General features: G+C 45.8%; 1 protein-coding gene and 1 long non-coding RNA gene across 2 annotated transcripts; one reads left to right on the top strand and one right to left on the bottom strand.

Moving 5' to 3' along the window:
* The first annotated feature begins 12,308 nt into the window (after positions 1 to 12,308).
* ANP32E (acidic nuclear phosphoprotein 32 family member E) lies at positions 12,309 to 25,683 on the top strand. Its single transcript, XM_090052845.1, has 7 exons — positions 12,309 to 12,516; positions 15,582 to 15,731; positions 16,545 to 16,667; positions 18,151 to 18,316; positions 18,746 to 18,900; positions 20,311 to 20,365; positions 22,355 to 25,683. Exons 1-7 carry the CDS (start codon positions 12,463 to 12,465, stop codon positions 22,420 to 22,422), a joined length of 771 nt encoding a protein of 256 aa, XP_089908971.1. The 5' UTR covers positions 12,309 to 12,462; the 3' UTR covers positions 22,423 to 25,683.
* A 7,719-nt stretch (positions 25,684 to 33,402) lies between these two features.
* Positions 33,403 to 62,786, bottom strand: LOC149861201 (uncharacterized). The gene is made up of 3 exons (XR_016443020.1): positions 60,276 to 62,786; positions 50,996 to 51,101; positions 33,403 to 33,767 (listed from the first exon to the last, which is right to left on the bottom strand). It is a non-coding gene; the product is annotated as an uncharacterized LOC149861201 (long non-coding RNA).
* Between the last annotated feature and the right edge of the window lie 9,303 nt (positions 62,787 to 72,089).

Genomic DNA, 72,089 nt, shown 5'->3' with positions numbered 1-72,089 from the left:
TCCTCCTACTCTCCAGATCTTTTACTGTGACTAAACATCGATTAAGTCCTCCAGTGCTTCCCGGCTCCAGTTGAGTCCACGGGCATTGGAGGTATCAGTCTCCTGGGCCATGGGCTCCATCATACCGCTGGCCTTGGCTTTCTGAGACATGGTGGGCGAAGCAGCTGGTGGTCAACAGCACAAGCACAAGCAATTTGTGAAAGGGGCTGGCAAATTTGGGGGAAGGGGGGGGCTTTATACTCAGGCTGGGCTTACAGGTGAGTCTGGGAAAATCCCAAGAATATTAAAGACATTACCTGTGAGTATCAAACACTCAAAGGTGATGAAGCACCCACAGTTAACAACAAAGACCTAGTGATGGGGTAAATAAGACCACTGTACTTTGGGATGGCTGCTCAATGGCCAGGAACGTTGCAAAAATCATCGATAACCACCTGCTTGTGCAAAATAATTTTATTACAGAAGCACAGGCTTAATGTTTTCCCAGAAACTGGCAAAAGGTTTGAATAGGCAACAGAGGAATAAGCAAAACTTTTTTTTTGTTCACAAGCTTGATTACATCATAATGCCAGTAGCGAGTGGCTGCAAAGCTTATGCAAAAAGTAGAATGCCCTGGGGCGCTGGAGCGAGGTGTTAAAAAAGCAGCTACACCAACCACACATGCATAGTCAATGCCACCCTGCTTGGTGCAGATGGGTGAGAGGCCGCTGCTGGGAGACAGGCAAAACAGAGAGAACGAGGATGAAATACGTGACTGGAGCAGGAGGAGGACGCATTCCTGGAAATGCTTTTTTACTGTAGAATGCTGCAGGAAGTCTTCAGCAGGAATACGACACTACACTTTTCAGTGGCAAGTTACGCGATTCCTGTTTTAACAGCACAAACTAGACGGCAGACAGAATACACAGGGGAGCAAAGTGGAATCTGACCAGGCTGTGTCGATAAACCTCAGGAGGACCAGCAAGCAGAACCCACATGGCGTGGGCCCGCAAGAGCAGCTCAGACCGGTGGGAGCAGATCGCCCTGACCACCTGGAACAAGCAGCAGAGACTGGAGATGTTCCAAATGAAAAGGGAGATGTTCTACCATATTGTCACAATGCTGGGCCCACACATCACGAGGCAGGACACAAACATGCGTTGGGCCATCCCACCAGACAAGAGGGTTGCAATGGCCATCGTGAATCTAGCCAGCCCATCCAGCCTCTGCTACATTGCCAACCTGTTTAGCATGGCTGCCTGCATGGTGGGGCAGGCAACTTGTGAGGTACGCCAGCTGCTTAGGGACATTGCTTCTAACAAAGTTATCTGCCTGGTGAATCCACAGCAAGTGATGGATGGCTGTAATGAGAAGGGGTTCTGTGTGGGGGCTTTAGACAGCACTCACATCCCAGTGCTGTGCCCTGCAAAGAGCAGGAGGCTTTACGCTAACAGGAAGGAGTATGCCTCAGTGATCCTGCAAGCCGTGGTGGACCACCACCTCAGCAGTGCAGGATGGTAGTGGAACATGCGTTTGGACAACTGAAAGGACAATGGAGGGTGCTTACATGCCAGCTCGACATGGACAAAGAAAATCTAACACACTTTGTCGTGGCAGCCTTTGTGCCACACAATATCTGCGAGAGTCAAGGAGAGGTTTTCAAGGACATGTGGGAAAAAGGAGTGTGACAGGCGGTGGAAAGACAAGAGATGTGGGGCAGTGGCACAGGGACCAAGGAGATACTCAAGGAGAGGCTGGTCGGGTGTCCCTTGTGAGAGATTGTCTTGTATGATACATTGCTGAGACCAAAAAAAAAGCTGCATTTAAATTCTGCAGCAGTTTACCTTAAATCCCGTGGTGTGTACACACAGCCTCCGTGTATTATTTGTTATTAATCTTTTCTCTTTCCTGTAAATAAAGAATGCAATTTGTTTCTCAGGCTGGAATGAATTTGTGGGAAGATGAGAGTGAGCTGCCTGAGGGAGACCCCAAAACTACTGACACCCTGAGGATCGAGGATCTCAAATCTGGTACAGTGCCTGGCTCTGGTGCTGGGGGAGGGTTACATTTGGGGGCTCATCCAGGATCTTCAGGGTGCACCCTGGTAGTGGGGTGCCACTCTGTCAGTAGTAGGGTGCCCCTCGCTCAAGCTTACCCAAGGAAAAAAAAGGGAGATACAACGTGGCTGCCTCCAGTTATGAATGGTGCTGGGTGTTGTAATTATTTTGCACTTGCTGAGTGCTATGGGTGGCCATGTTCGCATGTGTTCAGTGTTTGTGTGGCAGGTGCTGGGTGGATGGGAGACTCTGGGGCTGCAGCGTGGAAGCAGCATGCGGCTGGGATTTTCCGCACGGGGTTTCTCAAGGGGAAGTCCAGGGCTTGTCAATAATGTGACGGTCACCACCCCGGGCCAATGAGAAAGCGCCGCATGTAATTAGACCGCCCCGCATCACAGAGACTATAAAAATCATCGCGCTGTGAACTTTGGGGTCTTTGCGCGCCCGACGGAACGGAACGTATCCCATGACGACTGACACGGAGCGACCTTCGGCCTGATCAGCCGGAGGGAAGGACGCCAGACCCGCCTGATCCCGGCGACCCCTCCCCGGTTCCACATGAGTGAGAGTGGGTGCTCCCTGGTGCACCCAGTATAGTGATTTTGTTTGTTTAGTAATAAAATCAAGCCTGACCCTGTAAATCGAGTGTGATCTGCATAAGCCCGGCCATATTAAAAGATCCTGCTCACATGGCGTCACGAACAGGATGGTCGGCTGCAGATCATGACAGGGATGATCAGTCCCGCTGTCAGGCATGTCCTTGGGCGTCCGGCTGCAGGCAGCTAGTGGACGCTGATGAACTGTGGCGCCATCTCCAATTTCATCAGGCCCCAGCCACACCGATAATGACGGGACCCAAGCATTTTGTGTGTGGCTTGGGGAAAACCCCAGGAGACCTTGGGAGGCCCGTCTTACAGGCCGCGCTCTCGGCTGTATATTGAGAGATCCCGCAGTCGCGTTCTCTATCCCATCGGCCCAAGGGGAGCAGGTCGCCGCAGCCAGCGAGTTCCCCCCTCCCGAGTGGGACGTTACCCCCTCCCAGGACTGGGACGGTTGTGTAGAGGCGATCGCGGTGCTTGCAGGTGACAAGGGGTGCCTGCAGGGAATTGCTCCCCCTTCTCCAACTACGATCACCAGCGGCGTCAGCCACCGGCGGCTGCACGCCCTGGCCGAAGATCTCGGGATGTTAAAAGAAGGGAGAAAGAGGGGAAGGAAAGTCGCATGCCTGCGTGCTTGTTGTGAAACCCTCGTAGCCACCCTCAACCGCTTGAATGATCACGAAGTGGCGGTTGTAACTATGAGCCGCGCCAGCAAAGATGGCGCCTGTCAGCAGCGGCCGAGCGGCGGAGACACGCCAGAGCCCCCGCCTACTGCTCTGCCCACCGTACCACCCCCACCACCATATTTGGGAGACAAGGCACCACCTCCACCGGTGACGTCACTATACCCGCCACTCCTTGAAGGGCGGGGCAAGACTCGTCCTCCTCCAGCTCCTCCTCCGTCAGTGCCCAACTCTGTGCCAACTCCTCCGCTTCAGGTTTATCCTATTGAAATTGTGAAGACCCGTCAGGACAACGACGGCAACATTATCACCGAGCGAACTACTAGAGACCGTGATCGTGGTGAAATGAATGAACTCATAAGCAGGACAGCCCGCCAAAGCGATGAGACGCCAACCCAGTGGCTAGGACGCCTGGTTTTGGAATGCGGTCATGAAACGCTCAGCCATCGCGAGGCTGTAGTTCTGACCACACATGGAAGTTACAGCTTAGGACTTCTACCCGGATCTAATGTCCTAGAAATTGCACGTACTCCGTGGCCTATTTCGCTTCCCGCTCTGGTGGCAGGAGCCATTCACAAGAAACCACATCAAGCGCACGAGGGGGCCCAGCCGATGCACGCTCCGCATTCACAGCCGTTTGCTAACGCATTGGCTGGCGCAGTGTATCTCTCTATCCCGAAGAGACGTACCACGATTGATGCCAGCATATCTGTTCTCACCCGAGCAGGAAACAAGGGCGATAACGACGATAGCGACGATGACGGGGCGAACATCACTCCAGTGATGACATACCTACCTCTTCCAGGCCACCGGATTCCACATCCACCGGACCAGAGGCATCACCCAATCGACCAACGCAACAGCCTCGTCATGGTTATGACCCGTGGCCTCAGCGGCATTGCAAGGACCCTCTCCAACTTCAGATTTCCCCAGCAATTTTACAAGCCGTGATCGACATCTATGCAGATAATCCAGAGCTCGTAGAGCTTCAAGTTAGCTCTCTTCATCATCAGCCCATTGCAGCGTTGTACTGGTTCCAACACAGACGACGACAACGACAGCATGAGCACGGAGCACCAAAACACCCTGCACAAGCCCTGCTAGCCAAAATCACCAACTTCGTCCGTGAAGCTCCACGTCGGTATCCCGAACGTACCCTGGAGGAACGCGCCCGTTTTGGGTTCCTCCTAAATCACGCTGGCATAAGAAAGGAAATGCTTCGTCACCTAGATGAGGAGACTCAGAGACAGTTAGCGGTTAAGCTTGGCTTCCAGTTCACCCCCAAGCCAAAAAACTAGTATGGGCGGACGCTGATACTGCAGATTCAAGCGCCCGCCGGTGCAGTGATATTAGTGGTCCTCCGCAGACACACGACATCCCCAACTTGGAAAAGCCTCCTTACCAAGTGCTTAACAACGCTACCTTGGATTCTCGCCCCTACACAGTCGTACCGGTTTCCCACCCCATCACAAGACGACAACTGCCAATTCGTTTCTTGTTAGATACTGGTGCAGAGATTACCGTTATCGATCCTGCCACCACCCCCCATACTCCCACTTGACGTACCATTCATGTTGCTGGTGTTAATGCTACCTCTACAGTCCCACTAGTTAAGGTACGTCTCAGCAATCCAATAATAACCGTAGTCGCCGCATTGGGACATCTCAATCTGCTCGGCGTATCGGAATTACGAGCACTACACATGAAAGATCTCATGTACAGCGCCCTCCCAGTTACCGGGAATGTATCCCGCCTGCCACCTCCGTTCACACCGCGACTGAAAGACCCGACAGCCCCTCCGTGGCGGTTCACCCCTATCCGTACCAAACCTCATCTGATCCCATCTTTGCTTGCTCTCCTCGATAGCCTTACGGCGGAAGGAAAAATCGAACCGGTGCAGTACAGCCATTACGTATCCCCTGGCTGGGGAATCCCTAAACCAAAAAATCCCTCTGAAGCTCGCTTGGTTGTTGACTACCGTCAGGCCAATAAACGCTCAGACTTAGTTCAGCTTGTTCCAGTTGTAACGCTACCGGACCTCCAGGTGGAACTCTTACAGGCCATGACCCAAAGCTCTTGGACTGCTACCACCATTGACCTGTCAAATATGTTCTTCACTCTTCCTCTTTTTGATCTTGCGGGAGTCCTGTGTATGGGTATCCAAGGCCGCATATTCCGCTGAAAGGTTTGCCCTCAGGGATATTGTAATTCACCTGCGCTTGCTACGGCCGCCATGAATCAATCCCTTCAGCGTTTTCCCAACTCCCGTTGCAACGTGAAATTCTTCAACTATGTAGATGACATCTTGGTCGTGGGGACTCCACCGGAACTCGTTAAACGTGTCACCGCCGACCTCGTCAACCACCTACGGGAGGAAGGATGGGACATCAACATTGCCAAGTCTCAGTTGGAACCCTCCTCCAGCTGTGTATTTCTGGGTACTCAATACACTCCTCAGGGTCGCGTCGCATCACCAACTGCAGTGCCTACCCCAACATGGGATATAGCCTCTGATACAGGTCCTACGACAAAGCAAGCCCAACGATTTTTAGGCAGCATCAATTGGCTCCGCCATCACGTTGCGCCCGAACACCTCGATACACTTGCGATATTGCAGCGTCGATTGCGAAAGAGGACGACAAGTCATCAACCCTGGACACAGCGGGATAATCGCCGGGTCCACGACCTTATCCAAGCTGCCACTACCACACCCCTAGTGCCATATAGCCCAACGACACCACTTCGTGTCACCGTCGGTTGGACTCCTACACATCTTTGGGTCACAGCGCAGACCTCTAACGGCCCGGCAACATTTCTTAACCGGACCCTCCATAAGGAGCAACACTGTTATGGACACCTGGGCAAATTATTGCTCTGCCTATGTTTAGCGTCTGAACATCATCTTCACCACAGCGTTCACGACCTCTACGGCCCAGGTGCCACTCTACTTACACACCTCAATCCTACACGAATTCCAGGAGACTTCCATGGGGCTCCTTCCACCTGGCATACGCTGGTCACACACACCCAATACGATTGGGCTGCATGGACGTGTCACGACAGTGCCACCGTTACCCCGACTGTCTCTTCCCGTCCTATCTTGTACAGGACTTCGCTTTCAGGAAACGTGGCCAGTGATGGTACGTCACAATTCGGTGGTGGGTTTGCTTGGAAGTGTTCACTATGTGCTGCCAGCCACACAGAATGGGCGAACCCCAACTGGCACGACACACCAGACACACCCCTTACACATCAAGCACAGGAGCTCGAGCTGCGAGGAGCCATTGGTGCACTTAAACATATCGCTATCACACATGATCAGCCAGCCGTTCATGACAGCGGTCCTTGTCCTGGATTCTCGTTGGGTCTGTGATGTCCTTACGGGAGTAGCCGAACCAGAACGTTTTCGTTCCCAATGGGATGACATCTTTCACATACTTCACTGCATGAATCATCTCCCGATGATCCGACATACTAATTCTCACGTGCCGGACACCGACCCATTGCATCAGGCTGTTGATGACTGGTTAGCTCTAGGTCCAAAGCCAACATCACCCGATTGTATGGATGACGTTATTCATCCAGCCGCCGAAGTACATAGGTCGCTTAAACCGGTCTGCGATCCGTACCTTAAATGGCTTCATGACTTATGGGGCCATCCCGGCTCAGACACCACCATGCGGCATTATTGTAATGTAGGCGGCTGGCAATATACCACTCGTAATGGCCTACCCACACCACGCGATTGGCGACGTGTGCTTCAAGCCTGCCACCAATGTGCCCAAATTAAACCTTTTAGAAAGAAATTTTTCCAGGGAGCTTACAACACCGAACAACATCAATCTGGCGCATTTTGGCAGGTTGACCTAATGGGCCCACTTCCCAATGCGCGCCAGCATCCTAAGGCGCTTGTTGTTGTCGACCTCGGTTCCCGTATGGTCGGTGCGATTCCCATGACTAAATCCGACGGGCCTCGGTGCGCTCAAGCTCTGTTGCACCAATTTTCTCAATGGCAGACTCCACGAGAAATACAATCTGATGGTGGGCCACCTTCAACAGTCACCATATTCGCAATTTTCTCACGATGCATAATATTCGTCATCACATACACCTACCATATCATCCCCAGTCTAATGGCGTCGTGGAGCGCGCCATTGGAGAATTAAAGCGTAAACTCTTATTGGAACTGAGACAAACCGATTTCAAGGGATGGTCGAAAGTGCTTTCACAAACCCCACTCAACCTCAACAGCGGAAAATATCTCTGGGCAGTAGGACCCCTTCAGACTCGAGAGGGATGGGACCCAGACTTTAAACCTGGGGACCCTGTATGGGTTGCCTTCCCAACCTCGACCCCCACCAAGTATCCACCCACATTTCCTGGTGTGGTCGTTGAACCCACACCTTTGGCCCATACCTACAAGCTCCGTTTAATTGACCCAGTCGACGACCGTGAGCATTTAGTACATTTCAACTGGTTAAAGCCTCGCAGTGTTTTGTTAAGTTAACAACTGTTTGTTTTCTAAGTCAGGTAACTTCTCGCCCCAAACACATCATACAGTGTCATGGTGCGATTACTGCAGGTTCTGCAAGAAAGGAAGGAAGGGGTCTTCTCTGGGCCCCACAGGGGTTTCTGAGTTGAGGGCACCAAGAGCAGCTTAGGCAGGCACACCTTGAAGCCTCAAAATCTCCAAAGGGAACAGCGTCTGGGGGCCAGGCACCCTGAGAAGTCAGGCTGGATCTCCCCTATCTACTACATTTACTATTCTTGTCTAACATATAAACTACTTCTGTCTATCGCTACGGCCCTTCTGCAGGGCAGCCACGAACCACAGGGCCTCTGACAGCACCAAGCACTTGCTGCCTTACACAATGTCACAGACATGGTCCTGGGTGATGATGCAGCAGGTCTCAGGTTTGTAGGGCTGGCCAAAGGGCTGGGGTGCAGTTTCTGAGCCCCCCCATACATCACAGTCAATTGGACCACATGTATGCCCCGAATGAGGACTCAAGAGTGGCCACACTCCTGCACAGGTGGGAAGGTTGCACATGAAGCTTGTACCTGAGGAGAGGTGCAAGAGTGCTCTAGAGCCGTGTGCCCGAGAGCCAGTGAGAAACGATGCTGAGATAGCCGGTTTGCGCGAGTGGATCACCAGTCAGCAAAGGCATGTGGATAGCAGGAGGGAGAGCCCAGCTGCTCCCTAGCACCCGCTGTGGGAATTCTTCTCTGTATCCTATAGCAAAGTTAAGACAGTTGGTTGTATTATTGCTTCTTGCTTCATTTATTTTTATTTTTCCTGTTGTTCAGTATAGTTATTGTCGATTCCATGGGCAACTGATGGCTCCTGATACTGGGGGGGCACACCAGCAGCCAACTGCCAACCGGAACTGGGGGGAGTGGGGGGGAGAGGAGTTCGCAGCAGCCAATCACTGCTGCCAGCAGCAGTGCCAGCAGCAAACCCGGAAAGTGCCACCAACACTTCTCTCAGCGCCCCCACAATCTCGGTGGGGGGCACCAGCTGGCACCCCCCACTCCTCAGCCAGGGAGGGCCAGTCTCAGGGAGGGGGCCATGTGCCCCCATCTACACATTGCCTATGGTTGATTCCCCACTACTTTGTGTCATTTATTACTAATTATTTTAGCAGTGAGTCTATGCTCAGTGAGGGTAGGCCTCCACCCCTTTTCATTTACTGTTGGGCTAATTAATCCCCAAATTAGTGTGTTTTGGGTCAACACTAATACAACAGCCAAACTGAAGGTCTGTTTTTACACCAATTTGCCCAAAACCCCCAAGCCTAAAGGCAGACTGAGTGGAGAAAGCCAGCAGGGGAGCTATCAAGGCTTCTGTTCCCAGGCCTACCGCTGACTCACATGGACACAGAAAGGGCACCCAATATATTTGTGCCTTTGTTTGCCCATCTTTAAAAGCTAATAGCACATCCTTTTTTTTAATGTTTTGCAGTCATTGCATTGCAAGATGTCACAGCTTTCCAAGTTACCTCCCCATAGAAATTAAAAACATTCTTCTCTTTTCTAAACTAAATCATCCCTGTTCTTCCAGCCCTTCCTCTTATGTCAGTGCTTCCTAGACTTTTAACCATTTTGGTTTGGTCTCTTCTGGGTTCTGCCCACATCTTTCTGCAGGTGCCAGGCCCCAAACTGTGGTAGGTTAGGGCTGCCCAGAACAAGAACTCACTTCATGCTGCATTTCTACAAATGTAACCTAGGATGGCATTGCTTTTATACAAAATCATGCCATTTACCCACATCAGCTTGCAATTCACTTGAACCGTAGCTCCTTCTCCACATGGCTTTAGCCTAGACAGTCATTAGTCTGCATTTGGGTATCTGATTGTTCCTTCCTCACTTGCCCTCACTGAATTGCATCCTAATTCTTTAAGACTATTTCTCAGCTTTATCCAAATCATTTTGAATCTTACTCCCATCCTGCTTGAGGATATCTGCAAACGCACAAAGCTTGCACTTCACTCATTAACAACTGGTATTTGAACAGTACCGGACTAGGACACATCCTGGAGGACTCCACTCAATGCCTCCTCCTACTTTTTAAATCCCATTATCCAATCAGTTATGCTCCAACCTTGTATTAGTTGCACCTAAATATTGCCTTAGCTTGCTCGAGGCAATGGCACAGGAGCCTATCAAAAGCCATGCTAAAAACGAGATATGTCGCATCCACTGCCCTCTCCCACCCCATACAAGGCTCATTTACCTTGTCAGAGAAGACAATCACATTGGTTACACCTGACTTGCCGTGAATAAAATCATGTTAGCTATCACTTATCAGCTAGTTATCTTTTAAGCTATTACACACACACACACACACTGTCCAGTGTCTTCCCCAGCACTAAAATTAGACTGCTCTGCAATTTGCTTCATCTTCCTTTTCCCCTTCTCTAAACTACTGCATTTGTCCTCTTCCAGCTCTGAGACCTCACCTCACCTCTTAAACATAACAGGTCAATGAGCCTGCAATTAATTCAGCTAATACTTTGAGTGCTCCAAGACGAATCTCATCAGGTCCTGCTGCTTTGAAAATGCTAAGCTTACTGAAATAATCCCCAAATTGTTCTTTTCCTCCTCTGGGCTCACAGCAGTTCTCCCCTTTCTTGATACTAATTGTGCTTGTCATGGGATAGGAGACCTTTTCTGGGAAAATTTGAAGAGAAAAAGGTATTTCAACTTTTTCTTCATCTAAGGATAGACTCCAGCAACTCACCTGCTCCTTGCCATAGCTTCCCCAAAGAAACAGCATAGCTAAATTAGCAACAGTGCATTTCTTTGAAGAACAAACCATTTGCTTTAAGCCTGAGCTCTAGTGACATTGATGATTCCCAACGTAACACTTGGGAACAGACCCATTATATTTCCAATCAAAATTATCGCTTGCAGCTCGTCTATGTCTAAGAAATCCTTCTCTGCCATGAAACCAAAAGACCTCAAGACAAAACAAGAAGCTTAACACCTTGCCAGATGCATTTGCAAGCACAATCCAAGTGAACAAGGACTAGGCTTCTTTATTATGGCCCAGCCCTGGTTTCAATCAGTGTTTCAGAGCATCGCTACCTGGTAACACAAAGCTACATATAACCTAGGCACCATCCTGCCCTCTCCCTTCTCTAAACCGGTGGTTTCAATCTTCACTCAGAGCACCCCTCATTAGGCTCAAGGCCCCCCATGAAGATGCCAGCTCTTCATTTTCACTCATTTTTTGACTGAAAACTATGAAAAGTAGTTTCTCCATTGCAAAGAGCTCAGAAAGATCAATCACCATGGACAGATCAGAGCAGTTTTTAATGCTAGGTCCGCATTTGAAATCTCTAGTTTTTTCTTGTGAACCTGGTTTGCTGTGGCCCCCGATTGAGAATCAGGCTCTAGACCCTTTTATCAGACCGTGGCAAAACCTACTGCCTCCTCTGGACCAGCACAGAAGGTTAAATCTCTGCTCAGTGAACCCAGGCCATACTATTCTCTCTTTCCTTAGAGGCTTCACATTGCTTCACCACTACACCTGATACAAGCTTGCAGTCCTCGTCTTTATGGCATTTATCATTTCGGTTCTCTGATCATACCAGTTTCTTGCACTAATCAAGAACGCCCATCTCCATTGCCCTTTCCCCCTAAACCCAAGAGACTGCGAGGCTATACGTTTGGCAGGAGCTAACAGCTCTTGAAGTTTGGCAGCTTTTAAGCCTGAACACTTCTGCTGCCCTCACACAGCCCAACAACTGGGTATTTCCACAGGAGTGAACTAAACTGGTGGTTCTCAATTTTTCTAGACGTCAGGCACCCCTTTCAGCACCCCTCAGAAAATCCTGATTTCACTCCGTGTTTTTTTTTGTCGCAGATCATTTTGGTCCTGTCGCAAAGCGCTGAGAAAGCCCCCAACACCGCAACTCTGCTGATTCCTGTATGAAAGCCTGCCGGTTTCTCCTCTCACGAATCACGCGTGCACACCTAACAGGGCTAAAGGCTATGGAGCACCCTCAAAAGTAGCACCCCAGGGTGCCACGCACACTAATCAAAGTAAAAAAAGGCTTGAGTTTGGCAATCAGGACGGGAAGCCAGCAGGTCCCAACACAGCCCCTCCTCTTTCAAGCCCCTTGCAGCAGTTTAACACAACACACGTGTTATTATAGACCCCTCATTCTGCTAATCTCTGCCTTCACACCTAACATCTAGGCAGGTCCCCTTGTTTTTTTTTGTGCCCGTCACCTTTCATTAATCTGTTTTTAGCCACCAAGGCCTAACCCCTACAGAGAAAGCTGCACCCGACCGCGTGGCGCATAATGGCGCCCAACCGCCGCCAACTGTGGCATTTAAAAGCTCGGAGCCTCGACGGGCGCTCGGCGGCACCAATCGGCCGCCGCTGCGCACCGCGCCGTTCCTCCAATAGGAAGCGGCGCGGCGAGAGGAAGCGCTCGCCCCTTCCTTGGCCCCGCCCCGCCGGCCGCGGGGGGCGTGGCCTGGGCGAGGGGGCGCCGTGCGCCATGTCATGGAGGCTCAGTGTGCGCTCGGCCACTGAGCAACGCAGAGCTCCGGCCGGCGGCGGCGGCGGCGGCGGCGGACGGCGGCGCGGGGGGCGGCGGCGGCCCAGCTCTCCGTGCCCGCGCGGGCTCGGCCATGGAAATGATGAAGCGCGTGGTGCTGGAGCTGAGGAACCGCGCGCCCGAGAAGGTGAGCACGGGGCCGCCATGTCGCGGCGGTGCCCGGCGCTGCGCGTGCCCCGAGCCGGCATGGAGGAGCCCCGGGCCCCAAAACACCCCTCCTCGGGGTGCTCCTTACTACGTATTTGTGCCTTATGGTGTATTCTCCTAATTATTCATTCCTCTGACTGTGTATTATTATTATTATTACTATTATTATTATTACAACGATAAGATTTTTTTGGACTAGCTAAAGGGTTTTTCTGCCCCCTCTGCGCTTCTTTTAGAAAAGTGAAGGAGGGCTCGAAACCCCTCCGCTGGCATGGGCTCGTTGTGATCGCTGTTGCGGGCGTCTGTTCTCATTATTCGGCTGATTTGGGGGAAATTAGGAACTTGCTTTTCTTTTCCGCCTCCCCCTTTTTCCTTCCGTGAACTCCAAATCTGGGTCACCCACCGTGATGCGCCCGCCATAAGTTTCTCGGTTGTGTTTGGGGGTGAGTTTTGGGGGGGAGGGGTATTAAAGGATCCTTTTTAAAAAAAGAAATAAATCAATCGACAGCTGCTTTTCTTTGGGGTGGGGAGAAGCCCGAAGTCGCGTGCCACCCGCTCACCCATCCCTCCCGCATTGGCATTGCTGGCAGGCTGGGTCTTCATTTATTTTTAACTTCTCACTGGTGGAGGTTGTAAACAGGTCGTAGTGGCACCGAATCCATCTTAAAAAAAAACAAAAAAAAAAACACACCATCTGGGTAAATCCGACTTTGATTTCCTCCAGCCGGCGATCAGAGAGGATCAGAAACCCTCTTTTTGTCAAAATTGGCCTGTGTCTCGGCTGACGTTTGGGGCTGTTTATTCTGGATTGGATCTATTATTACTTATTGTTATTATGATGATGGGGAAGGAGAAAGAAGAGAATCATCATCACCATCTCCACCCTCCCCGAGTTTTTTCAGCTCTGCCCAGAGAGCACATGATGGGGTAATGGCACCCTCCTCTCCTTCCCTTGCAGCCACACGGCTTATAACCGGCCTTCCTAATGGCTAGAGGCAGATAAGGCGATTGCTGCTGGGTCCTGCTCAGTCATCAGAGACAAGATAGGCTCCTGGCCGGTCCCTCCACCCACCGAGAGCAGTCAGGTTCGCTGTTGGGAGGTCATGAACAACGCAGGAGGGCTCTTCTCCCTGCCCGCCATGCAGCTACAGTCAGGTAGCTCCTTCCCTCCGCGAACTCGGCGCTGGGAGTGGTGCTCCAGTGTTGCAGAAAATGCCATCCCCTGCCGCTCCGGCGTGACTTCAAAACAAAAGTCCCGTGCAAGCCAGTGACGGCGAAACTTTATGGGGGGGGGGGTTCTTTTTTTTTTTTTTCAGTCCTCTTCCTTTGACGTCAAGTCCAGAAACGCAGCGCAAGGGGGCCAACGGCATCTTGAAAGTATTTTTCTTAACTTTTTAATCCCGAGCCATTTTGGTTCTGGCCAGCCTCAAGGCACTCGTGCTTACAAAAACAAATCGAGATGCGCAGAATTAAGATGCGATGCTGAAGAGGTTTCGTCTATTGTTAAACGTACTTTTTTCCCACACCCCCCCGAGGTGGCTGTAGGCAGGTGGTTATCTGATGCGTAGTTTTTTCCCCCGCTGCGTAGGGAAAGATTGTGGCCGCGCTTTGCTTTTTAGGAGAGGGTCGTGGTTTTAGTTAATCTCCTGTAGTAATTTCATTGACTGCAGTGCCAGCTGCATGGAGAGCAGGCTGATCAACTTGCAGCCTCCGCTTCCCTGCTGTTAAACTCGGCCAACAAATGATTTGTCACTCCAGCAGATGTTTTTGCATTTAGGTCAGCAAGGACGCTATCAACTGGCGTGTCTTGCTCTCCCCAAGAATAAAGTCCAGATAGGTTGATATTGCAGAGTGCTTTTACTCTACCCCAGCCTGAGAGACTGATTGCACAAAGATTGCCCGCATAAAAACTATTACTCAGATAAGCAGTATATTTTTTTGACAAGTTGACTGTGTCAGGTTATTTTTTTTAAAGCCTTTAAACTGTGGCTGGAGTTACCCCCAAAAATGGTTTGTCTTTCCCTTCTCTTCAGGGCAAAACCTGAGCAACTTTGAGACTTGGAAACCACAAAACAATTCAAAGCTAGTCTCTCTGGTCACCTTTTTCTGCAGGAACATGAAATAAGATTGTAAGCGTGAAACAAATGAGCAGCTCATGCCCACCAAAATAACTCAGAAGTTGCCAGTGAACAAGTGACTTTTTTAGTCATCTCTACAGATGAGGCTTTCAGAGCTGAACCTCCCAGACTGGTGTTGCGTTTAATCCTTTTCATGTGCAGCCAGGTTGGTAAAATAGCAACTGTGTGATGTGGGAAGAGAGGTAGTGACCGTGACTGGTCAACCCGCCTGTGGGGACATGGAGGACGGACAAACAGAAAATGGGTTTTTCCCTACGAGATGTTCAGCGACACAGAGTCAATGCATCTAGAATAAAGAAGCAAATGCTTCAATCTGGTGCATTATTAACCTATGGAACTCCCTGCCTCAATATTTTGAGGGTCAAAGCTGTAGGGTTTGCAAGAGGATTTGGTGCTTTTTTTCTGACAAATGAGGCTATACCCCCTTATTTTAAATAGTGAATGGGAATATAAACCCTCATCTGGGCATGAAGCAACCATTAAGTGATGGGTATGGAAATAAACTGTATGGGCGAGTCATTCTGTAATGGTCTAGTTGGCTTTCGGCTCCTTGCTTCTTCTGATGCATCTGTTCCTGGCTTTCATCAGAACCAGGACCATGGGTTTTTGTCTGGCTGTGTAAAGGACTGCGATTCTGAACTCTGTCTTGGTGGTTGTGCTTTCTGAAGCCAGCATGTTAACAGTCAAAAATAAATGAAGTTTTTCTCTTCTGGTTCCCTGTGATCATGCTTCAAACTCTGTTTACCTCCTCTCAAGGTTGACATGGTCAATGACTTCAGACAACTCAAGTTCAGGTCTTCCCAAATGGGAAGTAAAGCCTGTCGTCAGGCTGCAGGTTTGACCCAAATTGCTTGCTTGGTTGTGGGTGCCTATTAAAGTAATAAGTGACGTTATGTTTTGTTTAAAGGTGACAGAGTTAGTGCTTGATAACTGTCGATCCAGCAATGGCGAAATTGAAGGTCTGAATGACTCCTTTAAAGAGCTGGAGTTTCTCAGCATGGCCAACGTAGAGTTGACATCCCTGGCCAAGCTCCCTACCTTGAGTAAGCTCCGAAAGGTATGTATCTTCAGACAAAAACCCATTGGTTCTCTCTTGCCAAAGTCGTATACCTTGAAACACACCAACAGTTAAACTACTTGCGTATTTCCATAGTCACAGTCACGTTTGCATCTCATTGAAATATTTTACTAAACATTGCTAACTAAAGAATTAGGTCTTTGAGACCCTGAATGTAAGTAATGATGGTTTCAAACATTAATGAGCCAAAGTACTGAAAAAGCGTCACTTGAAAACTGTGTTAATGATGGCCATCCCATTCTGTTGTAAAGAAAGGGGGTCGGGAGCAATCGCATTAGGTGAAGTGCTGGAAGCACTGAAATCATTTTTCGTTACCTGTAAGGAACCAGCTTCAACCTACTCTGTTGACCTAAAGCCTGTACAAAGATCCAGTGCTATGTTTCGCATCCCCACGTGAAAAATAAAGCCTGGAAACATTTTAAGTTTGCACGATGCTAAACATGTTAACTGAGCAGTTGGAATCGGTGAGATCACTTGCCAACTTACAGTCTGATGTGCTTAAGTGTCTGTAGACACCCAAGTATGAAACTAGTTAATGATTTACCACTACCAAGTACAGGTGTGAAGTGCTTCTGAAATAAATGTTAGGCTCTAAAGAGACGTACATGTGATCAACATGGGTTGCTATATTTTTAACCAGACTTTGTTTTATACAAGTAATCTGAGGTTTTACAGGCTCTACAGGAAGTCCAATAGTCTTGTGATGCATGTGTTCTTTCAATAAAATACAGGCTCTTGGTTGGTTTGATTGCTATCAGAATCATCTAATTATCCAACTTTTGTGTGCTGTAGCTGGAATTGAGCGACAACGTCATTTCGGGAGGCCTAGAGGTCCTGGCAGAAAGATGTCCAAATCTCACATATCTAAATCTAAGTGGCAACAAAATCAAAGATCTCAGCACTGTGGAAGCCCTTGTAAGTACAAAGTAAGATTCCTAGAAGATTGCAATGTGTTAAAGAAGTCAGAATCTTTCTAGCATTTATAAAAGAGAATAATTTTGTAATTGAATGCAAATGTAATGTTTGTAAGTGCCTGACGATAGAAGGTCACAGCAAGTAGAAGGGATAAGTACAACAAACACGGTTTAAATAGGAAATCAATAAAACAAAAAGATAATAAACACGATGGCTTAACTGTGACATTCAACAGAACTGAACAGTATCCAAAGAGCAAAATTCTCACTTTCCCCAGCCGTAGGTAACTTTTTGTTGCCAGTTCTGGCAACATTTGAATCTTCTTTTTTTTTAATTTCTGTATCCCACTTAGGCCAGTATTGATTACTCCTATTGCAATAAATGCATCATCCTATGGTTCATTAGAGACAGACTTGTAAAGACACTGTAGTAATCAATTTTGTGTCAGCCATGGGATTTACGAGAGGAGATGTATTCAAACTTGTGGTCTGTCAGTGATAGTTGCGTATCGCTGGGCCTGTATTTGTTTTCAGTGGTTAAAATGCATTAAAAGATGGTATGATTTCTTTAATAACAACTGATTATGCTTAAAAAAAAGTTAAACTGCTTGGTTAGTGAATGAAAGGTATCCACAAGACCACTTTTAACAAGTGGTTTGTGCCCTAGTGAAAACAGTTAACAAATTTTTAATTAAGTTTTTGGAAGCAAGCTGCTAATCTTTTATGATTAATTTTGCTGGTCTTGGGCTAAACGAGTGTTTTAGAAACTTGGTAATGATAGTCTGCCTTGAATCTCACTGGTTCGAGTCGTCACAGAGATAAAATTGTTTCTATTTAAGTTAATTATACTTGTTGCATACTTGTTTAAGTGCCAAAACTATCCTCTGAAAGTGGTGTCTCTTATACGTGGCCCACGAAAACTGCAATTTTCATAGCATCATTGAAGTATTTAAAAGAACACCTCAAACAGCTAATGACTGTAATGGGCTACAGAACCCAGATCTCCTACTCCCTAAGCAGGATTACCTCTATCAGCACATCCATAGCTGCCCCTTTCAGGCCATGGAAAGCTGTCTCTCCACCAGGCATGGTAGGATTGGTGCTGGGACACAGTTGGCTGTGCTGACCACAGAGAATGGGAGAGCCCTGAGTGATTTATAGGATCATATTTCTGAAGAGGGATGTACTTTTGGGGGTTCCAGAAGCAAAGATGTGCATCTTAATGGGAAGTAACGTGGGTCAAAGCTATTTCAAAAGTAAGTATAGAGAGAGAGGTGGTATCCCTGGTCTTATGGGGAAGGAACTTTGACTGTCAGCACCAAGACCTTCTTAAATGAACTCTGGGCAATGGGAAACAGCAAAGGAAAAGAGAAGGTGGTGGGTATACACAGTAAAATCAGTGACATTTAGGAGGCAACAGTACAGTATTTGGAGGTACCGAGTAGTTATTTCATCTCAGTGAGTAATTTTTAATTCATTTTCAGCAAAATCTCAAAAACTTGAAGAGCCTGGACTTGTTCAACTGTGACGTCACAAACCTGGAAGATTACAGGGAAAGTGTTTTTGAGCTGCTTCAGCAGATCACCTACCTAGATGGGTTTGATCAGGAAGATAATGAGGCTCCTGACTCAGAAGATGAGGATGATGAAGGTAAGTTCTCTAAACATGCAGTTGTTAGTTATGCCATTCAGGCGATACCTAAATATAAAATTGGAACTAGAGTGACAGTTGAACTGCTGGAGTACAGATCAGCTACATTTTTGAAGTGTAGGCCAGTATCAAATAGTGCTTCTATTGAGTAATGAGGGCAGAGGGAATGCACTTGCAAACAGTGTAGTCATGGGTGCTGTGCAGTTAAAGGAGAATTGCACTTAGGAAAACATGAGTACAAAACTTTTTACTGAGACAGAACTATATAGAAGCAGTCATTTTATTGCTGATACCAAAAGCTTTTTTTGTACCCATCATTTTCATATTTGATTCTGTGGCTCATTCGGTTTTTAGAAGCTTATTTAAGATGAGTTTACAAACAAGCCTTTGAGGTTTAAGTGAAGCTGTAAGAAATTACCTGCCTTTCAGAAGGGGATGAGGAGGATGAAGAAGATGAAGATGAAGCTGGTCCACCAGGAGAGTACGAAGAAGATGAAGATGAAGATGATGCAGGTTCAGATTTGGGGGAGGGTGAAGAGGAGGAAGAAGTTGGTCTTTCATACCTGATGAAGGAGGAGATCCAGGTAGGACTTTCCCTTTTCTGCTATAAGACTTAGGATTTTCTTGACACTATCTGGCTATAAATAATTTAAATTTGTGTAAGCAGAATCATGTAAATCCACTATCATAGGTGAGCAATAGGCTACTTTAGAGAGACCTTTTACTATCAAACAAGTGCATTGCAGCAGGAGAACCACTGCTCTTTGGTATTCTGCATTGTCTTGCTCAATGAAATGCTTCAAGATTCATTACTGCACTGGCTTGAAGAGTTAGTGGTGTTCTCTACCAGGTCACCAGGTCAGATTTTGAGGAGAAAAACCACCTTCCAAAGCTAAAACAAAATCTCATTTGAGGATCTGAGTAAGAACTTGGCAGTAATTCTTTTAGAAAATGAATGAATGCTTGATTGGTGGGGGTGGCAATCTTGTTAGAAACCTGAGTATACTTAGTGGCTTCTGTGTACGGCGGCTGCCAGGAGTGAAGAACTGCAGCATGGGCTAAAGAAATTGGGGAACTAAAGTACTCCTAATGTTACCACAACAAAGCTTGGTAACAGAGGAAGGACGCCTTTCATTTGTTGTCGATGGGGAGTAGGCTGTAGCCAACATTAAGCACGCAGTTCAGAAAGTCCCGTCTTAGCCATTTCAGTATATTTTGGAAAGTGAAAATGAGGACTGGAATCGGCATAATTATACACCAGCTAAACCTGGACTTGAATAAATTCAGCAAAAGCACATCTTAAATTTGCATGTCGGTTAAAGATGAAATTCCAGAATGAATTGCTAAGTGCCTTTTAAACTTTTACCAGATGTTGTACAGCATTTCATTTGGCAGATAATATATTTGCAAAGATATTACCTATATGCAAAAACTGAGTTTGTCCTCAGTTCCTGCTATTGCAGTTATACTACCAGAGATCTCGGTGTATGTGTGTAACATTTCTAGGATTTCCTGTAGCCAAGTGGCCTAAATTTGTCCAGTTACCCCATTTTATAAAGCAACTTTTGTTTTGTTTAGAACTAAAACGGCGCTGGATGTATAAACTCTTTTTTTCTCCCTTCTTGTTTGACTTCCGTTACCAACAAAAAGGGTTCTTATCAGCTCTTGCTGTTGTAGACCACTGTATTTTGTAATACTCTTCTTGAGATGTTTTCACAACTAGTTGGCATAATTATTCTTGGTAGGTCAGAAGTAACAGCAGAAAAAGACTCCAAATACAGGACCAGCCTTGGTTTTATACATCTTTGCTAACCTGATAAGTGTAATATAGTAAATTGGGACTCTGATCTGTACAAATGTCTAGCAATAAAAGCAGAAATGAAACATGATTTTTAAACTTCAAAGTGCTGTTTTAGTCTTCTGCAAAGCGCATGTAATTAAACCTAAGCATACTGTAGTTTTTTAAAAATCTCTTAATATTCTTTATCTTGAAGGATGAAGACGATGACGACGATTACGTCGAAGAAGGTGGCGATGAGGAGGAAGAAGGTAGGTTCTGCAAAGCATGAAAGCTGTTTGTTTGGGTTTTTAAAAAAACTTGTCCGTTCTTTTGGCACCTGTAAACTAGCAAGTCTTAGCTCGCTGCCATTGTCAGCTTATGGCACATCTGTTCAGCTCATCTGTTTAACAGCACGTAACCCTTGGATGAAATGGGCAAAAAAATCTTTTATGTTTAAATGTGTACTTGGTAGCCGTGTTGGTCTGAGACAAAAAGACATGCAAAAAACTAGAACTCTTGGTTTCAGAATGATACCTTTTATTAGACCAACTGGAAAATGGCATTTTCCAGTTGGTCTAACAAAAGGTATCATTTTGGAACCAAGAGTTCTAGTTTTTTGTATGTCTTTCACATTTAAATGAATTTTCATATTTAATAATGCATCGGGGGTATCAGAATTCATTCTGATTTAGGTGTTATGGGGAGGGGGAATAACCTGTTTGACTTAATCTTTGAAACTTTAAGAATTATAAAGGGAATTCATCCTGCAGAGAGAAGATACTAGTATTAAGTGTATAGGGCACAGCGGAGTAAAGACTTATGGGAACTGAATATCAGGAGTTGTTTGCCTGCAGAAGTGACTTACTTCCATATGCTCATGTATAAGGTTAATATGAAAAGCCCAAATAAGATATCGGGATCCATTACAATAAATCAAATGAGTACAGCAAGGCAAAAAGGTAAAAGATGGTGGCAGAAAATGTTTAATGAGGACAGCTGCATCTTTCCTGCTCCTTTGTTTGTCTTTAGAGTTCAGTCTGTCCAGGGTGTGGATCAGTCATATATTTGTATAGCTTTTGGATGCTAGATAAATAATGGTCAGCTGTAAGTTCATACCAGTCTCTGCTAAGGATTATGCAGAAAATATCTGTACTGTGATGCACAGAGTGGGGCATTTTATTTATAGGCAGCTTTTCCTTATGAGGGAGAAGTGGCCAGATTTAGCCACAAGGCTGGTATGGATCTCCTGGGTCACAGAATCCCCTGCTATTGCAGTCAGCCTCATATAATCCCTTTAATAAATGTTAACAAAGCTGGGTCTTAAAAGTAGTTAGGGTTTTGCATGCCCTCCCCCTCCAACCACTTCTGATGGCTAAAAACGTCTTCTAATTTCCAGCCTGAATTTATTCATAGTCACAGTGCTAAAAAATTGGTTTTGCGTAGCCCTTTTGCCTGTTTCCATACAAAATGCCATCCGGTAGCCAAACACTAGAACTGAGGGCTCGACTAGAAGCTGTTTGCACTATGCGTGTTGTTTAATAGACTGTCTTTTTGGAGACTTTTAAACTGGTCTTTAAAATCTAAGCTGGCAAAACTAACTTTTCACTCTTTCAAAAGCAGCACTGTACTTGCTACCTCCCATTAAGCAATCAGTGAAGATGTTTAATTGTCTAGAACAGGGGTCAGCAACCTATGGCCTACAGGCTAGATCCAAAAGGTTGCTAGCCCCTGGGCTAGAAAGTATTCCTCCAGTTGGATCTAAATTGCATTTCATACTTTCACCAGCAGAGCGCATAGTTGGCCAGCTGAATCAAATATTTCTATGGTTAAGTGCAGAACTCGGATACTTAAATTAGTTTCTTTCAATTGATACCTCGTTCTGTCTCCATACCACCACATTTTCTGTATGAAACTCTTAAGACGGGGTGAACATAGACTTGGAAAAGAAAACTTAAATGGGTCTCTTCCTATTTCAAATCTGTTTAATCTCATATGCTGACTGTAGCATATAGGTATAATTGGATTCAAGTGTGCTTTGTATTGAAGAACAGCCTGTTTCCAATATGAGGTATATGCTCAGTGTGACTTGTATCGCCAAAAAACCCAGCTTTCCACTATTTATGACCTCAAAAATGTGTACAGCTAATGTAGAGAGAGAGAGATGACAATTGAAATAGGCTTGTTATTCCTTAGTCTCTTATTCCATCTAGACTTGAAGAAGTTAATCAGATATATACGTGTATAACTTCTTTCCCCAGCTGAGGGTGTCCGAGGGGAGAAGAGGAAACGAGAACCTGAAGATGAAGGCGAAGAAGAGGATGATTAATTTGTTACAGAAACAAATAGGACCAGACTCTTAAGTTACAGAATACGCAATAGTGATCATGTACCATAGATGTCCCTACAGAAAATAACATGTTAACTTTTTATAGGAAAGGTGTGGTTTTACTATTCTTGCCCTTTTTATCATTCCGAATATTATGTAATAACCTTGTTAGTGAAATATGTAGAAAACAATTTTCAACCCTATAATCACTGAATTCATTGTCAAGTTTTCCCCTAGAATTTTTTTTTGAATTTTTGTTTTATACAAGCTTGCTGTGTTGGTCATTATTAACCCACAAATAAGACAAGAAATGTTTTACATGGATTTAGTATGGTGGATTTTATTCAGTATTTTAAAACTATACATAAGCTGAAATCAAAGATACTTTATGATAAAAATCAAGTCTCTATGAAATGAGAAGTAGTTCTATCCAACTGAGCTTGACCACAAGTTCAGCTTGAGATCAATATGTTGACTACACCTTATTTTAACTTGTTAAATTGTGACTTTTTTTTTTTTTTAAGAGGGTCTCGTACTACTTTTTTTTTTTTCTGTTTTATAACTTACGAGGAAACCTAAACAAGTTTAAGGACTATTTTTCCCTAGCTTCTTCAGAAGTTTGCATGTTTGCTTGAGGACTTGCTGGATGTCTGAGGATGTATTTTATTAACTCTCACTTCTGATGAAGTGGTAAATCCTTAAGTCTCTTTCTTCCCTCCTCCCTCACCCCCAAAATGGGTACTCATATTTTAATAGCCATTCAGAAGAGCCAGTAACCCAAAGTTTTAAACTGTCTGACTAAAAATCCCTTTTCCTCTAAACTGTTTTCACTTGGCTCTGCAATCTTGTGAAATTTCCACCTGTACAGGTTTCCCTCACTTTATGCTGTACATGCGTTCCGGGAAAATGGCACATAACTCGAATTTGCATAAAGGGAACCCACTTTACAATGTAACAAACAGGGATATGTTCCAAGACCTCAACTGGACTGACCCCCAGACCCATTTCTACCACTTTTACAAGACAGTTTTGGTATTCGTCAACAGCAGACGGTACACGCAAGCACAGGGGGCACTATCATAATGGGGATGGCAACTACAGAAACACGTTGCAGACCAACAAGTGAGGAGCACAGATCTGCACAGGAGGCTATATTTTGGTGGTTGTCATTCCCACAATGCACTGCACAAAGCAGCTGGCTGCGGGCTTCCACCACGCAGATCACATAAGAGTGAAATTGCCTTGCATATAACAAATTTTTGGTATAAAAAGGGTCATCGCGTAAGAGCGAATTTGCACATACAGAACCTACGTAAAGCTAGGGGGAAACCTGTAGTTGGAAAATAGCTTTGGGCTACGTAGGACCTGCATTTTTAGTGCAAAAAGCAATGGGTAACTCCATCTAGCACCCCTTTTTCAATTAAAAATCTTCAAAGCCCTCAACACCATAAAAAGATAGCGTAAGCCCAGTTTTTTCAAGTTACTTCTTAACCATTCATATATAAATTGTACTTTATCATTTTACCTATGTGTTCAGCAGTAAGTTGCTTTGAAGATGGACTAAGAACCTGCAGAAACTTTTTCTGCTAAACACAGCTGGCTGCAAGGGCAGGAGATGTGCAGACTACTGCTCCTGGGTAGACCACTTGACCAACGCCTCTTACTGAATTCTGGTGGGTGGATGCACACGCACCTCCTTTAAGTCGATCTGGATTTTGAAGCGTACTCTTATCGCACCTCCTTTGTTTCAAATAGATACTGAACCAAATATCATACACAGCTTTATTAAAGAGACATTTTTGTATGTTGTCTAAAAATAAAATAACTGTCATTAAACTGGGAAAGGATAGGGGGATTTTCTGGATTTTGATAGTAATGTGTGAATATTTTAACAAGGCATTTCATGCTCTGATTGACTGTAATTTGTGAGTTATGACTCAAAATTTAAAACACTGCAGGGTTGAGAAGGCCTGAAAAGCCCAATTTCTTATGTAGGTTTCTTTTTTTTCCCCCTAACTAGAGCCTTAAAAAAAAAAAAAAAAAAAAAAAGTTTTTTCCATGTAGCTGTAAAGCACTGCCAACTTTTAACGATAGCTGAGTTAAGTGTTAGGTGCGGTTGGTAAAGATTTAGAAATAAATTGATTGTGAATGGCTTTGAAATTATAAAGCAGGATGTCTCTAAAGACCCTTGAAACTATATTTGCAATTGCAGCCTAGTTCCCACATTTGCATTTTGAATCCTGAATGGACTAGTGAACCCCTGTCTCGTCTTGGAGGCTCTGTGTTCAAGGTGGTTTTTCTATACTCATCTCAGTTTGCTTTGATCATTTTATTGTTTGCTTTTTTTTTTGTCTTGGCAACTAAGCCTATTATTTACAGACCTGTATTTCAGAGGTGCTTCTCAATATAAGGCTTATGCTATAACATCTTGTATTGAGGGCTCTTAGAATTGTTCTTAAATAGAAAGGGATTTTTAAGTGAAATTACTGTGTTTCAGTGAAAGTGACTGAAGTTAACAGGAGCTTTTGTGTAATAAAGGAGTCTGCCTTTAAATCATGGTAACATTTCATTATGTTTAACTAAAATATTGACAGAATGGGATCAAATCAAGCTTTGGAGAAGTTAGCAGAGCATGTTGTGGGGGGGTCTTCTCTCCCCTGAACAATTTAGCGTAGTGATCAGTCACTGCTCACCAGAGTCTGAGCCTCATATTCAACTACATTTAAGAAAGTGTGTTGTTTTTGCAAAATGTTAATATCTAACTGAGGTTTTGTGTGTCAGCCAGTTTGACATGCAATCAAGATAATCCAGCTTTTTTGGTTTTGTGGGGGTCTTTTGTTTTTTCTTTTTCTTTTTTAAAAAAGCAAGGTGTAATGCAAAGAGCCTCTGAAACTTTTGAAACTTTTGTCTTTTTTTGGCTTGGTGGGTGGTCTTTTCATGCAAACTATGTAAGGGCGGGTTTTATATTCTGTAGAAGTTTTTGTCCTATTTTAAATGCTCTTTGTATGGCAGTATGTATATAGTGCGTTCAGTCCCTTATCAAACTTTCTCCTTTAAACTTTGAAGTAATTGATTTTGTGCAACTGTGTTTTGAATAAAGCCATGACAGTGTTAAATAAAGCAAAAACCTGCAGCACTCTTCTGATAATTTTTAGTTGTAATAAAAAAAATGTTTCTTCCCCACGTGTGCTGTAAATTTTAAATTAAAATTTTTCAAACTGAATTATTTCAAATAAATTGAGAATCTCTTGTTGTATTGAATTGCTTTTCTAGCGTGTAGCATCCGTTGCTTTGTAGTTGCATTTGTTTGTACTTAAAGAGCTGGCATTTTAGTTCTCGGCTTTATCTTCAGTTAGTTAAGTTCAAGATAATGTGTAACAGATCCAAAAGCAATTGTCTTGAAAAACGCATGTCGACATCTATTTTGTGCACCTAAAAATTAAGAGCTGTGACTTCACTGTGAGCTTTCAGCGGTAACAAGATAAAAGTCCTCGCTTAAGAAATCTCTCCTACATTTTTCAATATTGATAAGAAATACAGGGAAGAGGCTTTTTTAAAAACTAGCTAGTTTAGCTGTCCTTTTATACCTCGTACTACTTTTCTGTGTAAAGTTTTTTTTTATTATTGAAAAGAAGCATACACCTTTCTGAAGTTCCCCAACAGATGAAGAAAGTTCTACTTTTCAGTGCAAGCCATACAGCTTTGTAGAGCAAATAAGTCTTGGTGCTCTTCTCACCAATATTTTCAATTCTGTATTTTAGGGTGTTAGGTAAAATGTTAAAAAGGATGATGCCAAGCTGATGGACAGACACTTAAAGCTGCAATTTAGTGAATTTGTAGTATTTTAGAACTAATGGCAGTAACACCTAGACGCCAGTGTCCCCCATGTACCAGGAGCTGTACAGACATAATCGGAGTCATATCACAATTGAAGTAATATATTATCTATAAACCAAATTCCCAGCATTGTCTTGAAAGTTGTGTAGAACTGCACGTCTTCCTGAATTCGGCTTTCCCAAGACTTTAGTGTTAAACATTGACATAGATTTCCTTCCTTAAATATAGGGGAGCTAATCTTCATAGTGTATGTCAAAACTTCAGTGAGTGATAAACCTAAAATTATGTTTCTTTGAAAGCGTTTGTTACCAGGCTGCTAATACTGTTTGCATACCCTAGACGAGGACTGTTAAAGTAAACTGCAGCTAAACCCATCTGGCTTAGAGCTGTGAACTTAAAATATAGTTTCAGGGGTGTAGGTTGTAGCCATGTTGATCTAAGGACAGCAGCAGACAAGGCTTTTTGGATAAATCTGATATCTTTTATTAGACCAAAAAATATAGTGATGTTGTGTTTGGGAACCCTGGACTTCGTATGTAAGGGTGTTACCTGGATACTTCAGACCTAAACTTAAGCTCGGCCCTTCCTCTTTCTAAGGTAGGTTCACTGGAAAAAAATTAATTTCCTCTTTGTTCCTTTCAAGGATGGCAAAACTTTCTCTGCAAGACCTCATTGCTTTTATTTTGGTATTAGTCCTGTATGTGTAGCAAAAATCCCCTTAATCCCCTTACTTAAGCAGCTAGTAACTGAGCTAGCTTTTTTCCTTCTGGATGAAGAACTATGCTCCGGTGATCTAGTTGAAAAAGCACTTTCAGGCCTTCAGGGTTAGCATTAGCTTATGCACTTATTTTTCCCTGGCTTTTTTTTTGGAGGGAGGCAGGATGGAATATCATTACACTTTCCCACAATGGCAAAACAGGCTACTTCCATCTTTCATGTGCAGTGCCAAAGTTTTGTAGCCTTGTCAATCTGCTCTGAAAGGCAAAGTTTGTGTTCAGAGGGAACATTAATTGTGCTGTAGGGTTCTTCAAATAAAAGGTGAAGACCTGCAGCAATCACTCCTATTCAGAGCGTGAGTGTGGATTGAAAACGTGATGGGAGCCTCATGTTTCTATCCTGCATGACCTGCCGCAAAAGGCCCTTCTCGAAAGAGTTCTTTGAAGGGAAGATGCCAGGAGTTTAAGATGATTAGCCCAATGCCGATAAGTTTTGAAGCATGAAGGTTTCTATGCCAGGGTGATTGTGTCAGTGAGCACCAAGGGCAACCTGAGTAACTTCCAAAATAATGGCAGCGGGGAACAGCCCTGTTGCGGAGGGAGGGGGGGTACATGCCCCCCACCAGTTGCCTATGGCTACAACCTGTACCCCTGGCACAGGAAATACTCATGTGTGTCTCCCAAACTTCACAGCAGGGGCTGAGCTATGACTTGCCATTAACTGGCTGGGATTTGCCAGAGTTGCCCTCCCTCCCTCCGTGCTGCATCCTTGGCTGGCACAAGGCAGCTTCCAAACAGTGTGACCCTATACTCTGCCTTGCCTCTTTGCCCAATTTTACCTACCTATGGCAAAGCAGGGCTTAATATAAAATGGAGTCCAAGAGGAAGAATGATTGGACCTCAAAAGCTTGTCCAAGTTGATCCCAACCAGAGAGTTGGTCCGATAAGAGATATCACCCACAAAAATCCTTGCCTCGTATTTCTTGCCCCATCACAGCTGCCGTATCCCTCCAATACAACTAACACATTTACTACAACATTCTTTGTGGTAGTACGAACACTGGCTCACATTTTTTAAAGGTTAGACTAACAGATTCATGATTGGATCAACGAAGGCAGGATCTAAACCAGATACTAACATCATGCCAAAGAAAGCAGGTCAACAGAGATGATCTTGTTCTCCCCAGAGGTGATCCCATGTGAACATTTCATGTTCTGAAGATTCAAACCAGTAAAAGTCTCCAAGAAATGCATGCACATGGTATATAATGGCGCATAATTTGGAGAAACATTTTTGTCACGCTTATCATGGTACTATCTGAGCATTTAAGAACACATTCTGGGCTATCTGTAAATGCTTTAGTTTCAATTTTTTATTTTTTTTTATTGAAGGAAAAATTAAAGTCCCAAGTAAAGCGAGGCAAATAACAAGAGACTGGCCAAAGACAATTGGTCTCATGGTAACTCTGAGATGCATAGATGAATGCACATAAATGCCTGAATTATAAGATTACAAGACCGTTTTGGCAAGTCGATTCAGAACTCTTGAAACCAAGAAATGACGATGATTAGCACGAGAGTTATGTGTTTCAGCTATTTAAAAAGATTAGCATCATCCACTGCTGTAGAGTGGCGCCGCCCAGAGATAATATGGGCTTTGTGGGGACGCAGCACAAATTAGAGCAGCTTTATTTCTGGTAAAGATCAAGTCTGTCGCAGCACAGACATACTTTACATAGAGCAGGCAGGACTTGTGGTGATACAGCAGCTGACATGGACTTGCTAATAATGCTGAAACGTATCTCACTGATAATCTGTGCACTCTTACTGAAGAAGTGAAAGGCTGCAAAGGCAATCTGTTCCCTGTGGCACAGCAATCCCACTTCAGTCTGAACAGCTCACACCAAACTATGGCGGGGTTCCTATCTCATTTGTTGGCAGGACTTTTCAAACTCTTCCAGGCAATAAAGCATTACTGAACTGAGATAAGTTGAACTGAATCAAAGGTGGCTCCCGGCCTCTGTGACTGGGAGCAGGTATTGGTGAAGGGATACTCTTAACCTCATCATCTTGCAATCAAAATAAGAGAAGTTGGGTTGGAGGGACCTCCATAGGTCATCTAGTCCAATACCCTGTCCGAGGCAGGACCAAGCCAACCCAAACCATCCTATACAAAGCCATAATCTAGCCTCTTAGTAAAATTAAATTAGATAAAACATCCAAAAACTGCCACAGGTGAGGCAAGGGAATCACAGCAGCCAATGTCCTGCATCTATAAAAGGTTCACAGATGCTCAAGAGATCCCAGATAGAGAGCAAGGCTAGAGAGGAAGGCAACCCTGCCTCCAAGTCCATACCAATCAGGCCATACAGTATAAAATTCCTTCCTGACCCGAAGTATGGTGAGGTCCTATCAATGCCATACTTTTCCAGACCTTTACACAACCCAGGCAGTAAAACCATTTTTGCTCCCTTAGTATCCAACAGTTCTTTCAACAATATTATTTCCTACTCGCACGTGTGGTGCCCCACACCCACTCTGTTCCAATAGTCTTCTCTCTCTAACCTGCAATTAGGTATTGCCCCAACAGTCACCAGCATTATCCTTTGCACTTCCCCAAAGCCACTCAACAGCGTTCTCGCACTACACAGGAAAGAGAAGACGAAGGGAGACCCAAACTCACCCAGCACCACCAAGGCCACCCACCCTCACCTCTGCCCCTATTGATCCCTTGGCCATTTCCAGACCTGACTCCCTGTGGTGGGGGGGCTCGTCTTCACAAATCCACTACCCATCTCTGGCTTTCTGCTGGACTCTCGCAGGTGCTCGGCTCCACACCAAAGCTCTCGCAGGCCAAACAACTCTGCTCCAGCAGCCTTCCTGCCTGCTACGCTAGCTTAATGCACTGCCATCTCCCCAGCTGCTGCCAATACTGACTCCTTTAAGCTCCCACCCCTCCACTGGCTGGGCCAAACTAACGTGCATTTCCTCACTTGCTTCTTATATAGCTCCCAGAGTCTGTGGGACCAGAAATAGGTGGCCTTTTGCCCTTAAAGGGACCTTTGGAGCCCTAATGGATTAGGGAACCCTGCCAAGGGCTTGACTGGGTGAGGTGGCATCACAACAGATGCAGTCTCATAGTCAAGGGCTGTGATCCAGATATCCAGGTACGACTTCCAAAAGATGCCTTCCTCCCTGTGCAGATTTGTCTTGCTGTCCAGAGAAACAACACGTGAGGGAAGGATGTCTGGGATGCTTGCCGAAGCTGGGCACCATTTGTGCCTTTGAAAATCACCCCCCTACCTGATGATATCTTATCTTTCCAATAACCGAAGACTTCCAATCAAGCCTTAATTCAGATCTATTCCTGGAAGGGGCCCAGGATAAATAACTAATTCTCAGAAGCACCTCAATGGATGATATTTTGTTTCATGGGCACATTGCCCTGATGGCATGGCTATTGTCAGAGCCAGTCTAACGCAGCACGGGGACTCCTGCCCCTGTTCAACAGTAGCCACTGGAGTGATCACAATACACTGCCTGTCTCTACCCCTTCCCCCCTTATTTTCTCCTTCCTGGGGCAGAGGAAAGAATAGTGCTGTGGAGAAGCGCTCCCTGCCTGTGCCGTCTTCTGGCAATTCAAGACCTGCCGAACCAAAGCAGAGCTACGTCAGCACATGGAAAAGTCATATTGCAAAACTGGAAATCCCTCTTATGCCTGGAAAAGGAGAGATCTGCATGTTAGGATCATAGGAAAGTTGGGCTGGAAGGGTCCTCACAAGGTCACGTCTAGTCCAGGCCTCAGCTCAAGGCATGATCAGGCCTAACTAAACCATCCCAGCCCAGTGTCCATCCAACCTACTCTTGAAGGTTGCCAGGAATGGAGACTTCACAGGATCCCTAGGTGCCTGCTCAATGCTTGACTACCCCCAGAGTCAAGAAGGTGTTTCTCATCTCCAGCCTAAATTGCCCCTTTGTGCGCAGGTCTACCCAGGATCTTCCAGACCTTTGTTTCTTTACAGCCTTTTAAGCTAAAAGAGAATTCTTATTTTTTAATTCAGGGTGTGACCTGTTCTGATGTGCATCCAAGCCTGCCGTTGAAATGAATGTATAATGGAGCCTCAGATCACACATCCTGAACAGTTGCAAGTGTTTGGTGTTAAAGATAAATACATGTTTGGGGCCTGCTTTCTTTGAAGTTTGGGGCCTAAAAATTAACAGTGTCTTATCTTTTGATAGCACAAGGGGTATTTCCATCTCCACTGAAGTATTTTGGCAGAGGGAGAGAGATGGATGTTACTGAAATCTCAGATATTAACATGTTACACAAATTCATAAAGGAAGTTTTCCTTGAGAGAGCCTCTTCTGTTTAAAGAGTCACTGGAGTTATTCCCCATTTAAGGCACAGGTTTGAACAGAGTGGTGGCTGCTGCTTGAAACAGGAGTGGGAGGGGAAAATACTGGTGCACCCTACTCTGAATTTCTGAATGGCTGTCAGCTAAAATTTCTGCGTAACTATTACATTAAAGAACTTGCTGCCAAAAAAAAATCCAGGAGTATCCTATTATTGAAAGAGGAAGTATTTCCTGGAATAAATCAAGGTAGCATAAAAAGCACAGTAACACAGAAACCATTCTTTAGCCTCCCTACCCATCCAGATCATAATTTTAACTTGGGAATTCCTACTGCGTCTCATTTACAGCGCAGATCTTTCACAGCACCCTGATCACAACATTTTTTTGCTAATTTGAAAAATAGCATTCCCCCCGCCCTTATAATTGAGTTTTTAATGGACAGAAGATGCCATTTAACTAGGAACCAAATTCTGGCTCTATGCACAGTGTCCAAGTAAAGATTATATTGGTTAGGAAGACAAGTCTAACAGGATGGAGAAAAAAAGCAGTAGATTCATTATAGGTTCCCTTGTTGTCAGAAATGCCTGGGGCTGCACTGCTCTAGCTTCATGGGGTTTGCTTTATGGGAGACAATGCAAAGAAAGGGAATAAAATGAGGAAGTTTTGACATCAGTGGGATGTAAACATGGACCTGATGGATCCAAACCTGTGTTTAAAAGGTAAGAACATTTTTAACTCCTTTGCTGGCTTCAAAGTCAGAAATCCAGACAGTAATTACCAGTATTTAGACTGACAGTGGGCATGTCTACACAAGCATTAATGCACTGTAGTTACTGTGCATTAAGTTTAGTACCTGTAATAACAGGTACTAACTCAATGTGCAGTAACCAGCTCTGCTGCACACCTTTTCAGTGACACCAATGCGCAGTAGATTAATTCTGTTGCGCATTAGCACAAAAGCCCGACTTTTGCTGTGACACGCGAATGCGCAGTAGAATTAGTCTACTGCACATTTAGCGTCTCACATGGATGCGCCCAGTAGGACCTAAACTTGGACCTGATAAATAAGATACAAACTAGGCCTGTGCAAAGCTTCGGTCCCAATTCGATTCAGTGGAGATTAGGCCCGAATCGGCCAAATCTCCGAATCCAAATTGAATCAGAGGATGCTTTAATCTCTCCAAATCAAACTGGAACCCTCTGAATTGATTCGGAGATATTTGGACATTTGGACATAGAGACAACTTTAAATGTTTTTTCTACATACCTCAGGTAGCAGGGGCTCGTGAGTGCTGCGATGCTGGGGCGCACAGAAATGTGGGGGGCTCCCCAGCGCGCTTGACAGCAGACCCGGAAGTGGACCAGAAGCACTCCCAGACCACTTCTACCCCACCCCCCACCCACGCTCCCCCAGCTCCGTGACTGGTGCCTTCTGGGTCTGGGGGGGGGCACCTGGGGTCCCGTGCGGCCAACCGCCAAGCCAGGGAGACACAAGGTGCCCCCCACTGCGCTCCCCAACAGACCCAGAAGTACTTCCGGTCCACTTCCAGGTTCTCCACCGAGCGTGTGGAGGGCCCCCCCTGCCCCCCCCCCGCACTCTTGTGGGATGCTCCACGCACCCCAGCATCACAGCGGTCAAGAGCCACACCTGCTACCTCAAGATATGTAGAAAAAGCTTTTAAAGCCGTGTCTCTGTCCGAATTGCTGATTCTCTGAATCAGCATTGACTCTTCAGATTTGGATTCAGCTGAATCAAATCAGGGACAGCGATCCAAATCAACTAATCAAATCACTGTTCCTGATTCGGGCTGTATCCAAATCTGAATCGAATGGGGCCTGCTTCACACACCCCTAATACAAAACTGTGTTTAAAAGTTAAGAACCTTTCTAACACCATTGCTGACTGAGGCTTTGAAGTCAGAAATCTAGACAGTAATTACCAGTATTTAGGCCAACAGTATTCCTCCTCTGAGCAGGCAAATATATGGTTAGAGAGGCAGGGTGGGAGAAGCCATCAAACCCTGAAAGACACCTCAATGTTGTGTTTCCTGATGATTTATTATGAAAATACATGCAAACACATGCAAACTATTTTGTTTCTACAGGCTGTTTTCTATGTCATTGTTTTTAAAGCAGCTTAAATCGGGAGTTTAAAACGATTTGAAGACATTGGCTTTTTTAAATTAGAGTGCATGTAAAAAAAATGAGGATTTAAATGTTGTTGGCACGCAAATGTCTTCAGCATAATGTTTGTTTTTTTTCACATAATAGAAATGTAGATTAAAAGAATACAAAAAGAAGTTTTCCGCTTGTCCGCACATTCCTTGACAAGTATTTGTAACTTTACAAATAGGCACTAATGATTAGCTGAGTTTTTCAGCAGTCAAGTTATGCGTCGTCAGCTTTGTTCTCCTGAGTATAAGGAGATGAATAGCACCTAGGGAGAAAGAAATAAAGAGAATCAAAGTTAGAGCCAGATGCAGTTCCTTTGCACTGCTCCCAGCAGGTAAAGCAGTAATAAAGATGTCAAATCCAAAATCCTTCCTAGGACTGTCCTCAGGTGATATAACCCCACAGAAGCAGATCATATATTACACCTTCTTCTGGCCACCGCTGTTCTTTCTGGGGAAAAGAAGCATTTATGGAATGAATCAAGGGAGGTATATGCTATACGGATGGGCACCTCAAGCAAGAATTCTGATCAGTTTTCTTTATACCTTTTTCCTTCTATTGTCTTTATGAAACATGCCAGTTTTTGGGTGTGCAGAGCATTTATGCCTCCAATGTCAGTAACAGAAACTGTGGGGCATATGTACACGCCACGTTTTTTGCCCTTCCATGCACTGCAGCTGCGTGTCTGTTTGAGTATTCATTGTCATGGATTAAGGTACAATACACGAGTACCACTTAAGTAGTCGATGCTGAGGTTCGACACAAAGCACCAGGACCCTGGAAAAAAAATCAGCTGTCAAAAGCACAGGACATTCAGCAGTATTGTGTCCTGAGAGGACAGAACTGAAATTTTATTTCTGCTTGAGTGCTTGACGGACACCAGTAAAGTTCCTACCTCAGCTAGAAATCCTTTTTACTGGGTTCTCCCCAGAGGATGACAGAGGGACTCATCTTCTCTGCCTTTTGAGTGATCCTAGCTGGCTGATATAGTGCTGACAGGTTACCAAAGGGGCCTATGTCTATACTTCAGCCAGAAATGCATCACTGCAGTATACAGTTTTTAATGACAAGCATGAAAGTACTTAGATTGTGTGTTTTCTGGACATGGGCCATCTGGCATGTGTGTGTGCGTGCACATCTATGTAGTACCCACCCGAAATGATAAGCCCCGAACACTGATGGAGGCCTCCAGACACTACTGCTATAGAAACCCAATAGTAAACGCTAATAACTAATAATTAAATGGAAGTATCACTGAGTTTCCAATCCTCCCCCATGAGCTGGGTTTTTTTTTTTTATAATAAAATGGAGCTAGACTGTTCTCAGCAGTGGCAGATGTCCAAACAAGGAGCAATGGTCTCCAGTTGCAGCAAGAGAAGTTGATGTTAGTGAAAGGAAAAATTCTCACTAAGAGGGTGGTGAAGCACTGGAACAGGTTACCCAGGGAGGTGCTGAAGTCTCCATCCTTGGAGGTTTTTAAGACCTGGTTAGACAAAGCTTTGGCTGGGATGATACGGTTGGGACTGGTCTTGCTTTGGGTAGAAGGTTTGGACTAGATGTGACCACCCGAGGTCTCTTCCAACCCTCGTTTTCTATGATTCTCTGATGATATTTTCCAAACCATGAGACAGCGAGTCTCAGTCAGAGTCCAGGGGTACCTTGGGATGACACGAGATCCTTTGAAGGGTTATGGGATGTGTGAGGAGGTAAGTGCATTATGAGGAGATAAGTAGATAAGCCAGGCTCAGAGATCCCCTCCCCTACCACCTAGCCCCTGTGTAAGGAAACAAGCACTGTGATATATAAATTAGTTTCTGAAACATGGGTGCCACTCAATTCACAGGGGTGTAGGTTGTAGCCGTGTTGGTCTTAGGACAAGACAGACACAGGTCTGTGGGTAAATCTGATATCTTTTATTAGACCAACTCAAACAGGTGGAAACGTTCTTCTTTGCAATCTGTCAGGCACAAATGTTCTTCATTCAATTCACAGAGCTTATCAAGGAAGCCCTTGAGTCCCAAAAAGGCTGACAACCACTGTAAGGGCTTGAATCTCATTCACACTAATATGTCATAAAGGGGCATTTTTTAGTGTAAAAAAGAATCAGGACCTTCTTTTTTTGTTTAAAGAGCCAGCACTAGAGGGCACCATATGCACAACAGTCAAACCAAGAATGGGTTGTGTTATTTCTCCTGGAACCAGAGATCACAAATGTAGCATACTCAGGTATCTTCCGATTGCAAGGGATACAGCATGATCATTACAAATGACTTCTTTTGCAAGGCTCTGGAGTTTCTAGCCAAAATCTTTTAATTAATTGCAGCTATCCAAAGGTAATAAAGCAGCAAAATAAACAGCATCTGCTGCTATCTGTAATGATATTTGAAAAATCGAAGGCAGTCTAGAGTGAACCGTTTTCACGTGGTGAAATCCACATCATTGCTACAGTACTTCGGCTTCCATCTGCAGGGTAGCTAAGTCTGCAGAAAATTTGATCCTCAAACATTCAGTATTTAGAAACAAAATGTAGTTAACATTTTTCCTAAGTAGGAAATGAATGCATAGAAAAGGATATATGCTAGAAATACTCTTTCCGGCCCGTCTTACTTCATGACTGTTTCATTCAAGTAGCAGACAAGCAGACTTCTTTGTCCACATGTCAAGATTTAAAAACATACAAGCTAGTTGTGATGGAGTCTCGGTTGTAAGAGCTGATTTGCATTAGTAGTTTCTAAAAGGCACAAAATATTCTCAGGCAGCTGAGATACGAGGTCATTGCACTCTCTGTCCTTTAGGTTAAAAGACTGTCTTGCCTTTTTCTATAGTGTTAGACACAGTAAAAGTATGTCATAGAAAAATCAGAAGGGGACAGCTGTAGGAGATGATGATTCTTTTATTTTATTATTTTTTTTAATTGGCAGACAAATGGCACTTGGTCCAGCTTCCACTGTCGCCGCCAGTGGAGAGGTTAGCTACCAGAAAGCATTACTTTGGAGAACAAGCAAGGCAGTGTGCAACTTCTGAAAGATCTCATTCATGAAACAGAGCCCGGAAGATCTTGTACTACATTGTCTGGTATGCAAGAGCTTTGTGAAATGAGTACTCCAGATTTCTCAAAAAGTTTCGTTCTTGTCTTAAAGTCACTCGTCCAAATGAAGCATGAGATGCCCCAACCCAAAACGCTTCGTTCTCTCTTTTGCATTTAAGAAGTCATACTTTGGAGATGAGATTTGAGGTGTGTATTTCTGGCACTCTGGTAAACCTGCTGTATTACATAAGCGTTTGCTCTCTGGGCTGAAGATAAAGTGTCGTACCTCCAGCAATAGGAAGGGGAGATGGACACATCTACAGCAAACAATCTTGACCTTTTCATTCTTTAAAGTATGCTTGAAATATGCTGGGCTGACCATGGGAGATAAGACTTAGCCTCTGTGCTTCAGAGCTTTGGTATAAACAAATGACAGTATTGGTTGCACTTTTCATCCAATTTAGCTCAGCTCTGAGAAGGAACAAAAGCATCTCTCAGCATTGGGCAGACCAGTATGTGTTTTCTTTTGGCATGGTGATGCCTTATTCACAGTGGAGTTTCACATGTATACTGTGTTCATTTGACAGGTACTGTCCACTTTAGCAAAATTAAAGGTAAGTCCCAAAGGGTTGTATGTAAGGGATGCTGTTATCTGACCTGGTTTAACAACTACCCTGGGTGTTGCTGAACTACCTATAAACTATATGATTGTGAACCTAACTTGGCTAGGCAAAGTCACTGAGTAGTAGTGAATCAAGCCCAGCAACACTTGCTAGCGACTTGTCCCAGTTGCCCGGAGCAGGGGGCTGGACCCAATGATCTCACGAGGTCCCTTCCAGCCCTAAACGTCTGTGAATCTGTGGTTTCAGACTGAGTCATCAATGAAAGCAATGGGAAGAAGCCAGGTAACGATGCCAATATCTCTAGATCTGTCATTGTATAAAATTCCCCTATTCATACCTTCTTTTCCTATTAATCCCTCGCTTGGAGATTCATAGAAAACTTGGGACAACGATAGAGAAAGACAGTAAATAGCTGCCTAGATGATACCTTTCCAAAGTAAAGTACAGTCACATAAAACAGAAGGAAAATGATCCATCCTTTCCTGCCTGTTAGACACTAGCATGCCCCGAGAATGGATGATGTGCCTCTCAGTCTCCTGATCCAAACTATCACACAAATACTACAAATTACTTTTCTTCAGTTTTCCAGGCTGTAGCCGTATTGGTCTGGTGGCAAAAGCAATCAGGACTCGTGGTAGAGGTGATATCTTTTATTAGACTTTTGCAAAACAAATTCTTTAATTTTGTGCCTGAAAGCTTGCAATTAAAGGTTTTTATTTATTTATTTATTTTGCAAAAATCGAATTGGTCTAATAAAAGATATCACCTCTACCAGACGTCCTGATTTCTGTTCAGTCTAGTATACTTCATACTTTTGTGACTGGGTCCTTCCTTTCTTAATGACCCAGTTCCGTGTTAGTCAGTGAACAACTACAGTCCGTATCCTGTTCAATTTGTTCATGCTATTGTCTGCAGTGCAGGTACTTCATAGCCTGGCCTTACACGACTTGGACTTGGGAAAACCCAAACTACTGGCAAAGGATGCACAAGGGACCAGTGAGGATCAACGGCAGAGTCAGGATCTTAGTTTAGTGAAGTGGCCAAAAAGATTTGGGTCCACTGAGGTTTATACCTACACTGCTATAATTTAGTAACTCAACTCTTGCATAGTTGTTTTATGTTGCACACAAGCGAGATTCAACTGGAGCTTTACATCTCACTGAGTAATTGCTATTTTCTCAGTGTGCCAAGCCATAAGAAATTGTAGGCTGTCGTTTGTAAGTAGTCCATCAAAGAACCTTGACAAAAATTACAGTTTTTACAATGGTTTCTGAAGTGGGGCTTTTTTTATATATACATCGATAGGAACTAGTATATTAATATTCATGAGAATGGATTCATTCACCCAAAGTCTAGAGTAGCCCTGCTTTTTCCACCATCATGGACATTTTGACAGTGTTTTTGTTTTTCAGTTTGATGCAGACAGGGCAGGAAGGATGTTTCTGTTTTTATTTATTAAAAAACCCCCTCCATTATCTTTTAAAATTATAGTGCATGTGCGTGCATAAAATGTAACTTTACAAGGTGGATTTATTTTAGCGGTGCGTTAAAATACAGAAACCCTAATAATGGTCAAAGACACCACTGCGCTAGGCACTATCCACATGATCCTCCTCCAAACAGATTACAGCCCTAGTACAAAATTGAATTCTAGCAACACTCAATGCATTTTTTTTTTCTAAAGCAATGTGACCCTTGTGGTATAACAGGCCTACTCTTGCTTTCCACTCTCCGAGCTCTGTGAGAGCATATATGAAGTGTTGGCTCGGTGATAAAATTAGATGCTGAGCTAATACCTGCCTAGTAGCAGTTCAAGTGCACAGTGTGTTCTGCAGCTCTGGGAATTTCAACTTCTGTGCAGAGAAAGGCAGACAGCTGAGGAAGATCCGCCCTAATCAACACTGATCCACCCGGCACTGATTATCTAATAACTGACCTTCACAAGGGCTAGCTTCTCTTTGCAAACCTAGGCGTCATGAACAGGTGACTCTCACACTCCAGATACGAGCCGCCATGGATAAGGCAATCACTGTGCTCTCTTTTTTGGATCGTTTCTTTAAGTAAGCAGAGAGCTCAGCTGAGCTCACGATGTAAAAACAGTGCAGTGAATTTTGCTCAGGGCAGCGAAGAACTCAGAGTGGGATCAAGGGACTTTTTGCCTTGTACTCATCCAGCACAAGGAGAGAAAAATCACATCAGCAAGGTCCAATAAGGCATGGGTACAAAACCCCCTGACTTCTGGTTTCACTGAACTGCCAGAAAACTAGACCCCGCCGTCAGCACACCAAAAGCCTGTGTTTCTACCACATGTGGCTTCCTGTTACAGCGTTGTCGTATTTAGCTGAAATTGCCCTTGCTGTGGATGTGAATAATTACATTATTTCTGTTTACCAAAAGAAAGCAATGACGCATCTCATATCATTTCCTTTGCTGTTATACATGTCTTGTAACAAGCTATGAGCAGGTGCTTGCTTTACTTAAACACTTCTCAGGTATAGTTTTAAAAATAGACAAAACATTTTCGGTGGGTTTAAAATGGTGGCTTTCGTTTAAACAAAAAAACAACCCACACATAATTTTTTTACCTTTTTTCAACTGTTAACCAAAACCCTAACCTAAAACACTCTTATTTTTAATAGCGAATAAGTACAGTTGTCCCATTGTTCTTTCACATGTGCAATTTTAATGGGAAACCAAGAGCTTGAATAAATGTATGTCAGCAGAGCTTACTGTACGTCAAAAAACGCCACCATTCCTGCAATTTAAGGGGGACCTGTTTTACTTCTCCACTGGTTTGCACTTTGTGTGGTCAATTATGTATGTGCAAAATGGGTGTAATGCATTACCGATGAAAATGGGAACATCTGAGCAGCGTAAAAGATGCTGGAAGGTACACAACAGTGCAAAATAAAAACTCCTCTTTCTGTTTTTGGACAGGTATTTAATTACTATAAACTCACAGCTCCTAGAATAAGACTTAGCATTCATACATTGATTAACGTGTCCAAAAGACTGATCAGATATTTCCTCATTGCCACCAGATGTGGCAGTTTAACCAGATTCACAGGGGGACTGGACAAATTCTTGGAGGAAAGGGGCATGGGAGTGAGGGGCACAGCCTCTGAATTGCAACCTCCTAGGCCTTAAATGCTGGAGGCTGCAAGGGAGAGAGGAACAGTGGAGAAAACCCTGATCTGACCCACCTGCTATTTCCTACCTATGGGGACTTTTTACCATCGTTAATTTTCCCTGAGCCCGAGGAAGTGTGTGTGTGCCCGAAAGCTTGCAGAAAAAGTTTCATTGTTGGTTTTTTTTTGCAATTTTTCTGTTGGTCTAATAAAAGGTATCATCTCTGAACCAAAATTTGTAGAGTTTTGCATTTCTTTTTCTCTCAGGCCAACACGGCTACCAAATACATCCCTGATCTGCCCCAGGTCACTCTCCCTTTCAGCATCGGCTGTCTGCCCCGGTGTGACACAGGAGCCTGGGCAGGATGGATGTATGGTCTGATCCAGTGAAGAGCAGTTCTGATGGTCCTTCTACACCCATCGGCTAGGTAAGACGTCTATTATCTATGTTTGAAAACCAACTTATGGAAAGCCAAGGCAGGGAGCTGAAGTAACTTGCCGGAGGCAAGTCAGCGACAACACTGGGACCGAAGACAACAGCTGCTCAATCTGAACCACGTGCTCATCCCACCACTCTGTGGCACCTCTGGTTACACATTTATCCTGTTGAATTCTCCGCATTAGCAAGTCAGCATCTAGATTTTATTTTTAAAAGGAATAAATTAAGTTAACCTTTGCAGGACTGGGTCGTCTAGTGCCAGCCTGAATGCTCTGTGCTGTTCTGGTCACACAAAGCAGCCTTAATCCCCGTAGACCCAAACATGGGAGTATTTGCCCTCATGAAGGGCTCATCTTTCCCCCCTCCCCTTGCCATATTCCTAGGCAGGGGCAAATCATATCAATTAGAAGTAGTTTCTGAGGCATAATGCGGCTGTAGCTCCAGATCTGAGCCATTGCATGTATGCAGAGATACGGTGATAGGGGTGTAGGTTGTAGCCGTGTCGGTCTAAGGACACAGGCGGACAAGGTTCTTTGGGTAAATCTGATGTCTCTTGTTAGTTGGTCTAATAAAAAGATATCAGGTTTCCCCAAAGAACCGTGTCAAGATCAGGTAATCAAATCTCATGCTTCTGAGATATGGGTTTCTACAAGGGATTCCTCTTCCCTCCCTTATCTCACAGTCTGCTAGGTTCATTATTTTCCATCTGAGTCTGGAGCTGTAGGCAACAGCCACTGCACATGGCAGGACCTTGGACCAGACTGGGCAATAATCTGATCTCTTGCTATATTCCTGGGAAATCAGGGATAAGTCATTCTAAGGTGAAATTATTCTTCTTTCCCTTCACAATTACCTATCAGTGCACATTCATGGAGATACTTAATAGACGATTTCAGTCAAGACCAAGCCAACACATTCATCTCCCCTTCGCACTCCAGTTGCAACACCCAATATTTGTCCATATAGGCAGCACTGCGCACCTCCATTCGACTCTGGCTTTTTTGGTAGGATTTGATGGGTGTGAATGAAGCCTAAATTGGATGGAAAGAAAAATGGGAGAATAAAAACTAAAGGTGGCTTCATGCGTGAAGAGCCCGGCTTTACTCAACGCGCAGAGTGGTAGGGAGCTAGTTGTGAAACAGGAGGCATGTCAGGATCGCTGCGTCCCGAAATAAACAGCATGTCATAGACGTATTTAGCAAGTGAGGAAAGCAAGCCCCAGACAAATGAAAGAAGGGGGAAAGCAGTCCCTGGCTGGGAGGTTATTGAATATTTATAGTCAGGAAACCTCTAGTTCTGACTGGGGATTTTCCTGCTTTCCTCACCCCTGCCACTATATTTGGGACGTGATTCTGTTTATCAGTTGAAAGGATGCTCTTGTCAAATCTACTTTTTGAAATTAAAAAAAAAAAGTTGGAAAATATCTAAAAGGAAAAAAAAAACCTTCTCCAGCTGCTGGTCATAGCTCTGTGAGGAGACGGATCACCACCCACTATATTGATTTAGCCAAAGAACATCATGTACTTTATATTTAAAGACTTTTGAATGCAATGGACAACTGCAAAGAGGAATTCTTCTGAACAACACACTTATTAGTAAAGACAATATTTCTACCCTCCTCTATTACTGCCAGACGTGGGTGACCAGCATTTGAAATTTGTCTCCAGCCAAAAGCAGGTGGCTAGAAAGATCTTCAGTAGTTTCTTTTCCTTAGCAGAGGCAGCTGACTGGGTTGCAGAGCAGAAGTGTTACTTTCCTTCGCATGGCAAAAGCAAGCTTCGAGGGAAGAAAATAAAAAGTTACTAAGAAATGAACCACAGCTCAAGGCACCAGGGTGCCCAGCTGAAAATGAGATAACATTTCGACTTGCTTTTGTCTGTGCAGTGTGCTTTGGAGGTCCTTATCTGACTGGATATACCATAGGCCCCACCATAATACCATTGCCCGTGACCTTTAAGCCATATGGATCCCAATGCCATTGGCTTCAAAGCAAGTTGTTTGAGGTTTGCACTAAGCAGGAAGTGATTGTAAGTATGAACATACCCAAGCTAGCTTCAGTCCAGCTAATTTAAGTACTCAGAGAGAGGGTGCATCTACACGTGCATTAACATGCTTTAGTTCATGCACATTAAATCTAGTACCACTGGGTGCCTATACACCAACCAGAAGGCTGCTCCAACACACTGTAACTACAGCGCATCGGAGCAGATCCAGTTAATCGAGTCTCCTGGAGCGTGGCAATTACCACACTCCAGCCACCCTCCGTGTCTTGTGTATCAACATCCCCATGCTGCAGAATGGCAGTGGGGGAGCTTTAACTAAAGATCATTTGACTTTAGACAAAGCACCTCCACCAACTGTTCTGAAGCATGGGGATGCTGATATACAAAACGCTCCAGGCACTCTAATTAGAGCAGCCCTGACAGCCACTCTAATTAAAGTGACCTCCTCCCTCATTCCCGAAGCATGTGTATAAATGCCCCTAGTGATGCTTTAATGTGCATTAAAGTGCACATGTAGACATGCCCAGAGTAGCCTAGCAATAGTACTACAGCAAGAGCCACATAAGCCCTGTCTTACCTGCAGTGCCACACCTAGACTCCCAGCAGCCCCAGGCAAACTTTTAGTATCAGGCCCCCCTTCGCCAGAGATAATGATAATAATAATTGGACAGCGGGGGATTAGGTATACATATATACACAATATTAAAACTTTTTTTTTGCAATTGTAATTTCCCCCCCCCCCTATTTTCAGGTCCCCTTTCTGTGCAGGCCCTGGGCGACTGCCCGGTTTGCCCATGCCTGTGTCCAGGTCTCCTTACCTGGGCAGCCAGAACCTGAATTGCTGTGGCTACCCTGGCATTAGTCCCAGATTAGGACTAGTGTAGGTTTGTCTGCACCTGCTCCCAGCACTTCAGTTAGCAGAGCAGATGCCCTGAGAAAGGAGCAAATATCTCCTGGATAAAGCACTTCAGGAGTTTACTGTCCACCCAGAATCACTTTGTGCACCCCAGCTGGGCAACTGAGCAGCTGCTTAACAACCCTCAGCAATTTACATAACAATTTGGACAGGAAATAAAAAGGAAAGTGATGTTCAATTGAAGCCAGGGGGGGAATTTTTGTAAATAAAATGTCATTTGCAGAGCTGGAGCTCAGCCAGGGTATGAGGATTTATAAGAAATGCTACCATTTCTTTTTAAATGACTAGCTGAAGCCAGGAAGTTAGTTCTATAGCTTCATTACAAATATATATGTACAGTGCTGTCGACAAGCTGACCTGTAATGTGGTGGCATCTCAATCCATTATTGGCTTTTACAGAGAACTGCCATCTACTGAATAGCCAATCTGTCCACCTGTGGTTTTTGAGCGGTAACTATTTCCTGTAGTACCTAGGAGAGCCTTGGCAGCTTCCCATCCAAACACCACGCAGGACCAATCACGCTTAGATCAGGAAGTCTAATGAGATCACAGTGGGAGGTGACATTGCTCCAGGCCATCCCTAGTTTGTCCTCTGTTCTCAGGTTATTGCCACTGACTTTTCTGCTACTTCCCAAGCCTTGTACTGTGGGAAGTGTTAGTTACAATCCTACAGCTTGGCTTCCGTCACCCGTCTCCTTCTGCAATCGTATACCCCAAAGCGATGTGGATTTGAAACACCATGGAAGTGAAATAAAGCATTTTACACCCATTTTGTACCATATGAGTGTCAACGCAAGGTGCAGGGGAAAGCTGATAGACAGCCTACAGTACATGAGGATTACTCATCCTCTAGCCTCTGCAGGGTGAAATGCAGTTTCTGTTGAACAGACAACACATTTTCAAAATGCTCAGCATGTGACAACTCCATCATGCTTAAAGAAACGAGTTTGCTACCTGAATCCTACCAACTGGGCCAGAAAGGGGCAGGTTCTTTTAAACAGGTCAAACTACTTCAATGCAGTGGGTCCATTACTATCCCTTTTCCTTCCCCTCTCCCTCAATCTACACAGAATCATAAAAAATGAGGGCTGGGAGGGACCTCAGGAGGTCGCATCTAGTCCACAGCAGGGCCAGCCCCAACTACATCATCCTGCTAAGGCTTTGTTTAGCCAGGTCTTAAACACCTCCCAGGATGGAGACTCCACCACTTCTCTGGGGAACCTGTTCCAGTGCTTCACAACCCGCCTAGTGAGAAAGTTTTTCCTAATATCCAATTTAAACCTCCCTTGCTGCAACTGGAGCCCATTGCTCCTTGTTCTGTCATCTGCCCCCACTGAGAACAGCCCAGCTCCAGCCTCTTTGAAGCCAACCTGCAGGGAGTCAAAGGCCGCTATGCAGCTCCTTTCCTCCTCTTCTGGCTCCTCCACGGTTCTCAGGTTTACTGGGGAAGTGAAGAAGGTGATTCATCTGCTTCTCGCATATGAACAACCACATCCCCTATTTACCAAACTCTTGAGAGCATGCATTGAGGTTCACAGACATCTTGAACCTTACAGTCAAGGGTCTGCTAAGCTTGGTAAGTCTGAGGCTTGATGCAACCATTTTGCACATCTCTATCTGCATCTCTCAGCCATCTTAACTACCCCTTGCCCTTTGTCATTCTTTTGAGCCCCTGGAACTCAATATATCCCTTCTGATCTAGCCTCTCACCTCTCAGCTACTCAAAGATGTGATAAATATGCAAGTTGTATGTGCACATACGTGTGCATATCCCCCCATTTTTTTCACTGGAGCACCAAAGATCTGGTCAGATGCTATTAAGCAATGGTCCATTTTCAAATCAGATTAGCATCTGAAATGTGTTACCACCTTTGGGTGCTGTTCATGTACAAGGGGCATGTCTACACAAGACACTTACTTTGAATTAGCCTAATAACACTGCGCAGTAGCGTGTCACAGCAAAAACCACGCTAACAGCTCACTCCGCAGTGTTCTTAGGCTAATGGGCAGTAAGCATCGCTAAATAACCGTGTGCCAGTGCAGTAACTCTAGACTAGTCATTGTGCATTCAGTTAGTACTTCATTAAGGAAGTACTAAACTAAATGTGCAGTAGTTAGTGCGCATTACTGAACATGTAGACGCACCCACAGTGAACGAAGCTTGGATTAGCCAGTTCCAAATGAATCCACTTGATTTGTGGTCCCTCCTGTCAACAGACCACAAGATATATGGCATCTCTGGAAAGCCTTTTCATTTCACTATGCACACGTGCAAATCAGATTTCTACCTTGGAACTCCACTTTTGTAGTCCTTAATTAGGTTTCTTTAATATAATATTACTCCCACTATATTAAAACATTCATGTAGTTTGGTCCTGTTTATACGGCCAGCATGTGTTGTAATTATGGTATAGAGAAACCTGTTCCTTAATAATCCCTTATGGAATCGGGAACTACAATATTTTTATCAGGAAAAAAAAATAGTCCTTGAACACCCTGCTAGAGGCAAAGCCACGCTATGCCTATATATAACTGTAACCCATTGACAAGAGTATCTTCCAGATAGATCTTCATCTATGTCAGATCCACAGAGATTAAGATTTTATTTCAATCCTGGTTAAGGAGACTCGACCGAGCAGCTCGTGCTAAAACAGCTTGTGGCTTCAGCTGTGTGGAGGTCACTGGTTCAATCATGCAAGTGTCAGCTCAGGGGGTTGTTCTCACCCTGATGCAGGGGCTACTAGCATGGCTCCAACATTAGAGAAGACAGGGCCAAATGAGACTCCTAGTTTTGTGATACAGATACTTAACCATGAGACTACCACCTAATTTCACCCGGGCAATGGAACAGCCCAGAGAGGGGAATAGATGGTGACGGGAAAAAAATAGGCAATCACAGCCGCATAAGCATGCCAGCAGCATGGCAGTAGCTAGAAGTTGCTACTACTCCCATGAATCCCACTGCCCTCGGTGCCTGGCTGTACCATTAGGCTTCTGGTGCCAGGACTTCCAAGATACAAGCCTGTAATAAAAGCCAAATATTTTAGACCCTCTTGCCAAACTTCAATGTGCATTTATGCCAGTGTCCATGATTTGTAGATCCGCATGATATAATGGTCACCATGTGGATTATTTTCTTATTAAAGTGTTACAGAGCTAAGCTGTACAAGCAGCTCCCCTTGGCTTCAGCCAAAACTAAAATGAATAAATCAATGCAAGGTTGGGGGGGGTGGGTTCCCTCCTTCTCCTGTATCATTAGGATGAAACACTAATTAAATTAACACTTCACAAGTGCATAGAAGTCTCTGATCTTTGAAGTCATTGGATTCTCTAGCTTGCCTTGCTGTCAGCATCTCAAAGAGTTTTGCAACCCAGTGCAGTACAAAACGCGAGTGCGTGCCGTGTGGAATAGCAGGTGCTTATGTCCGGGAGGCAGAATCAGTAAGTAAAATCATAGAGAAGCTGGGCTGGAAGGGACCTCCAGAGGTCACATCTAATCCAACCCCCTGCCTGCGGTAGAATTATCTCTATCCAAACCACCCCATCCAAATCCATCGATTAACCTCTTAGCAAATTTACAACCATCCCTAACACAATCACAAGCTATCACACCCAACCTGCCACAGGTAAAGCAGAGGAGCCACCGCAGCCACCATCCTGCTGATGCAAAGGTTGGGAGTTTTCTGCAGACAATTGAGAGAGATGCATTTTTGAATGAGTGTTGCCAATTCTCCCGATGATCTTTGCCACTGTTCTGTCACAGGTAACGCCTCCTACCCCCCCCTAAATCACAGCACCTGAAATGATGGGATTATGAGAAGCTCTGCTTCCACTTTCAAAATAAGCCCTGAATATTGGGGAATGAGGCCTGGACTTGAGACCTTTGTGTTTCCTAAAGGCTTAAAACCCAGAAGGCAAAAACAACCCAAAATGAATATTCTTTTTTAAAAGGTTCCTCTGATTTTAAGTCAGACAGTCTCCTGATTCATTTTGGATCCTGAGTCATGCCACGTGGGTTTTTTTTAATACATATGAGCTTGGCTTTAGACCGTAGGCAGCACAAAGTGTGGGTGCTAGTTTTTGGTGGGGCAGTTTGATGACTGAATAATTGCAAGGCCTATTCAGGGATTAGCTATTGTTGCCCTGAAGTTTGCAGGTATTGCAGGGGTCCAGTTTTACATGATGCCAAGAGCCTACAACCTGGGGTAGGGCTGCATGAAGGTAAATGTACAAAGCAAGCACTGTTGGAGTTGGGCGGTGTATCAAGAAAAAAGCCTGAATTCAAAGTCCCAGGCCTTGCAGCCTCTCTCTACTGATCTGCCTACTCTTAGGGTTTCATTTGGTTCCCCTCACTTGTACCTAGACCCCCTTCTTGTAAAACCAGTATCAGTGGTGGAGGCTCTGGCTTACCATATACCTGCATTTCAGACAGACAACCAAGCAGTGAGACAAGTCAGGAGAAGTCTACAAAAAGGAGTATCCCGCCTTCCCAATAAAGCAGTGCATTGGTTTCCAGGCTTTGAAGATGAGAAGCCCAATGCGAAGTTCAGGCCTGTGGGATTACATCATCGATGTCAGTGAGTGATGGGAGGTACAAACTCGTCTCCCCCCCACAAAACTGGTGTGAAAGGGATGGCTAGATGAAAGCAGATTTTTATAACAGCATTAGTGAATCATAGAGAAGTTGGGCTGGAAGGGGCCTCCAGAGGTCATCTAGTTCAACCCCGTCCCTGGGGCAGGATCAGCCCATCCAAACCTGTTGTCTCCCCACTGGCATATCCAAGGAGCCCTTCAAATCCCAGTTCTCATCCTCTAAAAACAAAGACTGCTGGAAACCTTGCCAGTGCATTTATTAACGGGAGCAACCAAAGGTTGCTCGGTGCTTTCCAAACAATTCAGGATAGCGTAGAAAGAGATGTCACCCTTTCCTCATTCTTCCTGCTTATGGTGGGGACAGGAAATATAAATGCAGTTGTGGACTAGACTTAGTTAATTGTTTATTGAATACAGTGGATCATTCATTAACCAAGTCAAAGCCCAGGAAGCAAATGATGTTGACTCCATACAGGATGGGCAGACTGGTTTTGTGCAAGTGGGAAAGCCACCTGTTCGCAGTGCAAGAACTGCCATCTTTGCAGTTTACTACATTTCCACGATTTTATATACCTTGGATATTAACATTTCCAAAACCCTCATAAGTTCAGGATTGCTTACATATACTCTTTTAAAAAGACCTTTCTCACAGTACCTCCACAGCGCCAGTCTCTGTTGGACCTTGGAAATACAGAAGACAAAAGTGAGAAGGACAAAATAAATAAGGAAAAAAGGTGGAATTCAGGTAGAACAAAGGGGGAAAGTCTTTTCCACATATATTTCCCCTCAGTTTTGAGCGACAAGGTTTTCGGGTGCATTTGTAACAGTGTCAACACCGCTCCAGAGGCATCTCAGGACATCTGAAGAGGATGCAGTAGAAAGATGTGTTAAGGCTAGTGAGTGGATGAGAATGGGCTTGAAATAGCAGCTGATTGTGCAGTTTAATTAAAACAGGGAAAGGACAGATCAAAAATAGCCAGCGGAAACTAATATTGCTTCACTGGCAAATGAAAGTGTTACAACACAACTGTTGTGGTGCACATGCTCATCTGCATGCCGAACGGTCCACGTGACACAAGCCGAACAAGACTTTCCAATTCAGGTAACGCAAGCATTTTCACAATAAGCTTCCAGGCCTGACATCATGCTGTAACCATTTCCTTTGGCCACCAATGGTTTGCACAATGGATTAACCACATGTATTTCTTTGCTGGGTTAGGATGACAAGGAAAAAACAGACCCATCTTACTGTAAAATCTTTAACACTGCTGTTTTCTGTAACCCCTCCGCGAGCCAAAAATCAAAGCGAGAATGCAGTTGAAGGGATGTAGCCAAATAAATCATTAGGGGGAAAAAAAAAAAAGTCTCTTACTTTGGTGATCAATAGTGTTTGGAGTTATGAATTTTTAAAATCTTCAATGCTTCTGAGGGAGCGTGAACCTAGGAAAGCAGCTTCAGTATCATATGCTATGTAGCCCCGTTTTTCCTTTTTTCTACCTCACAATAAAGATCATGCAGCACATAGAAACTACAGTCACAGGCCTCAATAAAAGACTGGAGAAAGAAACAGCTGTCCCTTGTATTAGTGATTATATTTACCGTGAACATTGATTTTCACAGAATCAGAGAAAATGAGGGTTGGGAGGGACCTCAGGAGCAGGACCAGCCCCAACTGCATCATCTCAGCCAAAGGTTTGTCTAGCTGGGTCTTAAACACCTCCGAGGATGGAGATGCCACCACTGCTCTAGGTGTTTGTGCTCCGTGGGACAGGACAAAGAGATATCCCACGTGTGGTATTTCTACCTAACAGGCCTCCTATAAGTGACACAGAACGGGCAGGGACAAGACAGGTCACCAACGTCTGAGGGCAGAGGAAGATTTCTTTTCATTCACCCTCTGATGAACTTCATCCAGCAAAACCAAGGGGAGGCAGTAGACTGGTGGGAAATCTCTCCCTTTGGACACAGGTGACTGACTCCGATGGAAGTCCCAGGACAGAATTTGGCCTTTAGTCGTTTTTTTTTAGGATGAAAAAACCTTTCCAAACTTGGGTTGCCAACCCTCCCAGATTGGCCAGGAGTCTACCAGAACCGGCACTGATCTCCTGGGGACTACTGAAAGCAATCCTGGAGATTTTAGTAGAAAATGAAATTAATGACATTATATCACGTTGGGGGAAAAAAAATCTTCTGGAATAGCTTCAGTCAGAGTTGGCAACCCTATTCCAAACTCAGGGCTGGACCATAACAGCAGCACTTTGTACTTAATTTGTGCTTTTCACTTAAAGACCTCAAAGCATTTTAGGCAGGTGTGGAAGTATCATCAGGAGACACTGGACTCAGTGAAAGTGGCCTCGCAACTGAACTGCAATGCTGCTAGTAAAAGCAACCACGACTGAGTCCTCAGGGTGAATAGTCCATTGGTGAACACTTGATTGGAGAAATGCTTATGATCTGCTAGCCCGTAGGCTGCCTAAATGTAATGGCTTTTGTTGCTGGACCTGCCACAGAGCCAACACATGCTAATACTGCAACTGCACTGCCTTGGGGGATTTTGGTATGAACGAGAAAACACCATACCCTTTGGACACAACACCTGCTAGAAATGGCAAAGAGACCTGGTTGTTTTCAGGCCTTATCTTATATATATATATACACACACACACACACACACATACATACACACACATATACATACACAGACACACATACATATGCATATACATACACACAGTGCACTCCCTCCATGTTATTCTCACACACCTGTGTCATAGAGGAGTGTCGGCATCTTAGCCCATGGTCATGGTATATCAGCAGCACAATGAGGGGGGTTTTTCTTCTTCTTCTTTTTTTAATTTTTGGAAGCATCCTGCCAAGGAAAGAAATCAAATCTAATTGCGTGCAAGATTCTTGTAAGAGAGATTATACCTGAAATCACACCAGGGCACTTCACTTTGCAAAACGGATTTTTATTAAACAAGTGAGGAAGCAAGTCAAAAAGATCGTATGTAAAAATTAAGGAAATGAAAATGCTCAGACACAGCATGGAGACCACTTCGGCCTCCTGTAAATGAGACAGAGAAGGGAAACTTGTCTCTAGACAAGAAAAGGGAAATCAAGAAGGCAAGGCAAAAAAGAAAACAATACAGCTCAATTGCAATACCCAGGAGTTTACTCAAGCCAAACAGATACACTCAGAAAGACAGAGATCTAGTTCAAGTGGATACAATTATAAGGAACAAACGATGGCAGGTAACACATTTGATGGAAATCAAAGAGGCTCAGAGGGAGTCTGAAGAGCAACTAGCTAGGACCATAAAACAGAATTTCTTATAGGATAACAGAAGCAAGCTGTCAGCAGGAACAAGTGGGGTTTGGAGAGAGCTGAGAGAGAGATTAGGGGAAGCTGATGGAGGCAATGAAATCATTTTTCATGACAAAGGTAGGGAGAGGCCTACCCCAGACTAGTTTCTTTCAGTGAAGAACTAAATACTGGGGCTAGGGGCAGACATTACACATAAACCGGTTTACATGATCAGAAACTGGTTTAAACCTGTAACAGAACAGACGTTCAGTGCAGTATGAAACTATGAAACATAAACCAGTTCGACCTGGAAGGACGTGGGCAGTGGGGTTCCGCAGGGCTCGGTCCTCGGGCCCGCACTGTTCAACATCTTCATCAGTGACTTGGATGAGGGGGTAGAAAGCACCCTGTTCAAGTTTGCTGATGACACTAAGATGTGGGGGGATGTGGGTGCACTAGAAGGGTGCAATAGGCTACAAGCTGACCTTGACAGGTTGCAACGGTGGGCGGATGAGAATAGGATGGGGTTTAACACTGATAAGTGCAAGGTGTTGCACATGGGGAGGAAGAACCGGCACCACACTTACAGGTTGGGGAACTCCCCTCTTGCCAGCACGGAGACGGAAAAGGATCTTGGAGTCGTCATTGACTCCACGATGAACATGGGCCGGCAGTGTGTGGGGGCAGTCAAGAAGGCCAACCGTACCCTGTCATGCATCCACAGATGCATCTCGAGCAGGTCCAGGGAGGTGATCCTCCCCCTCTATGCGGCGCTGGTCAGGCCGCAGCTGGAGTACTGCGTCCAGTTCTGGGCGCCACACTTCAAGAGGGACGTGGACGATATGGAAAGAGTCCAGAGGAGGGCCACTCGTATGATCAGGGGTCAGCAAGGCAGGCCTTATGAGGAGAGGCTACAGGACCTGAACCTGTTTAGCCTCCACAAGAGAAGGTTAAGGGGCGACCTTGTGGCCTGCTACAAACTGGTCAGGGGGGATCAGCAGGTATTGGGGGAGTCCCTGTTCCCCCGTGCGCTGCCAGGAGTGACCAGGAATAACGGTCACAAACTGGCGGAGGGTAAGTTTAGATTAGATATTAGGAGGCGCTACTTCAGGGCGGCTAGGGCCTGGAACCAGCTTCCAGGGGAAGTGGTGCAGGCTCCTAGCCTGGGGATTTTTAAAAGGAAGTTAGATGAGCACCTTGCCGGGGTCATCTGACCCCGGTGCTCTTTCCTGCTAAGGCAGGGGGTCGGACTAGATGATCTACCTAGGTCCCTTCCGACTCTAGCTACTATGAAACTATGAAACTATGAAACGGCTGAAACCAGTTTGAGATAAGCCTGGTTGAATGTAGTATCAGACTTAACTGATTTGGGTCAAACCGGTTGTCCGTCCAAGACCTAAGAGTACTGTATTCCTACCCAAAGCACAGTTCACCCGTGGACCTCCCTGCCACAAGCCTGGAGTTCGGGGGTTGGACTACATGACCTCCCGAGGTCCCTTCCAAGCCCTAATTTTCTATGAAATTTTCTACAATAAGTGTCATTGAGACCAAGATACAGAAAAAGAGATTCAGTTTTGAAGTTTGGGCTCTGCACAGCAACCTACGAGCTATGGGCAAGATATTTATTAATTGCCCATTATGGGTGATTGGTAAGGTCCCTTCCAGCCCCTAATATCTATGAGACTCTGGAGATTTTAGTAACTTCTGTAGCTTCGGCACTAGCTTCTCTCAGAGACAGGGCACGAAACTAGATGGACAGTTGTTTGAACTTCTGGGGCTCGTCCACTGTTATTGCCACCGCCACCACAACCTAATTATGTTGTGTAGTTTACTCTCAAGTTTATGCACATTTATGCACAAGAATCGTGTTCCCTCCACGGTGCCGTTGCAGCCACCTCTGCAGCTGAAACAGCAGCCCAGAAACGCTGCAGGATGAGTCAGGACAAGAAGTGCAAAAGGATTTCTGTGCTCGCATGAAACTGCAGGAGGAATCTGAGGCCAGAACGTGGAAGTGGGCAGGGCACGGGGTTTGCACGCTGGCGCTTACAAAAGGTATTATGGGATGTTTAATGACCGCAAGCAGCTGGGGCCTTGGTTGTACATCTCAGCTAAACTCCAAATTTGTCAATTTGCTGCTTTCTTGCCAAAGAAAACAACCCCTGAAACACTTGTTTCCCAGGCTCGCTTGTCTCCAGCACACCCTGGTAGCCTTATCCGGCTCCTGACCGTCTTCTATCCTTTGCTCAGGTTTTGGAGGCAAACCGTTCTTGGGGGCAGCGTGCTTGTTTATACAATTACTGAATTCGGGTTAACATTCATTTTAGCGAGTCTTATCTCAAGGAGCAGCAATGGCAGCAGCTATCTGAGATTAGAGTCCGGGACAGTAACAGGCTGCTCACGGAGAAACCAGGGTGATGCTTTAGACTGCCTGACAATGTACATAGGGTGGAGGGAGGAAGGTTTGGGGGCCAGGGAGCCCTCTGCACTGTTATGTGGACTTGGTTCCCAGCACTGGTTGCTCAGCACAAGCGGCAATGATTTTCCAGACAGGAATAGCCGTGTCACACTAGAGAGCTGCTCCATTATGTCCAATATCCTGCGTTGTGCCATACCCAATTAGATCACTGGCTTGGCCAAGTCTAGAGTCCAGCCACCAGGCCAATAACCTCTCCTACCAGCTGGGGAAAATAATTTCTTCTTGACCCTTGCAGTGATCAGCTTATACCCCAAAGGAGGAAATTTGATTATCCTCCTCTTAATAGGCCTAACTGTAGGTGTCATAATTGACCATAAAATTACCCAGGCTTTTAAAAAATTGCATCTACAGTATATGATGTTGTAACATCCTCTAGCAGGGGAGGGGAAAAAAAGCTTATAGCAAGAATTAACCTGAAAAACATCAATTTATTATTCTTCACTTCCTACCCTCTGCCAGGATGTAGGCATACCCAAATGCATGATTAAGGATGCTAATAACGTTGCTTTGCATTTCTATTGTGACTTGCCTCACCAGAGCACAGGTGTTAAGTAATTAAAACACAACAGGTAGCAAAGAATGGATAGCATCATCTTACAGTGACAGAAAGAGGCAGGAAGGGCTGCGGCAACTTCCCAAGCTCTCACAGCTGGTCGGCGACTGAGCCGAGAAAAAGGTCAGAGCTCTTGTGTCACTGCCGTGTGCTGACATCACTAGATAGAGGCTAAACTGTCATCACTTCTTTGTGCTACCGGGACCCTGAGGGATGCCAGCCAGGACCAGGCTCTCCGGTGCTGGTGACTAACATATGGAAGGGGACCATTTTGGCTCTACGAAGCCATCAGGGGCCACCAGAGCAGTCAGCGTTAACCAGAGCTGGAACAACACATGCATCCGTCAACAAATCGCAGCAAGCATGCTCCGGTTCAAAGGAAAGAAAGCTACAGTGCATCCTGTAGCTTCCCAATGTAGTGGCACCGGTATGTGGCTTTATGGATGCACTTTATACAATGCAATGCGCACAGGAAAACAAAACCAAACAAACCCTAAAATTGTCACTGATGGTGATGAGCCTTCGGTGTATTTGAAGAGCTTGGAGAGCATTAAACAGGCCCTGTCGTTATAGTCTCCGAGCACCCAAGTTTCCTCCCAACACCGCTCTGAGATGGGATGTTGGTGCTAGGCTCATTTTAAAAACAAGAAAGAGAGTCTAGTCGTTTGCCCAAGATTACGCAGAGTCTGTGGTGGAAGAAGAACTTGAAGCCAATTCTCTGAAGTTTCCCACATGCTTACTCAACCCACCAGCTTGCCCAGCTGGTCCAGCTCCGACCCAACAAACAAGAAGAGGAGAAACAGAAGCAAAAAGAAGAAGACACTTGCTCAAGATCAACACCACAGCAGTGCTGCCCACCCCAAGTGGTCAAAAAATCAAGGATAAGGCTTGAAAAAAAATCACCAGCATCTGAGCTGATTTAAGGTATCCAGATTGTAGCCATGCCAGTCGGGAGGCAAAGGGTATCAGAACTCATGGTAGAGGTGATATATTTTTGTTAGACCAACTAAATCTTTGCAAAAAAGAAAAAAAAAAGGACTTGAAATTAAAGACTTTTTTGTGCAAAAATCGAGTTGGTCTAATAAAAGATATCACCTCTACCCCATGTCCTGAGCTGCTTTAATACATTTTAGGGGTCTTTTGATTTCCCTTCTGAGTGTTGAGCCTATAGGATGCATTCCCATCATATTTCCAAGCTTTTTGCTACCAACATGAAGGCAAGGAGATTCATTGTCTTTATAAATGGAAAGCGAGATGTTCTCTAGCTAACGTGACTCCAGGCAGAGGGGCCTTTTTTTATTTTATTTTTTTGGTTTTTAGAAATCAAATATTGCAACATTGCAAGACTTGAGACAAAACTTGGCAAGAATTAGCAATGCCGCAGAATTAGCAGCAGAAAGAAAATAACCCAGTTCCACTGATACATCAGGGGACCCGAAGTCTACTGGACTCCTCCAGACCTCCCTCCCAATCCTTCCCTGGTGCCCGTGTTGTACAAGCCTGGATGGCAAACTCAGAAGGAACAGCCTCTAAAAATCTCCTTCTGGTATCTCTTCCCTAATTCCCCAGCAATATAAATAATTTTGTAAGTGATATAAAACATTTCCAAAAAAACATACGTCGCAAGCAGGAAGCGCTCGCGAGCCGCTGCCCAAACAGACTCTTTCCCTCTCTCCCTCCCCCCATTTTGGAGAGCACTCAGGCAGCCTCATCACTTGAATAATTAGAAGGTGCCAGATGGCTGTAAATATGCTCACAATCCTTCTTATCCAGTTCCCTTCTCTCTGGAAGCCTTCTCGCTCTTCCCGGGAGCAAGCACCTGGCCTGTTCCCATTTGCTGACATCTTCCACTCTGCTCTTTTGATCTAAAATCACTTCCTCTGGGTTTTATTTTGAATCCAGATGTAAAGGGGAACTCTTCAAGACTGTGCTTTATGCCAGGTTAATATTAAACAGCCACCTATTAATTAATACTAGACAATTCCCTCCGTAGCTATTTCATACAAAGGCCTGGAAGCTCTTTTCAGAGAGCGAGAATCCTGTTCTCTTCATTGGAGTATTCCTGTTGTAGCTGTGATGGTCCAAGGCTGTGAGAGAAGCAAGATGTAATGTGACTTGATACCTTAAGGCAACAAACAGACATTGCATTTGTCCTGGGAGAAAGCACAGTGGCTCAGATGGTCATCTCAGGACAACCCCTAGCAAGGTTCATGGGATAAGAGGCACTAGCAATTTATCCTGGGAGGTTATCAAGTGCATCTGAACACTCATCCTTGTCTACACGTGCCATTAATGCACAGTAATGTTGTTGTGCATTAAAAAAGGAAAGGGTCTACACATGCCCCAGTCTGGGAGCAAATTTGCTCCCAGCTGGAGCAGGTGAGCACCAGGATGTTCCTATGATCTGCCCTGTTGCAGTAGCCAGGGGGAGCTCCACGCTGTCCCAGGTGCCAGCCTGGAGCTGGCAGGGGGCTTGGGGCTGGTGGACTGCTGCATCCAGCCACCTGAGGATCAAACCTACTCCCCAAGTGGCTGGGAGAGGTGTCCCCATGAGAATGCTGCCTGGCAGCCACATGGTGAACGAGACCCTCTCAATCCCCATGTAGCTGTCCCCACAAGGTGGGGATGCCTCTCCCCACCACCAGACCTGATCCCCACCTGGCTGGGATGCAGCAGTCCCAGCTGCAGCCTCCCAGTCATGTGGGGATAGGGATGTCCAAATTGCTCCCAGCCAGCATCTACACAGTAGCTAATGCGCAGTTAATCTACCTATATTTTCAGATAGAAGATAACCGTGCATTAGCCTATTTTACTGCTCAGTAGCCGAGGGCACGTGTGACAGGGCACTGTTTATGCCTGCCACTTTAAGATCAGAGCCAAACAGCCAGCAGGTGCTTGATTGAGGCAGCCACCTAAAAATGTGCCCTGCTGGGAGTGGGTGGCCTGGTGGGGCTCTCAGTGGCGCTGGAGCCCCCAGGAAATGCCAGGCTAGTTACCACCCCAGTGAAAGGCGTGTCGAGACACCTTAACCCCAGCTCCCACAACCGGGTGGGTTACCCACTAGTAGGGCCCAGAGGGCAGACCACAGGAGACAGAGTGGAGCTAGAGACTCAGAGACCTGACAGAGAGAGTACCCACAACTGGTCAATGCTGGGGCCAGGACCAGACCACTCAAAAGGGCCAGGGGCCCACCGCGAGGGACGCCCAGAGCTAAGAGGGCCTGGGGTTTCCGACTGGCCTTGGAGGTGATGCCAGGACCTGTATGGCCAAAGGTCCCGGGAGGACCACACCCAAAAGGGGAAAATAGTTTCAGGGAGCTAGATAGCCTGAATGAAGGTGGGGTAGGCCACTGGAATGAAGGGATCTTAGAGGGGTCCTGATCAGAGAAGTCTGGGGCCCAGCATGGGGCCGGTGATTGTAAGAACTGTGGATGCCATCTGCAAGGCATGGGCTGCGGTGTAGGGAAGGTACGGAGCCACAGATAGCACCCCCTGGCATCGGGGCAAGAAATGGGCAGCCTTCCGCCTAATTAAGATAATTAATTAATTAACAACAAGGCATGGCAGGTGAGAAGATGGGTGGTTGGTCCAGAACAGGTGGGCAGGCCAAAGGCAAATCGGCCCTGAGACGATAGCTACATAGCGATGCTTTACTGCGCAATAGATTAGTCTACTGTGCAGTAAAACGTCTTGTGTAGACACACCCACTGAACACTACTGAAGTCAACTGTGTGACTGTATTCTCCCCACTGCAGAGTTCATCGTAGTCTCAGGGGACTTACTGAGTCCCAGTCTCATTTTCAGAACCCGTTCATTGCCCTCTCAAGGCCATTTTTGCAACGTAACTATGGAGCCCACCTGCACTACAAACACACAAACTCTGATATGTCACACTCCTAAGAGGGAGGCTTGACTCTCCGCTGATGTTATCACAGCATCTTTGTGCTGGAAGTCACGCTGGGCATTTCACCAGAGCGGATTTCCACTAGACTTCTCTGAATCCATGAAAGCTTTCTCCCTGCCCCACAATTATAGCACATCGACTTTAAGCAAGAGAAATATTTCCATAAAGGAAAGAATGATAAGTGGCTAAGTGAATCAGAACGGGGAAACAGCAGTGAACACAGGGCACTTTTTCTATTCTTTTTTTGTTGTTGTTGAAAATGAAGCATTGCAGGGAAATCTCAAAACAGACATGATGACAGTTTTAAACAAATGAAGAGGAATAAAAAGAGGTCACGAGCTGGTTCAGATCATTCGCTTAGGCTGAGAAAAGAGCTACAGAGCATAATTTCCATGTCAGCTTCCGAAGTCAGTGGGTTAGCAGCAAATGAAGAGGCTCGAAGGATGACACATGCTATTTTTCACATATTAGGAATACATTCATTTGAACTGCTGCCTGTATTTTTGTTGTAACAAGACATAATTAGCTCTGTCCTACCCAGGCACCTAATCCCTGACCCTTGATCTCAGACTTCTTCGGTTCTTCATCTGATTCTTAGTTAAGAGAGTTAATATGGTCTATTTAAGGACTTTCTTGCTCTGCACTTGAGACTGATCTCTATGAGCATGCGCCTCTGGGATCTGCTCCTCCGTCTGCTCTTGACTTGCTGCGTAATGCTCTGTAAGGGCCTGGGATTCCCCATAGATGAAAGGCAGCTCGCTTTGCTTGTTTACTCAGAAAAGTTGAAAACTTTAAACAACGCTTCAAAAGCACTTTGAGAAACTCCTCCAAATGGATCTAGAGAAAGTCTAAGTCCCCCTGCGCTGAATTCCCTTCCACATTTGTGCTTATTGTAGGATGCTGGTAGCAAATGGATTGGATTGTCTAGTAGGCCCTTTTTCTCTCTCCGTCGTTTTTTATGTTGTGTCCATCACCTTGGCATTTACAGGCTCTAACTCCTGAGCCCATAACCATCAACGTGAAATTCAACTCTGTATAGAAAGCCAACACACCACTGAGCTCCTCACCTAGCATCTGTTCTGTAGTAGAACACAATAGTGACATGAGAACCTATAGATATAGATATAGATAAAATATCCTATATATTATAAACATATATATACACACATATATAATATCCGATATATTATAAACACACACACACATACACACACAAACACACACCCCATTGTATAAAACCCATTAAATATATATAAAGGAACCTATACAGTGTAGAGCCATGGACCCAGCTTTTTTGGCAGGCGTGCCACATATTAACCTCATACCCACCACCCTGAGTGCTACTCTGATCCCATTCCCCTGCCCTATCTTCTGCTCTGCTTTCTGTTCCCAGCCCAGTGCTTTCTGCCTGATTTGCTGTTCTGCTTTCTGCTCCCTGCCACTGTGCTGTCTGTCCTGTTCCCCACCCCCCACTTGATCTGCTGTGTGCCACAGGTTGGCCACCCCTGGTGTCAAGTATAGATTAGGGACTTAAGTTAGAAATATGGTCAAGAAAATCAGATTTATCAGTGAAAAGCACAAAGGCTCAGATATGATAACTGCTGGACTTGATGATCTCGTGAGGTCCCTTCCAGCTCCTAACTTTTATGAATCTATGAACTGTTGGCATGGACCGGTTGCTCTGAAGAAAAGTAACCCTGCAGGTATTCAAGTGAAGGAAGAAACATGGAAGGCAGGAATAGTGAGAGAGACCTAACAGCAATAGTTGATAGCAAATCAGGTAATAGTTTGCAATTCAAGAGGGTACCTGCTCAGATAAGATGCTCTGGCCTTCAGCTCTGTGCAAGTCAGATGGGGGTCCTGCAGCTCCAGGAGGTGTACATACACTGACTGAGCTCTGTTTCTGCCCTGAAGAGCTTACTATCCCTAGAGACAAGAGAGATAACAGGTGAATTATTTTACAGGAAGCACTTGAGATTGAACAAAGTGCTCAAGGTCACATAGGGAAGCTGCAACAGAGCCAGGACCTGAGATCTAAGCCAGCGTCTCCCATACAATGTTATTTATTCTTTCTGATTCCCAACTGTCTTTGCCTAAAGCAGTATTTGGTCCAACTTGGACTTCCTTTCCTGGGTCTTCTGGCCAGATTAGCAATAGGAACTCCGGTGACCTGACTTATACGTAAAAGGGTCCCTTAGAGGGAAGCCATCTGTGTCTCTTCTCCCTTTGATTGGAGCTAAATTTAGAGCTGCTTTGACATTCAAATCACCTAAGGACTGTGGAAGAGGTGGACACAAATTTCCTTGGGAAGGGGAGGTGGTGGTTTAGCATGACGGTGATTTTTAGACACCCAATTTTTCAAGCTTATATGCATACACCATCCCAGTCAGAAGCAAGTAGTTGCCCAGTCCAAAGAAATTGTGCATTTATTCCCCACGTTTGCTCACATCCCTCTTTGTCTCCATAGATCCAACATATCATTAGGGAAATTGGTTTATCTGTTGCCTTGCGCAAGTCTGCTAAGTACATTTCCTTCCTGCCATTTGCTCCCTCCCCTGTTTGCTGGGAAACAAGAAGCAGAAATACAAATAAATCTGATTCCATGTTCTCCCGATAACAGTTGTCTGTACCAGCAAGTCCATCACCCCTCCTCTGTCTGCAACCACGAGTCCATTTTGGCTAAGATTCTGTCTCTAAGCATCAGGTCTTAGTCCTCTTATCCATCCAGGAGTGGATTGCAGCCACTTCTGGGGTGGTGTACAGCAGCCGCTAGACAGCACGGTTATAGGACAGGAACTAAAGGAAAACCACGCAAACAATTGAAACTGCATGGGGTAGAGTTTAAGCGACCATGCAATTGGTCAGGGTTGAGCAGTCCTGCCGGGAGAAAATATCACTCGCACACAACTGAGAATCCTGCCGGCCTTTGCAGGTACCACAGAAGTGATTGCCATGTCAGAAAAAAGCATGACTTACCCACCAATTGTGCTTGGAAAAGTGGCTGTAAAATAACAGGCTACAGACATGCCCCCTACCCACGCTTTCTCTCCCCTCTATAGCCCTGACAGGTCCTACCTTTTCCCCTCTCAAGACAACCGCGAGCATTCCTTGAAAAATCCTCTTCAACCTCCGGGGGTGCATCTACACATGCACTTTAATGCACATTAGCCTATTTTAATGCACATTAAGGCATCACAAAAAAACCATGAGCTTTTGCTACTGCACACTAAAATAGGCAAATGAACCCTTTTCTAGTACCTCACAATGGAGGTACTAAATTTAATGCACATTAGTAAAAGCACGTTGATGAATGTGTAGACACATCCAGGAACTGTTAGAGCCTCTCAGTGTCCCTCAGCTTTATTCCCATGCCAAGGGCCTTTGGGACTCCAGGTCTCCTTTTAGTATTATCTGCAAGCCAGATCTGCACTACCAAGACCGTAAATGCTGCAGTCTGTAAGTGGGAGAGAAACAGTGGGAGAAACCCTGGTCAGACTCAGATCACTCTCCCTCTCAGCATCTGTTCCCTGCCCCTGTGACACAGGAGACCGGGCAAGATGGACTCAGGCTCGGACCCAGTCAATGGCAGTTTTTATGGTCTAACTCCACTTTGAGGGGACGGCTGTAACAATACCAGCAAACCCCTGGACATTGCTCTCTTGGTAGAAGATGGTTTGATGCTCATAGGAAAGTAGGGCTGGAAGGGACCTCACAAGGTCACATCTAGTCCGGGCCCCAGCTCAAGACAGGATGAGCCCCGACTCAACCATCCCAGCTCAGCATCTGTCCAACCTGCTCTTGAAAACTTCCAAGGATAGAGATATGCCACAGTTTTTCCAGGCAGCCTGTTCCAATGTTTGACCGCCCTAAGAGTCAGAAAGGTCCTCCTCATCCCCGACCTCAAGTTCCTTTGCTGCAGCTTGAGGCCGTTGCTCCTAGTCCTGTCCCTTATGGACCCAAGTTAAAGCCCATCTCCACTGCCTCTGTAGTCGCCCTTCAAATCCCCTCTCAGCCTTCTCTTCTCCAGACTCAGTAACCCTAGTTCCTCATCCCAGGCTGTGGTCACTTTTCCAGCGTAGCTACAGCAGTATAGCGCAGCCTTCAGCCTTGGGAAGAGCCCCCCCATTCCAGCCTGGCAAGATCCCAGCCACTGTCATCTAGACTCCTTTGAAGCAGCGCATCAGAGATGGACTTATCTGTGTCAGTCTTTTCTGTATTCTCCTCAGGTCTTTAACAGCCGCTTTACTGCCTCCCTGGATTTTGCTCTAGGCATCCAAGCAACCGGTAATATCAGCCTGGCCAGAGATGGAGTTACACATCATCTGCATAAGAGATAATCCAGTCACTTCTGTTATGGGCAAGGGCTGCAGGCAGGAGAAAGTGCAGAGACCTTGTTAGAGATGAGATGAGCATTGCCACCTCTCAGGGTTTTACAGGGTTTTATTGGTTTTACTGGGTGGTTTTGTTAAAGCCCTTGGCTGCTGGAGGGATGTGAAGGAGAAGAGGTTTCAGATCCTCCTGATTGCAGAGAAAAGCTGGGAGAGGGACATCACCAGTCCCTAAAAGGATCAGGAAGCAGAAAGGGGCACAGTGACAAGGACCCCCGTGATGTTCAGTGCGGTCTCATGAGTTTTTTTCCCCAGCGTGGGCTGGAAGCACTGAGATTATAGATAGCAACAAGTGGGCCGGAAGGGAGAGAGCAAGGATGATTGGCGCAGAGGAAGTGAAACGCTGCTTCAGAGAAATGACACAATTTCACACAGCCCAGCCGTAGCTCCCAGGTGCTGGCTCCAAACATTCAGCTGCATTTGTTCCTCCCCTTCCCTCTCCCTCTCAATGGCTTGGAAGCGATTGAGACTCTTTTCTTTTTACTTCCTCTTGATACTAGTAAGGCCAGAGCATAGGCAGCCCAGGCCAATGGTTAAGACTTCAGTGCTAACAGCTAAGAAGGGTACCAACCGCAGATGAAGCATCTGCATTCGAGAGAGAGGCAGAAACCAGGCCTGGCACGCTGAAACCAAAAAGCAGCTGTTTGACCTTAAATACAGCCCACAGCCAATCAGGCAGGCTGGTTAACAGGCTCCAGCTGCAGCTAACCAGCTCGTCAAAGTGTTTAGTGCTGCACCGATTAACCTCCGCCGCGGAGAGACTGACCTTTACAGTGACGGAGTCAGGCATTGCGAGGAAGAGGCCCAACTCAAAGGACCTGAGTGATGGCTCCATACAGAGGAGAGGCCCAGGCACCTCGGTTTGTTTCCCAGCTCTGCCACTTACTTCCTGTGTGACCTTGGGCAAGTCACTTAATCTGCCTGGATCTCACTTCTCCACCTGCACAAGGGAGGGACACTGTTGGTTTGCAGGGCTGTGAGGCCAACAAATACATGGAAGGATTGTTAGTGCATGGACCTGGGATAATATATACAAACCAGATCAGGATCAGGAGATTAATGATGAAAGATGTCCTGATTGTAAACCCGTCTCCTCTTTTGATAGCCAGCCGCAGTCCTCGGACGGGTGCTGGGAAGCTTTAGACTATAAACTGCAGCATCTAGGGCCTGCTAATGAACTCCGAGCTACCTAGCGGGGTCGAGCTGAACCATCTGCTCAGGAACTGGATTTTCTGGCAGGGATATGGCAAAACGCCATCTTTCCCCAGAGCACCTCTCAGCTGGGAGATCAGCTCCCCCTCACTTGATTGCCTGAGCATCCTGGAGTCGAGATGTCTGGTCCGAGCGCTGTGGGGGGGACTGGTGGGTGGATCTGTGGCATGATGCAGTTTAATCCCAGGTCTGGCGCGAACAAGAGGACAAAGCAGCCACCAGAGTGATCCAGCCCCCGGCTTCGCGGGCTTCCAACTGTATTGTTATCCTCAGCCATGCTTTTCAAGTCCTGAAGCTCCCTAGCATTTGGCCACCTCCCCATCTCATCTTTCTTCAGAGGAGCTGGAATCCCTTAAGCAGTCAAGCTTGATGGCAGCACGGGGAGTGAACGAGGGAGATCGCCGCACTCCCTGTTAAATGCTTCCACCTCTGTGGCGGGACACGGCAGCCCTTTAACAGCAAAGAGCAAGGCTCATGCAACCTTCGGTGGTCACAACAGCCAGCATCTCGGCTTCACTGGTCATCTCCGGTAGCGCAGGCCCTGCCATCACCAAGGCAGGGCATTGGATCAGTTTTCACCAACTGAATCATCAAAGTTTTGCTTCAGCGGCCTGGGTTTCCCTTGGAGAGGTCTTGTGCCTAAGGAGTTTCCTGGCTGACCCTGTTACGCATGTGACCGTTCCCACATCACTGCCCCTCCTGCCTCATGGCTGGCGGCCGCCCTCAGTCCGAGCTTTCCCATTTTCTCCTTTAAACAGTTGCGACAAACATTTGCCACCCATCTGCTAAAGCCCAGGCCTTGAAAGTACAGCTTCCACCCTCCCCGCCCAGCAGCCCCAGCCAACGCCAGCACTTGCAGGCTGTCCAGCATCGTGCTGTCCCATTGCTAATTCTTCCAGCTCCGAATAATCGCCCTCTGTCAGCCTGTGACGCTTGTACAAACCTTTTATTCTGACCACAGCACTATGGCACGTCTCCCCTTTATCAGCCTGGAGGGGAGGCTTTCCAGAAATACATGGCTCTTTTGGGAAGAAGCAACAGTCATTGATATGCATAACTCTCAGGCCCCTGGGGTCATGAGGGTCAGGGCACCAGCATTTAGTGCTCTGACTTGTTCAACCCCTCTCAGACACTGGGGGAATTCAGAAAGGGAGGAACCGTTTCCTTTGGCTTCCTTGCAGTCTGGAGATTTGGAACAAGAGGGAAAAAAACCCAGAATTGTTTGGCCTTCGCGTCGTCACAATAAATCCAGTAGAAGGCACCTATTTATTTATCTCTGAAAATACGTTTCAGAGGTATGGTAAATCGCTGGCAGAATTCACCACTGAACTTTTATCAAGTCAAAGGAAACTCACCTGAAAGCATAGCAGAGGATTGTCTGGTGTCAGCTCTTGGTAGGAATATTGCCAAAAGGAAGAACAATACACCACCACGATCCCCACCTTGTCCACCCCATGTTATTTCACAGCACCATCTCCCTCCCGGCTATAAAGCAAAGAAAAATGGTCACGGTGTCCTGAGACGTCCTAGTGCTTCCTCTGAACAGCACGTCCGGTCACCCAGGTCCTTCCACCCCTTTAAGTGTTCTTTAAATTAATCTCACTGTATCCTATCCCTGGGGAGGTGGGTAACAGCTCGTTTTACAGACGGGGAAACTGAGGCACTGGAGATCACATCTGTCATCCATTGTTACAGGGGGATTCAGGGCCCCTGGATCCAAGTTTCATGCTCAGGAAGCTGCTCTGGAGCCTTTCCATAAGCTAACTCTGCCAAGACTGAAGGCAGGACTTGCTACTACCACAGAGCCTGGAGGCCAAGGGTTTTCATAAGTTTCAAAGAGGGATTGAGCACTTGTCTGGATCTCAGCAATACTCATTTACCATCACACATTATCACCCCTTGGCGAGGGACAGGAATCCTCCCACATCGGCGTTCAAGCCAGAGCCAACTATAAAGACCCAAGGGCAAGGCCTGATTTGGGAGGCAATTTATTCTTCTGCTTCCCTTGGTAGCAGCTAGTCTCATCCCTGGTGAAGGCTGGATGCTGAGTCAGGTGGGTTCAATCCAGGCTGACAGGTCCCGGGTCCCTATTAATTAACTTTGCCCATGGTCTCAGAGCAGCTGGCTGAGAGCGCCTGCGGCTCTACATTAATTTTGCCCACAGGTGGTAGGTTGGAAATCAGTCTGATGTCTGTGGCCTGTGTAAAATGTCTCATGCTCAGTCCAGTTCTGGTTCTGCATCCTCAAAGCCACTGCTACCAGCTGGCAGCATGGCAGAGAGTGAATAGACATGCCTAGGGTGGGCCCTTCCACAGCGATGCTGATAGAGGAGGGTGTGCAGGCAGCTTGCTCAGAGAGAGAAGATAAAGACTTCAGGATGCTCTAGAGAGGAGGGGAGGGTAGTTGCCTTGGACTTGGGAGATGGCAGACCAGTTCCTTCTCTCACCATGATCACCCTGTGTGGTGTTGGCCGGTCACGGAGACCTTGCTCCTCCCCTTGCACTGTGGATTATAGCTTCTCCCTGTCTCCCATGATAACCAGTTCATTCCAATGCTCACCTGTGCCATGATGGGGCCCAGCATCCACCTCCACAAAGCCTTCCCTGCCCATCAACTTCATCCCACAGATCTGGATGTGAGCCTGCCATCACAGCACATGGCAGTCCTTCCGGCTTTTGTGTCATTTCCTTCTTAGACACGTCCGCACCCTGCAACAGCCCTAGGTAATAGCTGGTCTGCACGGATGCATGTTGTTACAGACGGCTGTGGGTCCCGGCTGTCATCTGCCGCATTATGGTCAGTCTGTGCTGTTTCTTTGCTCTGACAGATGCTATCCAAAAATAAATAGGCCTGCACAGTTGCTTCTCATAGACAGAGAAATTAACCTGCCTGTGTTTCACCATAAAAATATTAGTAAAAACCTGGAGCCTAACCAAATTACTGCCGGTTTCAATTACCTGCAGTGTAATGAAAAAGCCCAAGCTTGGTGCTCAAACTGAGCCCAGAAATGGAAGATGGCTACAGAGCATGATGCTGTTTCCTCCACCGCAGCCCTGACTCAGGAAAGGACTTTGGCTCAGAATGAAAATTAAGTATGTTCTGGCCTGAATAGAGAAGTAATTTATGAATTTAGACCTGTATGTAGAAGCCCCTGGCCGTTTGTAGATGACACTTTTTAGTGGTGTAACAGGTCTCCCTCCCCAGCACCATCTTCCTGCTCATCCACACCTTACGTGGGGCACCTTTGGAGCCCTCTTGGAATTCTTCTGACCCGCCCTAATTTCGCCTGCCACGTCTTGATGGAAATTATTATGCAAGCAGGAGACTACCTATTCTACTGGGTATGTTCAGGTCTCTCTTAGGATGGCCTGACCCCTTTTTTCTCTAGCTAGGCCTCCCCATCCAAACCCACCACACAGGGTTTGACTCCGAGGCTCTAGCTTCTCTTTCTAGTGCCTGTAGGCTCGTGGCCCCCTTTTCTGCTCCCTTCTGGAGTATGGCCCTCCCTGGCCCAGAGGCACAGGTGCCAGCCCCACAGCAAGGAGACTGCAAGTTCAAAGCCAGGGTATGACCCTGCCAGTCCAAACAAAAACACGAAAAAACAACATATATATATATATATATACACCCAAACCCCAGGTGCACCTGGCCTTTTTAAGATCATCCCAAACTGCCCCCTTACTGGCACTCAGGCTCTCCATAGCCCTGTCTCACTCTGCACCAGGGTCTGTGCCCTCAAAAGCTTTGCCCTCCCTGGTGCCGGGGTTCCCACTCCAAAGCGAGTCCCCAAAAATGAGGCCTCCTCCATCCCCTTATAGCCTCACCCGAACCTCCAGTTAAACAGCAAACAAAACACAAGCCCCTGGGCTATACATAAATTCATGCCTCTCGGCTAAAACATCATTCAAGCCACCCCAAGAGTGCTCCATCTCTCACCAGTATCAGGAGCTGCTTGTGCAGTCAGGTCTCTCCCCTTTGCTCACACAGGTAGATCTCCTTCCCCTTGGCTACTAGCAGGGAATTGCCCACCTGGCCTCAGCCCTGGGGTTGAAATGCGAGCCAGGCCCTGCCCCTTCCGGTCAGCTGACCGCTGGCAGGTGTGGGTCACTAGCTCCCTCTGGCTGCCCTAGCAACCTGCACCTGGGTAGTTATCCCTGCTCTACAAGTAGCAGGCACCTTAGTGTCCTACTACAAGCGGGTATAAAGCGGTTTAAATGCCTTTTGCACCACTTCAGTGTCATTGCTGTTTGCACATTCGGCATCGTATTGCGCATTAATTCCAGCTGCTGGAGCACATTCGCCGGCATAATGCATCTTAAATGACTTTGGGGCGCAGCAAATGACTTTGGGGTACTGCAAAGTAAAACACCTCCAAGGAGTTTTAGTTTCCTACTAGAGCTGTGCGAAATTTCACTGGGTGCTTCATTTCGAAGCTGTTTCGGCATGTTTCAAGCTTGAAACAGCAAAATCAAAATGAAACAAAAGGCTCTGAAACTGCTTCGAAACAAAATGAGGGGACTTGAAAAGTTTCGAGTTTCGAAGCCAGGCTTACTTGGCTTCACTGCCAGTCCCAGGCAGCAGCAGCAGCCTCCTCTCATCCAGTGCACAGATCCAGGGCCTCCAGATCTGTGTGTCAGATGAGAGGGGGCTGCTGCCACCTGGGACCAGTGACAGCAGCAATCTTCCTCGGTGCTGGGTGCAGTCAGTGCCCAGCACTGGTCCCAGGCAGCAGCAGCAGTCTCCTCTCATCTAGTGCACAGAACCGGGGACCCGCACCCCCAGGGGAAGTCCAGCACAGCCCTGAAGCCCTCCCGGGGGTGCAGACCCCCAGATCTGTGCGTCGGATGAGAAGAGGCTGCTGCTGCTGGCAAGAGTCACAAGTTTTGCTTTGAACAGTTCGGGGTGCAATTTCCCAGGAACCTGTGCCCTATTGTCCTTGAACCGTAGCAGGATTCATGCCCTCAGAAGGGGCTACCATCCCTGCAATTTACATCCCAATCAGGCAAGAAATGACAAAATTTTAGGCATTTTCATGATTCCCAATTATAGCCTACGGGTGAAACGTCAAAACACGGCAAAACAGCGAAACAGTTTTAACAAAACAAAATGGAACAGTGCTTCAAAATGAAAAGAAATGAAACACTGTGCCTTTGAAGCGGTGAAATGGAAGTCGAAACGAAATGGTGCTGTTTCACACAGCCCTATTTCCTTCCCTACAGCCGCAGAGGGAAACACCGGGCTCCAGGGATGTGCAGGCAGCCTGGCAGCAACCCGGGAAGGCAGACTCCACAGAAGGGGGGGAAAAAAAAGCAGCAAGACTGATCTTTTTTTTTTTCTACCTCCCAGGGCCTGCCTGCCTGCTTAAGCTGCCCTGGGGCCTAGTGCTTCCCTCGTGGCTGCGGTGCCCCCTGGAACTGCCCAAGCCAGGTACCCATGGGCGGGTGATGCCTGGCAGGGTACTGCTGCTGCAGAGGGGAGCACCAACCCCCTCCCCACAGCTCAGGGACCACTCTGCCCGCCAGCAGCTTGCTTTCCCCTCCCTGCCGCTGGAGAGGCAGGTAAGGATTGGGCTCTGACACGGGTGTACATGACATGGTGATTTACTTCGTCCTAAATTGAAGCAGTGTTTTTTAAAAAAAACGCTTTAATTTAGGGAGAATTAAATCCCTGTGTCGTCTACAAATGCCCCCGATAGTAAATCTCTTTACTCTAGTAAAAGGCTAGTTTACGGGAAAAAATACCCACCAATAACTAGTGTTTGGGAACAGAAGCCCTCTGGTGTCAAGCTGGAATTCATGCCTTGAAGCCCCCACATCCCTGCATGTCTACACATATCCTGCATGCATGTGCAAGCTCCCGCTCTGTCCTCGCAGACCTGCTTGTATGTTAAGTCAGTAATTAGCACTTGTGAATTTAGGTCAGAGGATTTCAGGAATAGTTTCGTTCTTAAGATTTGGAAGGGGTTTTTTGATTTATTCATGCAAAGGATTTGCTACAGAAAGAGGCACCATCCTTTCCATTAATGAGAGATATCCATCCCTTATCAATCGGTAAAAGAGCTGAAAGACCCTAGGATTTCAGGCTAAACTCTGGGGAACTCTGTTACAATCAAATCTGCCACCCAGGTTGTCTCTAAGGAGGACATTCATTGGAATCAGATTCACATATCTTTACTTTGCTGTTCATTGAAAGAGTCTGAGAGTCATGAAAATGATTGAAACTGGAGTGTCGGGAATATCTGTGTTCAGTATAAGTGGCTTCCATTGCACTAAGCACTTTCAAAAGCAGGTGCATATATACATATATTCAACAAGAAGTAAGCTGCAAGAATTCACTCATAATACATGACACTAAAATGATTAATCTTCTTTTTATCCATCCATCGCATCTCTCTTTACCTTCCCTATACATACCTTCTCTATACTCTCTTTCCCTATACCTCCCTAAGTTATATGTGCTTAACAGATATAGTCTGTGAGAATCAGAAAAGAGGGTAATTAGGTCATTTCCCTCTACCCCTCCCTGCGAGAAAGCCAAGGCAGCAATTACAGTAACTTATTCTGGAAAGGAGAAAAAAAAATCTCCATGGGACTGAAAAATCAAAACATTTTGTTTAGGATATATTCAAATGAAAGGTTTGATGTTTTTCCTGAAACGTTTCCCCTTTTCCTTCTGTCAAAATGACTTGCCGGATTTGACCCAAATTTGCAAATCGCTTTGGGGCCTGAAACACTGTATTTTTAGCAAATTAACTATTTGTCTAGGAAACACAAAACACAATCAAGTCATCCAGCTCTCACAACGCTGCTGATGCAGACCGAGGAACTCAAGACACTCCGGTTCCCTTCGAAAAGCATTTGGAAAAGAATTAATCAACCACCTTCTCCTGTCGCTGCTTGGAGTCTGTGGGGGAGCGATTCCCACCCCCTTCCAGAAATAACCCATCTCGCCCATCTTTTCCATGTGCTCCACGCTGTGAACCGGCAAAACCCCTCCTGCATTTTGTTTCCTTCATCGGGAACTTTAAGAAATCCTTCTGCATGGCAAATAGGAGCCGTCACGTCAGAAACCTGCATTTATCCACCCACCCCGCGAGATTGAGAGCCCTGCTGGTGTGAGTCACAACTGTTTATGTTGCACTGGATTTATTTTTCCCTTCTCCAATGCAATGGCAGCCAGGGAGGCTGAAAGAGGCTGGAATAATAGGAAATTACCTACCAAAAGGGTATTATCGTAAACAATTTTGGTGAGATATAATTGCAGAGTGTGGAAGGTTTCTATTTCAACACCTTGGGTCTGATGCTTATTTATGCCAAAGCCCTTTTACATTGCTTTAGTGGCATGATGGGACCCTCATGTGGGTTTAAATCCAATCTCTATCCATCTAAAAGCCTCTTAACGTGACTGGAACATTTCAAAGTGTCCTTAGGGCAGGGAGCCAGCTTACCCAGATGGATTTTGAAGTGCCTAAGTGGAGCCCACCGGTGAACGGAGATGATCTACATCCTCGATCCACATAGGATATGAGTCCGTACCAGCTGCAGCATTTGCCCTTTAGCCAAAGCGGCAGCCGCTGATGCTGTTTTTAGCTCAGGAGGGTCTGGATGCAGTCACGGGCCATGCAGAACATCACCAAACTCTTGTGGCATGGGCCACAGTATAATCCCATCCACCATCTCCTCCCCTTACCGCCACGTAACACTCCTGGGGCCACAGCGGTGATGGTTCACGTGGCAAAGGGCCATTTGAACCACCCGGTAATGGGATTTAGAAGCTAGGAATTAGTTGGTGCCACATGACTGGACAGTCCTCCAGCGCATGCTAATGGGGGCGTGTCATGGGTTCCTCATGGTGCCCGAGGAGGCGCGCCTCTCACGGCCTCGTTAGGCCCCTTAGCTCAAGGTACAGCGACTTGTGAGGACTAAGCTGCCTTGGCCAAGATGGCCTCCATCATTCTTTACAGACCACGTGTGGGGAAATCCTCGGCTTTTTAGCACCTCAGGAAAGGCTGGATGAGCTCC

This window comes from Crocodylus siamensis, chromosome 6, assembly GCF_052110815.1.
Source record: "Crocodylus siamensis isolate JL-2025a chromosome 6, ASM5211081v1, whole genome shotgun sequence".
Taxonomy (NCBI): domain Eukaryota; kingdom Metazoa; phylum Chordata; order Crocodylia; family Crocodylidae; genus Crocodylus; species Crocodylus siamensis.
Note: the sequence above shows the minus strand (reverse complement) of the source record. Positions and strands in the feature narration are given on the sequence as shown.

Bases quoted from the DNA above. Each gene is read 5' to 3' on its own strand.
- ANP32E (XM_090052845.1), top strand. From the start codon at position 12,463: ATGGAAATGATGAAGCGCGTGGTGCTGGAGCTGAGGAACCGCGCGCCC. The intron at 18,901-20,310 runs GTAGGACTTTCC...TTTATCTTGAAG, and splicing joins TGATGAAGGAGGAGATCCAG to GATGAAGACGATGACGACGA. The intron at 20,366-22,354 runs GTAGGTTCTGCA...TTCTTTCCCCAG, and splicing joins TGGCGATGAGGAGGAAGAAG to CTGAGGGTGTCCGAGGGGAG.